Source organism: Sebastes fasciatus, chromosome 1 (assembly GCF_043250625.1).
Source record: "Sebastes fasciatus isolate fSebFas1 chromosome 1, fSebFas1.pri, whole genome shotgun sequence".
NCBI lineage: Eukaryota > Metazoa > Chordata > Actinopteri > Perciformes > Sebastidae > Sebastes > Sebastes fasciatus.
The window spans coordinates 11119721-11172166 of record NC_133795.1 but is presented as its reverse complement, the minus strand read 5'-3'; the positions used below and the strand labels follow the sequence as shown (position 1 = coordinate 11172166).

General features: G+C 38.9%; 4 protein-coding genes across 6 annotated transcripts; all 4 read left to right on the top strand.

Annotated features, from left to right (window-relative positions):
• Positions 1–1289: 1289 nt before the first annotated feature.
• fam219aa (family with sequence similarity 219 member Aa) lies at positions 1290–17484 on the top strand. 3 transcript variants are annotated; one of them, XM_074628906.1, is made up of 6 exons: positions 1290–1575; positions 10201–10297; positions 11878–11971; positions 12600–12680; positions 14128–14182; positions 14631–17484. In XM_074628906.1, the coding sequence occupies exons 1-6, from the start codon at positions 1507–1509 to the stop codon at positions 14787–14789; spliced, it is 555 nt and encodes a 184-aa protein (XP_074485007.1). In that variant the 5' UTR covers positions 1290–1506; the 3' UTR covers positions 14790–17484. The 3 variants fall into 3 exon arrangements, with proteins under 3 accessions (XP_074485007.1, XP_074485000.1, XP_074485017.1); XM_074628899.1 differs by having other exon boundaries at positions 1291–1575; positions 14128–14203; XM_074628916.1 differs by lacking the exon at positions 1290–1575 and adding an exon at positions 1988–2081 and having other exon boundaries at positions 14128–14203.
• Positions 17485–18343: 859 nt separating this feature from the next.
• Positions 18344–26312, top strand: LOC141764001 (BOS complex subunit ncln). The gene is made up of 16 exons (XM_074628885.1): positions 18344–18603; positions 18777–18962; positions 20280–20470; positions 20700–20844; positions 20922–21019; positions 21103–21180; positions 21272–21375; positions 21788–21876; positions 22771–22910; positions 22999–23177; positions 23270–23357; positions 23470–23508; positions 24641–24813; positions 24901–24954; positions 25043–25121; positions 26013–26312. The coding sequence occupies exons 2-16, from the start codon at positions 18815–18817 to the stop codon at positions 26067–26069; spliced, it is 1662 nt and encodes a 553-aa protein (XP_074484986.1). The 5' UTR covers positions 18344–18603; positions 18777–18814; the 3' UTR covers positions 26070–26312.
• A 922-nt stretch (positions 26313–27234) lies between these two features.
• On the top strand, positions 27235–30268 carry LOC141777128 (uncharacterized). The gene is made up of 5 exons (XM_074651110.1): positions 27235–27404; positions 28442–28731; positions 28815–28862; positions 29582–29692; positions 29781–30268. The coding sequence occupies exons 1-5, from the start codon at positions 27285–27287 to the stop codon at positions 29869–29871; spliced, it is 660 nt and encodes a 219-aa protein (XP_074507211.1). The 5' UTR covers positions 27235–27284; the 3' UTR covers positions 29872–30268.
• Positions 30269–31703: 1435 nt separating this feature from the next.
• On the top strand, positions 31704–41895 carry myorg (myogenesis regulating glycosidase). The gene is made up of 3 exons (XM_074628873.1): positions 31704–31841; positions 35753–36123; positions 37226–41895. The coding sequence occupies exons 2-3, from the start codon at positions 35861–35863 to the stop codon at positions 39018–39020; spliced, it is 2058 nt and encodes a 685-aa protein (XP_074484974.1). The 5' UTR covers positions 31704–31841; positions 35753–35860; the 3' UTR covers positions 39021–41895.
• Positions 41896–52446: the final 10551 nt, after the last annotated feature.

Below are 52446 nucleotides of genomic sequence, written 5' to 3'. Positions count from 1 at the left end.
TCTCTCAATGAAATGGCTTGGCTGCTGTTAGTTAATTCTTATTACTGTATTAACTGATGTTAATAACGTCTTTTAAAACATTAAATAATGTATAAATTGATACCGTAGTTAACATGAACACCATTAGTAAATGCTTACTAGACACATATCATGTGCAATACTACTTTTTACATTCTCATGTACTATATCACTGCATTGTGTGCAATATTAATGTCCAACATGTGCAATATTACTTATTTTTCTGTTTGTTAGTTTACGTTACCTTTTTTATTTTATTTTACTTATCTTATCTTATTTACTCATTTTACTAAATGTGTCTTACTTTGTTGTACTGGAGAGACTTACATACATAACCAGAGGAAAAGCAGCAGAATTTGAAAATATTTGGAAACCTTTGTTGGAGTTTCTTGGACGTCAGGGAGCACAGTCAAATTGAAACTGCTGTGTGTTGTTGAGTGCTGTTGTTGAAATTGTTGTTGTTGTTGTTTTTTTGTTTTTTTTGTCTTATCTTTTATTTTCTTTGTTTTCTTTGTTGGATAAGTGAAACATGAAATGTCATGTCTCTTTTTCTTTGAAATTCTGACTAAACATTTCATTGTATAATTTAATTATTAATATTGTTAGTCTGTCTGTATGTGTATATATGTATATATGTCTATATGTAAATTCAATAAAAATATTGTTTAAAAAAAAAATGTGTCTTGTTATTATATTTGGCACTGGTGCTAGAAATAGTATTTTCTAATTTTATACACTTGTATTTTATACACTTGAACTTGTTGTAATTTAGTTGTATTTTTGAGCAATCTTTGGGACAATAATTTCCTTCGGGATTAATAAAGTTCTATCTTATCTTATCTTATCTTATCTTATCCTACTGTAGTCAAAAAGGGTGGCTATATGTTCCCTGAAATGACAAACACATGTGCAATATGAGGCAATTGGCAAGGCAAGGCAGCTTTATTTGTATAACACATTTTAGCAACAGGGCAATTCAAAGTACTTTACATAAACATTCAAGAACATTGCGACAAAGTGCAAAAGAACATTAAGACATAATTAAAACAGTTATAAAAACATAAAAACATTAAAGATTAGAAAATAAAATATCTGTAAGGTAGGGTGGGGGGAAAAAATCAATAAAAAAATGCAGTATTATATAAATATAGAGCTAGATAATCTACAAAATGTTTCAATTCGATGTTTTAATTAACCATCAATGCATGATTTTACTCCTCCTACGCATTCCAGTATGATCTCCTCTCTGACTGGTCAGACGTCATCATGAATATTCTCCAGACCCGGAAACTGGGCGGTAGCTGCTGTTTTGCTGTCGAGTCACCTCTGTTCTGTCAGGATGGAGGAAAACGAGCTGCTATCATGCTGAAAAACCAAGGAGATCCGCTACAACCGAGCATCACCAACCGGGATAGTTAGTATTAGACACAACACAAGTTACACCGTTTTAATCTTGACTGCTGTATATCGTTTTCTGTCACACACTTTATGTCCAAAATGATGGAAGAGATCGACCGGTTCCAGGTTCCTCCAGTCAACGGAGAGACTCAGCCGCTGGTAAGAGAGGAGGAGACACACAAACACACACATACTGGATGCTAAACGGTGTTTTTGTCTCGCTATTGTGGGTTTTATCGTGACAGCTGTGTGACATAATCTGCGTGTGAGAGCTAACAGATAGCTTTGGCACAAACAGGAGCTTTGTGGATGGGTGTGTAGATTGATTATCTATAGATAGATGAAAGGATAGCAGCTATATAACGTTATATATCGCTCTCTACACAGAGTGATTACATGCATAATACATGTAATACTAATAAACAAGCCTTCACTTTATTGTATTATAGGAATTAAACTACGCATTTGGCTAAAATTTTAGATTAGAAAGAAAAAATCCACGTCAGTATGCGCTTGTTTACATCAATAGCTCACACTGTTTTACATTTCGTCATGTGGTGACGTGTTATTTGGGTTGGGATTGCTGTAGGAGCTGATCTGATGGAGGATCTGATGCTGCAGACTGCAAACCCTCAGGATGGTTCTAGCTCAAGCAGGCCTATATAGTAAGAGAGTAATAGTATCTCCTTCTCCAGGTTTTATTATAGGACACAGACCTGCCTGTACAATTAAAATACTCCAACAGCAGCCAGTCATTTTGTGCTTGATCGCACTCTTTATAACATAATGGGAGGCTATATATCTCTGTGTTTGAATGCCAGTATAATATAGAAAACAGAAGAAATTGTATTTGGTTCACCATCTGACTCTCATAAAGTTCCTATTGTTATTCATAACGAAAACAATCCAGCAGGTATTTTCATATAATGCTGCAGACTGCAAACCCTTAGGATGGTTCTAGCCCTAGCAGGCCTATATACTGTAGTAAGAGAGTATAGTCTCTCCATCTCCAGGTTTTATTATAGGACACAGACCTGCCTGTAAAATTATAATACTCCAACAGTAGCCAGTCAGAGCTGTAGGAGCCCAAATGATGGCTTGAACAGGATCTGATGCTGCAGACTGCAAACCCTCAGGATGGTTCTAGTCCGAGCAGGCCTATAGTATAAGAGAGTAGTCTCTCCTTCTCCAGGTTTTATTATAGGACACAGACCTGCCAGTACAATTAAGATTCAAGAGTTTTATTTGCCATTTGCACCTATAAGTACATTGGAATTCTGAGCAGTTTACACCGAGTCAGCTTTAAGAAAATAAAAAAGGTAGAAAATGCACACGGTAATTACGGTACAAAATAAGTAGCACATTCAACTCAACACAATAAATAAATTATTAAAAAATAAAACGCCCTCAGTGTAGTCAATAAATAAACTAAACTACCCTCTGCATAAGAACAATACCCCCAGAATACAAATATACAGTATAAGTGCTCATGACCATGTTAAAAGAACTTGTAACCCTCATAAAAATATTTTTTACAATTACACAGTGGAAGGCAGCATATTGAACAGCATTACAGTCCATTCAGTTCAGGTGTACTGTGTGTCCTATGGAGGTGAGGTGTGGGGTATTTGTGTGTTAGAATACTCCAACAGCAGCCAGTCATTTTGTGCTTGATCGCACTCTTTATAACATAATGGGAGACTATATAGCTCTGTGTTTGAATGCCATTATAACATAGAAAACGGAAGAAATTGTATTTGGTTCACCATCTGACTCCCATAAAGTTCCTATTGTTTTCATAACGAAAAAAATCCAGCAGGTATTTTCATATAAATATTTGGGGCGTAGTGATTGATCGTCTGTTATCTTGGAAAGACTACAGGATGGTTAGCCCGAGCAGGCCTATATAGAAAGAGAGTAGTCTCTCCTTCTCCAGGTTTTATTATAGGACACAGACCTGCCTGTAAAATTAGAATAGATATACTCCAACAGTCATTTTGTGCTTGATCGCACTCTTTATAACACAATTGGAGGCAATAATATCCCTGTGTTTGAATGCTATTATAATATGGGCCCAACCTGCACACTGGACAAGATCTGAAATGATAAATCATGGCCACCAATAACTTACTGCTCTTATTCCCTACATTTCATTCTGAGTTGAGATTTTATTTCAGCACTTCAGCTTATTCAATTCATCTTTATTGACAGACTCGAAGTGCATTAAAAAAAACATACAACACAAACAACAATACATACATTAAAATAGAAACTGCCACTTTTTATAAAAGACAGTTATACCAATGTTTCCACAGGGGTGACTGGTATCGTATAACACTAAAACAAGGATTTAACAGTAGCATGTAATAATGGCGTTCTGAGAATCATTTAGCCGACATATACATTTATACATCTGGTTTCTCAGCAGAGCCTGGAAAGTGTTGACACCTGCATAATAGAACAGCTCGCTTGCACTACACCACCTGGGTTTCCTAAGAAATATCCGCATGCAGTCATTATTACCAAGGATAGCTTTAATACACCAGCCTTGTTCACCACTCTTAAAACAAAGCAGTCTCAAACAGCTGTCCCCTTTTTATTTTGTAGTGTTTGCCTGAGGGGTTTAGGCAAAAGCAGAGCCTCAAGTTCTACTGTTCATTATCGCACCAGCCCTCCTACCCCTGAGGCTACAAAACTCTAGCAGAAATCACAGAAGAACATACTTTCTCTGGTACAGAAAGTCTCCCTTTTTATGCAGCAGCGATTGCCTTCCCCTTATGAAGATTTGATCAGTCTGCTCTCATGTTTCATCCAGTGAGATTTCTGTGGGATTGAATCCAATATAAGAGAGGCTTGGATTGTGGCTGCAGTGTGTCGGTGGTCAGCTTGTGTCCTAAAACTCTTCCTTATCACCTCATGTAATTACTAGGGCTGTCAAAGTTAACGCGATAATAACACTTCAATTTGTTAGCTAGAGTGAAGATACTGGCATCATATGAAACTAGAAAACCTAAGGAATCCTTTGGTACCAACCATATCATACTAGGTTAAATAACACTCCAAAGTTATGCTAAATTTTGGCGAGGAACAACTGACATGGCCATTTTCAAAGGGGTCCCTTGACCTCTGACCTCAAGATATGTGAATGAAAATGGGTTCTATGGGTACCCACGAGTCTCCCCTTTACAGACATGCCCACTTTATGATAATCACATAAAGTCAGCACACTGACACACTGACAGCTGTTGTTGCCTGTTTGGCTGCAGTTTACCATGTTATGATTTGAGCATATTTTGTATGTTAGGGCAGTACCTGTGAGGGTTTCTGGACAATATTTGTCATTGTTTTGTGTTGTTAATTGATTTCCAACACAACATACTGTATATACTTACATCTGCTTAAAGCATGTCATGTTGGTAAGAGTATTAAATACTTGACAAATCTCCCTTTAAGGTACATTTTGAACAGATAAAAAATGTGCGATTAATTTGTGATTAATCACAAATTGGACAATCATGCGATTAATCGCGATTAAATATTTGAATCCATTGACAGCCCTAGTATTTAGTAATCATCATGCCATAGTCGAACAACATTGTGGAAATGTTACCTGCTCTCTTTTGCATTTCCAGCCTCTGAAACAGTCCCTCACTTTACATTTTAGACCATGACTGATTGTGTCAGAACCACAGTAGCAGGGGCGCACACGGCCGTGCATTTTAATGCTAATAACTTCATTGTGATTCCTAAACCGCATGAATACACTTGGCACCTGTTTCCTTGTTGAGAATGAATTTCACACAAATAAAACAGCTTTTTATAGAAGACAATGGAGTCGAAGCGCCGCTGGGTGTTTGTGTTGATCACATGCGGTACAGGTGCTCTTTGGATCCGTCAGGTGTGCTGTGCTTATTCCATTTTGTGAAGGGCTCATTGCATGGGTGGAATATGGTCGCAAAAAAAAATATAAAATGCAAGTCTCCCTCAAATATAATCCAAGGCACTCTGTAGGTTTTATGCAAAATTACAATGCCTTTATTTTACATGACAATTTGTTTTTAAAATGACCCTGAAGACCCATGTCAGTCACAACCCGTTGGTCATTTTAAATACATATTGTCATGTAAAATAAAGGCACTTTAGTTTTGCACAAACCCTGCAGCGTGCCTTGGATTATCTTTGATTACCATATTCCACCCATGCAATGATCCTTACACATAATGGAATATGCTTTTTCATAGAATTTAGAGTTATTTTCTGTTATGAAAGATTTTTTTTTCACTTTGTTTATTAGTTAGTAGTATTAATACAAAATGTTTTTTGTATACAAAAGTACAGAAAGACATTTTTCATCTTTTTTTTGTTAAGGAAACAAACAATAATATCAAGTATAATAAAATAATCCCCATATTAAAATATTATTATTATTAATATTAATAATAATAATAATAATAATAATAATACTATTACTACTACTACTACTAATAATAAACAAAATTAAATAAACAGACCTATTAAAAAACAAAACACAACAATAATAGGCAAGATGTGTGCGTGTTTGTATGTGATTATCAAAGATGTTTCAATGTGAATGTTAACTTGTAAATTATATTTAATCTGCCCTTAACTGAAATTAGTTTCTTGAGTGAAAAATTATATCCCAATAACTAGTCTTTTACAAACTGGCCCATCATTAAACACAAGGACATTTGAGAATGCTTACAGTATAGGCTAAATCTAACTATGACAGTTCATAAGGATAACATGCAACTGTTTCAACGGTCACCTGATGTATCAGCCCACGTTGCTATTGGACAGTCGGGGGCCGTGATGTATAATCCTACCAATCGCTTGGTGTCTGTGCTGCATCAGCAACCTTGTGGCTCTTCATCATCAGAGGCAGTAAAGGAGTCTGAGAGGACAGGATGATGAAACTGATGCACTACAAGAGGTCATCTCATTTATATGTGTATGAGAGTACACATGTTTTTTTGTGCGTGAGTGCAGGTGTAAGTGAATGCATGTTGAAGGTCAGAGTCACTGGCCTCGTTTTGACTTTCAATACATCAAAAATGTTTCACCCAAAATGTCATAGGCCAGGTCGTAATCATTTGTTAGTGACTGTCAGCACTCATGTGTGTTTTACAGGAACTGCTGTGTAGGCTCTTAATGTATGGCCTGTCTGGCTTTGGCCTTCTTCAGCTATAGGGTTGTAACGGTATATCAATGTATACTGTGGTATGAAAGATGGTGCTTATCATACCGTCTACATTTGCTTATCTACGGTATTGAAAAAACGGACATAAGTGTGTGTGTGAGATAGTCTGGAGAAGTCTGGCTGCACTGTTGTGCACTTACAGTATATGTTAATTGTCAATGATCATAGGACATTCATTTAAAAGCTCAAAGCTGATGTTACTTTTCATTTAGTAGCTAATTACATGCTATAGTAGTGCTAACATCTAAACTAACATGCTTTAGTTTTAACATATTATAGTTGCATGCTATATTTTTTATCTGGTTTATTATTCTGCTCTCATTCCTTTAAGGGTCATTGTAACTAACAATAATAATAATTGCAATTATTTATTATTATTATTAACAACAACAACAATAACAAACAATAATAATAGTAATAATAATAATAATAAAACCGTGATATTTTCTGAGACAGTTATCATACCGTTAAAATCTCATACTGTTACAACCCTATTCAGCTAACTGTTGTGACTGACTCTTCAGCAAATTAAGGTAATAATAATATACCACATGAATATAAAGGACTTATTTTGCATTGCATTTCGGTTTGGGAACTTTTGGTAACATTTCTTTAGGCCAAACTTTACTGATATAGTGTAAGCTGCTCTATTTTAAAATGAGTTTAAACTTGTTTATTGTGAGCTACCCGCTAGTTGCTATCAGTAATTTAGGCGTCTTATATTCAAGAAGTGGCTGTGAATTCTGTCACAGGCAGCTTAATGCCAGAATCCCTCTCATTATTCACTGCCAGCTCTGCTGAAACATTTCAAAGGGGGTTTACTTGACAGACAATGTGACCCTACCTCATCACAGTATCTGTCCGTGGTGGAAGGGACGTGTGAAAAACAAGAATGAAAAAAGGATCCTGTGGGTAAGCCGTAATGATCCGAGGGAAGGGCCTGTCACAGAACAGAGAGAGCTCGTGTTTGTGCTTGTTACGGTGGGAATGCCTCATCTGTGTGCTGTGCTTTCACTGCTCCTACTAGTGTGTGCATACCGTAGTCACTGTTGCAGCTCTCATTAATTATTCCAGCTAAATGAACAACGTTTCATCGCCAGATGAGAAGGAGACTGTTTGATGCATTGAAGGCGTATTTGGCCGTAGTATATCGCAGTTTAAAAAGTGGGGAAATGGAAGGAGGATATTTTTCTTTCACAATAAGAGATGATTACAATGAGAACCATATAAAGGAGACAGTATTAGCCTTTTGCTCTGATGATAATAATGTCAATTCATGCCTTAATTTTGCCTTTGCACTATCCAGACACTACATGTATCTACATAAACGTGCTGTGTTTTGCTGCTTTACCACATTTTTGTTGTTGGCAGCTTGTTTTTGAATGCGTTACATGAAAATTGATATGCAAAATAAGCTCCTCACAGTCCCTGCTAAATACTCCATGAATTTTTTATCAGGCCCTGTGAGATTAGATAAGCTCTATTGGTCTCATGGAATTGGCCTAAATTCATATAGCATTTTTGTAGTAATACCATGAAAGGGTTTTGATGAAATAGATTTTGTCATATCTGTGTCTAGACCTATTTATTTTGTAATCCCCCTCAATCCCCCTGCAATCTTTATAGACACTTTTTTATGAAGTATAAACACGCCTGAGTTGTTATGTGTCTTTTTGACACCCAACACTTTGATTATATATTTTATTTTGCGTTATTAAAATATATTTATACAAGTAGCATACTGCAGTGGTCTGAGCCTATATGAATATGAAGTTTCAGCTCCAGTTATTTAATCGCTTGGAGGATGGTTTAAATATAGCAGCCATTTCTCTGGAGAGAATACAGACTTATTGAGAGCCAAATGGCTGGTAGCCTTCGTCCATGTGGCCTGTGGAGACCCTTAGAGAGCAACAAGGGGAGGCCTGTAGGATCAACATAATGTGGAGCTCTGTCAGCAGAGCAGGCCAAGCGCAGCCCAGCTCCCCTCTCTCAATTCGGGGAAACCGTGGCTCCAACAGCAGCCCCCTCTGTTCTCCCACGGCCTCCTCCCCACGCCATCGCCGCTCACACATAAAAGAGACGGAGCCAGCGACATAGGCAGAACACTCAAGCCTATTGATGCTGCGGACCAGGCGGCGGCTATAGTAGCACACATATAGGCTTGGGAAATCTCGCCAGGGTATTGGACACAAGCAGGTTCTAAAAAAAGAGCTGATTTTCTGGGCTATGTGGGCCGGTGCTATAGCCTGGTGATAAATCAGGGGGTTGCTCTCAGTACGGAGTGGATTTTGCCCTCAGGGCTGTGTTCAGTTTCAGATGCCCAGTGGAAGTAAAACACAAGTTGATTTGAATTGTATTACTAGAAAACAGCTTATCTCCTGTCAGCTACTGAATTAGCAAACAATGCAGTTTGTGAAGAGACAGGACCCTGGGATATTTATCTGAGATATATGAAATTGTAATAAAATTAGATATCACATGTTAGTTGTTAGTGTTGTTATCAGTGGGCTACCTCCGTGTCTGAAAAGTGAAGCCAATGCTGAAATGCCTTAAAGGTCCCATATTATAAAAAAAGTGAGATTTTCATGTTTTTTTAATATAAAGCAGGCTTAAGTCCTAAATAAATACTGTGAAAGTATCGAAACACTCAATCCAAAGGGAAATACACACAGCCCGTATTCAGAAACTGCATTTGAAACAAGCTGTCATGATTTCTGCCCATTCGTGATGTCACGAATATACAATATTTAGACCCTTGACATAATTTTAAATGTAAACATTCTAAATGTGTCCCAGTTTATTCCTGGTTGTATTGTATGTTAATGTCATCAGCTGACAGGAAGTACACATGGACCCAAGCTGTTGCCTAGCAATGCAATTCTGTTGCAATTTCGTCAAAATGCACTAAAACGGAGCGTTTCAGACGGAGGGTGAATACAGGCATATTCAGGCTGACAGTATGAAGAAAATAAAGGTTTTTTTTAACATTACAGCATGTAAACATTTTCTAGTAGAAACACAAAATACAAGTATGAACCTGAAAATGAGCATTATATGGGACCTTTAAACTTGCATTCTGTCTAATAGCCAGAAGGGGGGGACTACTCTGGTTGCAAAAAGAAGTCTGATTGTATAGAAGTCTATGAGAAAATGAGCCTACTTCTCACTTGAATTATTACCTCAGTAAACATTGTAAATATGAGTTTATGGTCTCAATCGCTAGTTTCAAGTCTTCTTCAATATATCATGATGTTCATTTAGTAAATTATGGTCCCATTTAGAGTCAAATAGACCATAAAGTAGGGTATGCTCTAGGGCGTGGCCACCTTGTGATTCGCTACCACAGTCTGGGAGTTGTCCCTGTTTTCGTCTAAGAACTTTAACTCTTTCACAGTGTGTTTTCAGTTCATGAAAGTTAATTGTAACATTTTGGTTGCCTAAAAATGTTTTATTCACAAACCAATGGGTGACATCACTGTGACTACGTCCACTTCTTACTGTCTACGGTTGTTATTTAGTTGTATCAAAGCTAATGTGTTCTGCATTGCGTCTTTTTATTTTTCTAGGACCCAGCAGAATCCTCCACCTCAGAGGCGGACCCTGACACCAAGGGAGAGACCGTGGCCATGAACTACAAGCCCTCACCACTGCAAGTCCAAATAGGTATCAAATCAATACATGACTTCACATTTTATAATCAAGTTTCAACAGTTGGCTTATAATGAAACATTATGAATATTATATTCCATTTCTGCTTATAGATCCCCAGAAATGTTACAAACTGTTCCTTTAACACATTTGTGAACTAAATGCGGCCATGGGCTGCTGCTGTATGTAGATTTGTGTTAGGGCATCATGAAAGGGCAAAATAAGCACAAACATTCTGTTCAGTTCATATCCAGTACAAGGAGCATATTTACAAAGAGCATTGTATGTCAGTGAAATTATATTCCCCAGCATCGCAATTTACTTCTGCTGTCAGAGGTGCCAGACCATCTCTGAGCTTCCTCCGTTATTGTGCCGCCACAACACTGCGAAAGCCTCTGTCAAACTCAGCATTCCTCATTTTATTTAATCCTAAAGGCTCTGTTCCAAAAATAAACTTGCTGAAAAATAATTGTTTCCTGAAACTGAAACACCAGTAAATATCTCCAAAATGTTCAGTTTTGTCAAAGGATGACATCCTCTAAAACAGTGGTTCTCAACCAGGGGTATGGGGACCCCCAGGGGTCCTTGAAGGAGTTCCAGGGGGTCCCCAAAAAAATGGGGTTAATCACTCACTCTTCGTGAGTAAGAGTCAGTGACTATTCTGATCATAGGTTTCACTTCCTCCGCAGTTATCTCCTCAACTGTAGTTGACAACTAATCATAACAACCAACCTTTTTTTTATGGAGGTCCGTGAAGCAAATATTATCAACTGGGGGCTGTGACCTAATTTGTATCAATTCAGGTTCCTTGACATGAAAAAGGTTGAGAACTACTGCTCTAAAGCACATTTAAGGGGAGACATAGGTAAATAGGGTAAAAATGAAACTAATAGATATCACCATGAAGCTTCCCCAGTTGATTACTTATATTAAGGCAAATAAGGCAATTGGATAAATATGCAAATGAGGCATTTTCTTGTTAAATATGTGCTAATTTGCATACATTTCCAGGACGGAAATCTGATCATTGGCTAAAGCCAGGTTCAAAATTCTTGTTTCATTTTGTTGACGTACTAGAGTCAAAGGTTAACACAGACAGAATTTTGAATATCTCTTTTTTATCACTCCATAAATCAGAAAATACTGTCAACAGAAGTTTTACCAGTTTTCTGAAATGTTATATTTAAATATGTAAATGAGAAATTATCTAATGGTAACTGTTGGTGAATTTAGGAGAAATCTACAGACGCAACCAGACAAAATTTAGTTAAATTAACACCTAAATGTGTATTTTGCTTTCCACTGAAAAAAGACATGGAAGCAAAATAGCTAAAAGATTGTATTGACAAGTGTATAAAAAACTATTTGCCTGGGGTGTCTCCCCCTAAATTGAATTAAAGGTCCTGCCTTTGCTGGCTACTGTATAAAGGCTTTATGCTGTTTAGCAGATCCAATCACTAAAAGCCTGTTTTCGTTTTGAACACATTTGATTACTATTTTCAACAAACAAAATCATATAAATCTGCAACTGACGGTAATGAAATTGAAGTTTATTGATGCTTCTACTGATGACATCACACCCTGTGGTTGCCCAGAGAAACAGAGGGACCTCGCCAGGAAGGGATCAGTGAAGAATGGCACCGTGGGAAGTCCCGTCAATCAACAACCTAAGAAGAATGCCAGGACAAGGTAAAACAGCTCCCACTGCCTACTTTGTTTCCTGTTATGTTGACCCAACTCCACCACAAATGTTACACTTTGCATCAATTAGCATCTCAAGCAATATGTTTGTGTATCCTCTCTGCTCGGCGTGCTACTGAAGGCGTTATTTGCTGCTGGGGGACGCCATCAAACTTCTTAATGTCACAACAAAGATTTTTAGAGAAGGGGATGTTTTTGTGAGTGCGAATGGTGATAAAAGAGTTAGAGCATGAACCCGGTACAACCCACAACATTGACTACTGGCTCATCTGTCTAATCCCACTCCCTGGTGGATTAGTGGAAATATAAGAAAGGCTATACCGACTGGTCGGGACTCCGAGTCTCCGAGGGGGAAAGATAATCTAGAAACGCCTGCAGTCTGAACGCTACAGATTAGCCCCAATTTTTGTGTCCTTGTGGCCTGTAAGAAGGATGCCAGACAATTATCCTGTTCCTGTCTTACATGATTGGAAATGTTTGGAGTGGGTGTTTCAGAGAGAACGCATTGTACTGCTCGGCTAAAATTGTAAAAGACCTTTGTTGTTCAAGTTTCTTCTTCTTCTTTCTTCTGCGTGTCGTCTTTGTGTTCTGCCTCGTTCTCTGTGCTCATCTTCAGGTTGGTGGTGCCAAACAAAGGCTACTCCTCTTTAGACCAGAGCCCAGATGAGAAGCCCCTGGTAGCACTGGACACTGACAGGTATGTATATTATTTACACTAAAACATGGCACGGTTAGAAGAGGTCGACCTAAAAGTTTTTGTAGGTCTCATTCTGTCATGATGCTGCATTAATCCATAGAGCAACTTGAGAGAGTTCTTAACAGAAGGGATCCTAAAAAGGGACAAAGCCTCTCCCAGGGCGCAGGATTAGAGGATAGCGGGGTGAGGAGGATTTGGACGGGGAAAAGCGGCTCAGAGCGAGCGTTCGCTCCCACCCTGTACAGTACCAGCAGGTCTGCATTTGACACAGATGAGTCCCACCCTTTGTGCCCTCCGTATGCTGCGACAAGAGGGAAACTCTCATGTGAAACGAGCACCAACCACGCTTACATCATGTATTGCATCATACACACACCCTCTGACAAGCTTTCTGACTCACACAGCCACACAGGACGCCCGTTTGTTTATTGTCCACATTTCAGATTCACGTGCAGAGCCCTTTGCACAATGTCGCTCTGTTCTGTTTGTTTACAGTGTATGAAAGGGAGACTCATTTGGAGGAAAAAGCCTGTTCGCTGCATTAGTATGATATCACTACTCCTTAGATAGGTCACATTTTATGTAAAAAAAAAAAAGGTTGTTAGTGTCCTGTATGTTGTTGAACATGTGCTACAGTATATCATTAATAAAGCCAATTTTTTCCATAGGAATCAAAAGACTGCAGCAAATTGTCTTTTTAAAGGGACATGAGGTGTACTACTACTCAGCCTGTGAAAACAGTTGTACTGTATAATGCCTTCTGTGGCTCTGGTGGAGATTTTTCATATATAAGAAAATAATAGATTAAATAAATAAATAAAATAGATTTAAAGAAGAAGAATGTATGTTTTTTTTTCTCCTTATAATTTTTAAAAGTTTATTTAAAATTCTATTTTTTTAAATTATCATTATTATTTTGATTTATTTCTTTAAATTAATATCCTTGTGTCTCTGTAACATTATGTTGAGTACATGTTTGTACATTTGAATGTTTTTTCAATATATATATATTTTTAAATCACTGCTATGAAACCAGAAAAAAAAGATAAATAAAAAAATAACCCCGATAGAGACTACAAATTTAAAACAGAAAGTCTGCATTACAAACCGGGACCACAGAGTTTGAAAGACGTGGACATTTACCAGGCAGGAAGCATATTACGAAAGAGCTCACAGAGTTGCATTATGGGAAATGTAGGATCCAGCTTTTTTTTTTTTTTTTAGGCTTGACCTGTACGTGGACTAAAAGTCAGGATATCCCGACCTCTGCTGCTTCGATTTTAACCGGTCTGTAAAAGTCTGACTCTCTGGAGTCAGCCGATTAGAATGTTGTCAGGCTATTAAATAGGCGTTATCGGTCGCTGTAAGCCCCATAGATGTGGGTCGATACTAATTCTGACTCTTTTGAGGCGCTTGTGTCTAACTGCTGACCTCTCCTGTCTTTCAGTGACGATGACTTCGACATGTCCAGATACTCCTCATCAGGATACTCCTCAGCCGAGGTGAGATGTCTGAGGGACCAGGTATCTATGCACGCATTATACTGTTTCACAGCGTCATTTGGTGAACCCACAAACATCACAACCTGATCACCCAGTTCCATTGTCACACCAGGTATATGTGCACCCATTAAAGGATTCATAGTCCGTCATCTGTCGTGATTTATTCCATAATTCTCATCCAAATTCCTCTTCATTTCTTCCTCTTAGACTAGAAATATTTCTATTTGTTTTGCCGCCGATCCCCTGCCTGCACTTTATATGTTGCTGCCTTCTGTTTCTGTACAATCTAATCCATTTGGATCACCATGTTTTTCAACGTCTATAGTGCGATTTTTAGAATCAACATAGGGACTAATTCAACTAACAAGGTCGTTCGTAGCTGGAAGGATTTGTCAAAATTGTCATGAAGCTCTGCTGATACTGTGTCTCCTCTCTTTTACCTCCGCAGCAGATCAACCAGGACCTGAACATCCAGCTCCTGAAGGATGGGTACCGGCTCGACGAGATCCCGGACGACGAGGACCTGGATCTGATCCCCCCCAAAGCAGTCAACCCCACCTGCATGTGCTGCCAGGCTGCTTCCTCCACAGCCTGTCAAATCCAGTAGCACCACCCCCCCCCCGCCCCCCCACACACAAAAAAAAGAAATCCTCCTGCCTGCCACCTGCATTGAGGCCAACTACTGACCAGAGAGGCAGCAAGGAGGAAAAACTATCGGCTGGCAATGGCACAAAGGGAAAACAAGGGTTTCTAAATGCTAAATTAAGAAATGGAGATCAAGTCTTGAGAAAAGAGTCAATATGTACAGTATCCATGCACGTTCCTCCTATGGTTGGATCTGTGCATCTTACTTCTGCATTGTTGCTCGACCGATGGCAGAAACTTTACCTCTAAGGAAAACATGTTACTTTTGCTTCTTCTTCGTTTGACTTCCGTCTCACGCTTGTGGATATTTTGGTTTACGAGGACCACGAGGGATTGCGCGTCATCGTGGAAGAACGGAAATCGGTCAACGGGAACTCGAATAAATAGCTGAAATGGTGTCATTACCGTGACAGTGGAGTCTCCTTCTTCTACTAGTGTGTCATTAACGGCGTCGGATTCAATGAACAAGAAGAGATAGGAAGTTTTGTAGTGGCCATTGTTTTTTTTTTCTCTTTCTCATTTCTTTCAGCCAGTCTGCTTCGTCTTCCTGTGTATATAAGTGTCAAAAATGACGTGCGTATGTGTCTAAATATGTCCAAGAAAGTAGTGCTGAAGCACTAACGCTTACACTATGGGAGTCATTTCTTTTCCAAGTTTGTCTGTTACACCGAGGTTGTGCTGCTTAACTGTTTCATATTCATTTATTTAAAAGAAGCTGAAAACAAAATAGCATGTTGCCTGTTAACACTGTGTCCTAATGACCAGCTCGTGCAGATGATTTATTGGTTTTTATCGACCTCTAAACACATCCTTGTGCCGATGAGACATTATGTGATGTTTAAAAACATCAAGTTAGGAATATTTAGGTTCACCCGCTGTAATATCAGAAACAGCTCATGAGTTAGTGCGTATACTTCCTTTGTGTTTGTCCACGTTAGTCCCGACGTAAGAGGAGCACAAAGGCAGTCACCACCAGTGAATGTGCTTACAAAATAATAATAATATGAGGCTTAGAATATGTGCAAATACATAGAAAGTTGTACACTTTTGTCTGTACCTGTTCTGAAGAATGTCTATAAAGTGATTCCATATCGCCTAGATGGAAATGAAATGGGATTTTCTTTTTGTTAATTTAAAAATGACAAGTTTTTTTTTCTAAGTGTATTTGCGCATATTCACCTTGAGTTTTAATATAATCTCATTTGTCTGATCTGATTTGGGGACTGTATATGTAGCACCGGACACAGCTGTGTATTGTCGATGCTTTATATGCCACTGGATGTTTCCCATGATGTTGAAAAGGAAGTAGTCCTTGCTGTTAGGAAGTGCATACTGTTTATTTGTCATGTTTACATCACGCTAAAGACATCCCTAGAGCCCTACAGACATCAGCTGTTCTCTAGTAGATGATTAAAAAAAGACACTTGCATGTGAATCTGAAACAAATGACGGTGGAAGATCAGGTTTCCCAAAACAACTTTGACCAGAATGACACCTGAAAAACGTTTTCTATTTAACATAACTTAAACCTAGATAAGCTCTTATGTCAGTTAATATAACTACAGTTCTAAGTATGTGTGCACTACTTACTCCCTCATGGTACCATTCAGGATATTCTGTTGACTCATGAACGAGGGATTTGAGATCAGGATGTGAAATTCTGAACTTCTGAAATACTGTGTGCATCTGTGAACAAGTCTATCTTGATGGATGTGTTGCAGTGTTTTTGGGGAAACATTACATTCTTCTTTCACAACTGACGCTCTGCTGATTTTGTTAGCACATTTACAACTTGGAAGTTTCACATTTGAATGAAAATCCGTACAGAAAGGACCACAGCAAAAGTCATGTTGTCGATGCAGAGTGTAATGACTGCATCTCTTAGAGCTGGTTTTGTCTGGAGAGGTGAGAGATCCGCAAGAATACATGTAACCATGGTGAAGAAAGGAAGTTTTTGCTCTGGTCAAAGGAATGAATAGTGCCGTATGTGGAGAGTAAACAGAACTAAAAGCGAGAAAAACCTGTAAGAGGGCATCTCCTTTCTCTTATTAATGATATACCTGATAATAGAGCCTCAATGCATTTGCATTTGAGTTACAAAAATAAAGAAAAGGTTACATTTCATTTGCAAATAAGGTGCCAAGTGTGTAGATAATAAAATGAATTGCATTAAGTAGAAAAAAAAAATACACGAATAGAGCAGTATTTCAGTTGATATGTCACTAATGCAGCTACTGGCTGATGTTGGACCAGTAGCTGTGTACAGTTAACATTAACACTGAGCGACTGACTGTAATTGACTACGGTGCTGATTTTTGTTTCCTAACATTCACATCATCCTAATTGATTCACACGCAGGCCGTCGCAGTTGTGCCGCGTGCACCGCTCCCGGCCAAAGTCATCTCACGCAGCTTCACTAAGAGTTCAGAGTCTAAAGTAATGCATTGTAACAGAAGCTATTTATTTTGCAGTTGTGTGTTTTTAATTTATTTGTCAAGAATGGGAAATAATTAATACGCAGACAGATGCTTTTTTATTATTATTATTTGTCAGGTGCTTATTATGATGATTGTGAACTGGTTCCATTTAGATTTTAACAGTGTCAAAGTTCTGTGTATAGTGCAACATATCAAAAAATAAATATTAGATATCTGAAATGTGATGGCGCCGTGTGATTCTGTACGGTTCTTTTGTACATTTTGTTTTGCCATTTCTTTTTTTTCACACAATTCACCGATACATAGACCAGAGGTTCCCAACCTTTTTCCTTAAGGGACCCCTTTTGACCTATATAGATATTTCTTAATATATTCAATGCATAACAATAACAGTACAGAACAACTGATTGTGAACGCAATAACTGCAGGAAGTTCGTGTAAAATGAGCAATATGGATGAATTTTGAGCAGATTATTTCCTGTGAATATTACATCAGAGATGAGTTTTCCTGTTAGTTTTAGGGACTTTTAATACAATTCTCTGTAGTGTGTAATTTTATTTTTATTTTTAACAATCATAAATACTTAATAGGCTTCTTTTTTTTTTTCTTTTTTTTTTGCCAAATTCAGTGTTGTTTTTTCTCCCTGATGCTTGGCCATCGAGGGTCTGTGAGTATAAGTTGTGTTCAGGTCTTCACCGTGTCCTTATCCAGTTTATATCTTAAATAATAATCCAAACTTTAAAAAATCTAAATTTCATTTTTAGTTTTCTTCACAGAAAGGAATGACATCCAGAGATATAGGACACACCCCATAAATTCAAGAAGGCCTCACGACCCCCCTGTGAAGCTTTGGTGACCCCTAGTGGGGGTCGGGACCCCCAGGCTGGGAACCAGTGACATAGACAGTGTGATTATAGGTGGTAAAGTCTCTATGCAGCCTCAGTCCACTCTCAAGCGCTCTGATCCAGCAGCTCTTCAGACTGCTTCAAACTGTTGTCCCTGCAGGAGATGAAACTAATAGCTCCTATATGAAACAGTTTGCCTGCCTGCCTCCCACACAGAGTCTCTGCTGGTGATGTGTGATTATCTACAGAAGTTACTGAAGAGAGGATGGGGAGGAGGGATGGATGGATAGATAGATAGAGGAGTAGTGAGTGTGAGTGGTGGGGGGTTGGGTATTTGTGATTAGCTTTGAGTTGATCCCTTGGGAGCAGATGGTGAATGGTGGCTTACCTACAGAAGAAGAGGAGCAGGAGCTAGTTTGTGTCCACGCTGCAAGGAGTCGCATTGAAGTTGAGGAAGACGAAGGCTCATGAGACAGGACCGCTGGGAGACAGGTGAGGAACATTTCCATAAAATGATGCTAGTAGAACATATATAGAGGACTTCATGGTTATAGCTAGAGAGTATTATTGTAAACTGTGGGAGCCTCCTTATGGAAGTCCAGGTTGGTTGAGACTATGGTCTGGCCTTGAATGTATCTTACTGTAACATCAGCCTTCCCTCATAGATTGAGGCCGTAACAGAACGCAGGCAGGACGTGACATCATGCTGCTCAGAGACCTGCGTGTCGCCGCCGTGCTGTTGCTGCTGTTCTGTGTCCAGCGTCTGCATGGCTCTGCTCTCCCCGCTGTTTCCTCCTATGAGTTCACAGCCTACAGGATGCAACAGTACAACTTGGTACAACAAAAGCATGGTAAGTTCAGAGAGGTACACCTCACCTCCAGCGGTGGAAAGTAATTATGTACATTTATGTAATGTTTATAGTACTTTACTTGAGTATATCCATTTTATTCTGCTTTATAATTCTACTCCGCTACATCTCAGGGGAAAATATTGTACTTTATACTCCACTACATTGATCTGACAGCTGTAGTTTTCAGATTAAGACTTTACACAAAACAACATATGATAATCTTATTCAATACAATGCATTGTTAAAGATTAATCTAAAGAGGACGTATGGTGCTTCTGTGCTGATTCCCTTTCCTTTTGTGTGTTACATAGTTTTTTGTGCATGTAAACAGTCTGCAAAGTTACAAACTCCAAAGTCCACGCCAAAGGGAGTTACTCTCCCCCACAGGAACACTGCTCCTGACCTGCCTGAAACACCTTGCTTGAAGTCCTGCCTTTTCTTCTGTAACGTAGTGATGTCACCGTGTAATACATTTGCATAATAAGTGTGTACTTTGGGCCCTTTGTCATGTTTCAGATCAATGAGTTGTTAAAGAGAGATTTCGCCTCTAAACTTCTTTGATTTAAAAAAACAAACAGATGAAATTATCCAATATTTTCCCCAAAAAGTGTAGATTAGAAGAAAGTCTGAAAAATAAATGCAGATTCATGACTCATAACAGTTTTTTCTTCTTCTACTCCATTGATCATCTCACAAAGTAAAAGTACTCATAATGCATAATGGCTTCATTTGGAGTATGCAATATTATAGACTGTATACGTCTATGATGATGGATGATTATTACTGAAGCACTAATGTGTATGTTGCATTTTACTGTTGTAGATATACATCTATATAATGTTGCGTAGTTTAATCTACAGCAATGCATCATCATTTGTGACGATGCATTTTCCAGCTGATCCAAGAGGGTTTTTAAATAGTTTATTTAGCTTAAGAAGTAGGAGAATTTTCTCAACCTATAAAGGAACACTTCATCCTTCAGTTTATCAGAAACATTCAAAATCAACTCATCTGGAGATCTGTGGTTTTCACTGGATAGGAAGGGGATGAAAAATTGTAATCTGCAAAGTAACTGAAGCTGTCAGATAAGTAGTGAAGTAAAAAGTACAATATCTACCTCTGAGATGTAGTGGAATAGTAGAAGTATAAAGGTGCATAAATTGGAAATACTCAAGTAAAGTACAAGTATCTAGAATTTGTACTTAAGTACAGTACTCGAGTTAATGTACTTAGTTACTTTCCACCACTGGTACAGAGCAGAGGAACAAATTAAACAGCTTGAGTTGATATTTGTGTTCATTTGATTTGCCTGATGAGGTTGCCGTGGAGCCATCGTGGTGGCTGAGGCTCGCTCAGCGGACGAGCCGGTGCTGACCCGTCGCTGTGTCATCATGAAGGTGCCGGACTTCAACACAGAGAGATACCTGGAGGCCCAGAGGCAAAACGCTGCTGCCATCATGATCCTGCTGCCTAAAAATATCTCCAGTATCTCCCACGAAACTGTACAGGTATATCAAGTTATACTCATATTTTTGCTCCAGGACATGCTGCAAGGCAACAAGGAGAGAAATCACAGCATCTTCTCTGATCCATCAGACAGGATTCTGAGTATAATATCTCATATCTAAGTGCTCCAGGGTGTTCGGTAACAGCTCGCTGAAGTGTTATGATCACCACAGAGCATAATACAATGTGTGCTAACAGAAAGTTCCAACAATCCCTTTTCCCCCCTCTCAGTCCTTCATGGTGAGTGAGAGTGAGGCCTTGCTGAAGGAGACCCTCATGCCCGTTTATGTGGTGCCTGAGGATGAACAGCTGCTGTGCATGTATGAGGAGGTCAAGCAAGCTGCAGCCACCCGGACCTCATCTATATTCGTGAGAGGTGATGTTACATTTTACTATAAAGAAACTGAAAAAACAATACAACATGTCTATACTGAGGTTTTTCATTTTTGGCAGTCCTTCGAAGTATGGTCACAGCTACGGCCTTCCAGATCTTAGTGAGCAACAATGTTGCCATTAAGGGCATCACTGACAACACCATCGCCACACTGGAGGTGAGTATGAAGAACAGAGGAGTAAAGGCCTTTGATTGACACTGTTCAGTTCTGCACTGTGTAACTGGTGGTGTTTGTTTCAGGGAGTGCTTCCCGGAGCCGGAGAGGATGCACCCACTATCGTCATCACCGCCCACTATGATTCCTACGGGCTGGCACCAGTGAGTCATCACAATGATGAAACACAATTTTCAGCACTTGAAGTATAATATTGTGTTCATGCATATGTTTGTATGTGTGTGTGTAACACAGTGGTTGTCGTATGGAGCAGACTCTAATGGCAGCGGGGTCACCATCCTGCTAGAGTTGGCACGTCTCTTCCAGAAGCTTTATAGCAGCCATAGCACCAGACCACCGTGAGTTATAATTCCCCCACACAGAGGGACCTCTTAACATAACCAAACATATGCTATTTGGTCATTATATGTGTCCAAAGCTCAAGGGGCTGCCCCCTCTTAGTCGGTTAGTCGACTAATCGGCCATTTTGGTCTTAGTTGACTAAGATGTCTAGTCGATTAGTCGATTTTTATGCCTTTTTCATGCTGAATGACTTTTTTCCAAGAAATTATAAGCACATCTCTGGTAAACACAAGATTTAAAGAAGTTGTGTGATTCTTTGTGGAGAAACTCAGTTTTACAGATCCGTCGATTAATACAAGTTTATGATTAATTATCTGAAAAACTGTCTCCTTTCATGTAAAGGTAAAAAAACAACTATAAAATGCTTGACTGTTTGACAATTTTCTGATTTCTTTTTGATCTTTATAGATATCATTTAATGTTCTCCTTAACCGGAGGAGGAAAGTACAATTTCCTCGGCACTAAGAGGTGGATTGAAGAGAATCTGGACCATGCTGGTGAGTTGTTCTTGAAGTGTTTGGGCTTTGGGAAAGTATATATATCTAGAGTATGGAGTCATAGGAGTGCCATAAAAAATAAAATAAAAGTGGAAATATAAAGAGGAATAAATAAAAGAATAAATAATTAAATAAAAAATGTGGAAATTTAAAGACAAATAAAAAGTATGTAAATATAAAGACAAATAATAAAATATGAAAGAATAATAAATAAAGTTTTTCATTTCGTGGTTCATTTATTTCTGTATATATTTATATTTATAATATATATATATTCATAATTTATATTTTGCATATAAATGATGTATGTATGTGATGTAATTTATATAATATTAAATATTATATTATCAACTCAAATGTTTTATTTAGAATAGAATGTATGTGTGCAGGAATTGACTGCTCAGCCTGAGCAGGAAAGCCTGCCCAAAGCCATTTGATTGACAGCTTGGCCTTCAAGGAATAGCAAAAGCAATAGGGAAAAGAATGGCGGAAAAGTAAAGGGATAAATATATGACATTATATAAAAATGAAATTAATAATTAATAATTAATAATAATTATATACAAAAACTAAATAAATATATATATTTCAAAACATATACAGAAATATATAAGCAGTTTACATGTAAAAAATAAATTACTATATTTAAAAAATATATAAATAAATATATACAGAAATAAATGAACAAACAACTGTGAAAAATGTGAAAATTTGTCCTTCAAATCTTTTTTTTTTAAATGTACTTATTTATTCTTCTTTATATATGTACATTTATTTTCTTTTATAGATTTATTCTTCTTATGGCACTCCTATGACTCCATACTAGAGCATTAACATATATGAACGTGAGCAGCCCAGTTTGATTTATTTCATCCAAACATTTTTTTTCTCCAGAGTCCAGCCTGCTGCATGACAATGTGGCATTTGTTCTGTGTCTGGACACACTGGCCAACAATGATGAACTGTACATGCACGTGTCCCGCCCTCCTAAACCCGACACTCCCATGCACTCCTTCATTCAACAGCTGGAGGAGGTAACACACTTCACTGCCAGGTCCAAAATATAGAGTAGGCCTTTCTCAGTTTTCATGGACTTAAATGTGTGATCACTCCACCCACCAGGTGGTGTCCTCCAGATTTCCCTGGGTGAAGATGGGATTGGTCCATAAGAAGATCAATCTGGTGGAGTCCACAGTGGCGTGGGAGCATGAGCGCTACAGCCTGCGCAGGATACCAAGTTTCACTCTGTCTCATCTGGAAGACTCCAAATCTGAGCTCCGTGGCTCCATGCTAGACACCATGTGGGTTCTTCAATGACTACTGTAGGTGCTTGTTTACTATGAGATGATATGAGAAGATGATGCATCACAGTTGTCTTTGTGTCCTCTCACAGGTCACAAGTGGACTTCAGGAAAATGAAGCGTAACGGCATCATCATAGCAGAAGCACTGGCACGTTATATGTACAATCTCTCTGACAAGGTGATTCAAAATGCATGAAAGCAGAATGCATGTATCCAAATACATAAACTGTGGTTTCATCTTTCATCAGCGTGTTATTAATGTGTGATTAAACTTTATTATCTTCCACAAGGGTTCACCAAAAGATGTGCAGATTTTCAAGGGCCAGTTGGTGAGTTCCTGGATATTTTTGATGAATATACAAAGACAATTGCTGACCTCTGGTGTTAGTTTATAGGCACTGCAGAGTGTTGGCAACTTCAAAGGACTGGGTCTGTGTAATAACCTTAGTTTGTTAATTTGATTCATTTAAAGATCCCCAATCTTTATTTATTAATCTTCATTCTATTCAAATGCCCCCACATTTGAATAAAGGCGAGACACTACAGGCAAAAACATTGTTTTTCATACACTGGTCAATTTGGACATTTTGGGCTATTTTGCTTCCATAACATTTCTTCTTTCAGACTAGTGGAAAAAAATTCACTATTATAGGTGTTTATTTTACTACTTTGTCTCTTTTGGTCTGATTTCTACTAAACTCACCAAAAGTTAGCATTAGATAATGCCTCATTTGCATATTTAAACACAACTTTTCAGAAAAATTGTAATTCAGAAAATAATTGCCTAATACATTTATTTATTTTTACCTCATTCACCTGCAGCGTCTTCAAAATGTATGGAATTTTACAATAGATATCTTTAAAGGGCATTTCAGTTTCATTCCTATCTATATTCTGAAGGTTTATCCAGAGGGGTTTGTTCATATATCATTCATAGCCTGATTTATATAATATTTTATTCATAAAAACATGTATTTTGTTATGCCTGTTGACAGTATTTTCTGATTTATGGAGTGAAACAAAGAGATATCCAACATTCCCTCTGTAAAAACCTTTGACTCTTATATGTTAACGAAATGAAACAATAAATTTGAACCTGGCTTCATCCAGTGTTCAGATTTCTGTTCTGGAAATGTATGCAAATTAGTACATATTTAGTGAGATAATGCCTCATGTGCATATCTAAATATATATATTTTCAGAAAACTTACAATACAAAAAATAATTGCCTCAATGTAAGTAAACAATTGGGGAATTTTCACGGTGATATCTATAAGTTAAAAATGTTACCCTATTCACCTATTCACCAGTTATTTAGATATATTTGGAGTGTAACATGTAGAAAATTAGTTTTTTTCAGGGGTAAAACTTTGGACTTCTTGACATACAATAACTTTTAGTTTTATGTGATGGCACATAAGACATTTCCCTTCATGTTTCTGTCTGTGAATCTAAATTCAGGACTTTCACGACGGCCGTATGTCCAGTCTGATGTCCTTCCTGACGTCTGTCCCTCGGGCCACCCAGCTGCTGGACAAGGAGCCCAGTCACATCCTGCTGGTTAACTCACTGGAGCATGAGTTCAAACGCTGCCTGCAGCAGGTTCACAGACACACCTTCCGACAGGACAAGAGGTACAATATATAGAAGAAAACACATACTGTGTAATATCTTCCCAATGCAACAATATCACTAATGATGAACTATATCTCTCCACACAGGGACCCTGATATTACCTTTTTTGATCAAATGAACCAACCAATAGTGATGCACAGGTAAATATGTCTGTGTTTATACATGCATTTTGTGCATGTGGTAATTTCAATATAAGAAACTTGGACACTGACACACTTTTTCTTCCAGAGTGAAGCCTGCAGCTTTTGATCTCTTCCTTGGCGGCTGCATTGCTGCTTATCTGGGGATTGTTTACTACACCATTCAGGTTGGTTAATACACCCTTTTATATCCTCCATTCATACTGTATCACATAGCACCATGTACCATGTCTTATACTTTTATAATATGTTTTGTCACAGCCAGTGGTGGAAGAAGTACTCAGATCTTTTACTTAAATATTGTAGTATTGTAAAAGTAGCAATACCACACTGTAAAAATATACTACAAGTAAAAGTCCTGCATTCAAAATCTTACTCAAGTAAAAGTAAAAAAGTTTAGCATCAAAATATACTCAAAGTATTAAAAGTAAAACTACTCAATATGCAGAATGGCCCATTTCAGAATGATATATATTATATTATTGGATTATAATTATTGATGCATTAATGATGTTCATCACTTTAATGTTGCAGCTAGTAAAGGTAGAGCTAATTGTAATTACTTTATATACTGCTAGGTAGCTTAATCCATAATAATACAATATTTTTATAATAATCATAATAATAATAATAATAATATTTTGTATTGATAATCAAAGTATTAACATAAAGTAGTAGTAGTAGTAGTATAAAATATAAGTAGTAAAATATAATAATATAAATAATAATAAACATAAAATAAATAAAATAATAATAAATATAAATATAAATATAATATATATCATATACAGCACTTGTAAATATATTATATATATCATATTATGTAAAATATCCTATATATTATATTATGTAAAATGTATTGTATATTATATCATTATATAATATATATAGTATAAATAATAATAAATATTAAGTAAAAATAGGAGTAGTAGTATAAAGTAGCACAAAATAAAAAAAAGCACAAATATCTCAAACTTGTACTCAAGTACAGTACTTGAGTAAATGTACTTAGTTACTTTCCACCACTGCTCACAGTATCTGTCTATTTTCTCTTACAGAATTTTGGTTATCTCTACACAAAGCTCAAAGCGGCGGTGAAATCCAAGCACGAGTGAATAAGACTGTGAAGTCTGTGTGGAGGGCTTTGAAGTCTGTATTGCACATATTGGACCTCTGCCTCGCTGGCTGTGCAGCACATGAAAGCAATGCAACAAGACTGATCACATGCGCAACTTATAAAGTGTGCATTTGCTTTGAAATGTATATTGTTTTCATAAATCCACTGTACTGTAAAGCATTTCTATGAACAGGCTGGAGTTTGTTGTTTGGAGGAGTAAACAAAATAAATAAAGGAGGAGTTTGCCTCATTGTATCAAAGTCTACTTTCAACACGAACTAGAGATTGGATTTGATTTGAGCCGCCGTGAAGGTCGTTGCTACCACATCATTACTATGATTCTCCATGCCCTCAGCTCTGCATCTGTTGACATGGATTTGACTGGGCTTAACGTGGCTGTCAAACAAGGCCCGGCCACTGCGGCGAGATGAACAGCCAGTTCCTGTCACTGATAACTCAGTGAGAGCGGTGGAGACACAAAGGCACCCTGCAGCGCTGGGTGAATTATTGATGCTGCATGTGGCATGCTGACAGTGAATAGAGGTGACCCTGGGTGGTGGTATAGGGATGGGAGATTCTTAGAAATCCCATCCCTCCTCTGGTTTGTTCCAGTCATGCAGATCTGATAAGATTCTGTTGTGACTACGAGGTGGCTAAACAGCCGGGAGCTGAGCCTTCAGTGTTTGAGATCAGTGCCGGCTAGTTTGTGAGGGCTTCTGGGAGGGAGGTAGGTCATGGATAGTGACCCAAGGTATGTGTGTCTCTGCAGGGGGCCTGGGGCTTTAGGAGGATTAGTGGCCAAGTGCTCAGGTAGCACAAAGAGTTGTTCTGCTTCAGCAAGGATGCTCTCAACCTGACTCTGCTTCCAACATACAGATTCATCTCAATACATTTTTACCATCTATTTGTCGATGAGTGTCCAAGCAGGATTTATAGCTACTGATGCATGCACAAATACTATGTTGTAATATATTAAACACAGTAAAAGTAATGCATACCAGCAATACAGGTGGCATGCACAACAAAGCAACCATTTTAAGCACATGTAATAGGCAATTTTGCAGAAAAATAAGTGGAAGTAAAAAAGCAGCAGATGCACAAGTGTGAAGGAAAGGGAGGAGCCAACAGGTGACAGGGGAGGAGAGGGTTGTTCATGACTTTCAGGCAGACTGGAGAGAAGCAGTGGAGAATAACTGTAAGACAATAAGTGAAGATGGCTCCCCAGCTCTACCTCACCATGTACAAAGAGCAGTTTGCCTCTCCTGGCACAATGAAACGAGAACAACTTCGACCCACCTCTGCCAACCGCAGGAACAACCCCCAGCCCCGGCCGGTAAGAGAGGCTCAGCCAAATAGACTGCATGGGTTTAAAGGGATAAAGTCATTATATAAGATTGTGCAAAGACAAATGTTGAATTTTTTTAGAAAATGAGAAAATGCAAGTGGTATCAATCAATGTAATTTAGCAAATAATGTTACTAAAGCAATTTAACACATTTCTTGTGGTGCATTTAAGGTCAAACAAGCCTAATTGGGTCACTCTCTTTATTGTTCTTCATTTAGCATTAATTGGCGGCTGGTTGTTTACATTTCCCCCCTGTGCCTGGTGAAAGCTGTATAACATCTATTATTCAGTACTTCCTCCATGCCTCTTTATTTATCCCCACATGGAGTAAACAGAGCAGAGCAGAGAAGAGAGTACAGTCACCCTACCACAAAGGGAAGAAACAAAGAAAAAAAAAGTACTTTAAAGTATTCAGTGTATTATAAGGATAATAATACAAATAGGAAAGACATTTAGGAAAAATCCAAATGACATTTTAAAACCTGAATGCTCTTTTACATTTAGTATTGAGAGAAAGGAATCATTTTGGTTTATTCAACGAGAATAAAGAAAGTAAAATATATATAGAAAGTACATATAAGATGCCGTGTACTAGGGGTGTTGTGATATACCGGTATTGACGATAACCGTGATATTTAAAAAATGAAATACTGATATCATGATAATAACACACATAATAATATTGTGTAAATAATCCAGCGCCTCTTAAATTATTTTATATATGCAGTTATAGTTGCAGACTCTCTCTCTATCTCCCTACATTCGTATTTTGAGTGTAATTAATTTGTCAAAAAATTGCACAATAAACAAAGTTAAAGATGAATGTATTTCTTTTTTCTTTTTTTTTTTCTTTACAAAAGATATCACAATAATATCGTTATCAGGAATTCTTTTGGCCACTATAATCGTGTAGTGATGATCTAATTTTATGACAGCCCTACTGTGTACGGTATATGTAAAGAGGAATGTTCAATGTTCCCCTGATCTTCTTCTTCTTCTTGTCCTTCTTTTCATTGCCTTTCCAGGATTTTCTGTTTCCCTGGAGTCTTCAGCCCAACTACAGGTCACGCCGCACACCACCACAGACCTCGCCCTCTGTGGACACTGGCCGTCCACTCTTTCCTCCTGTCAGACATATATCATTCCACAGTCCAGTTACGACTTGTCCAGACAACAAACCAAACCACATGCCTCCTGTCAACCCATCCACAGTACCAGCTCTGCCCTCTGCTGACGGACTGCAGAAACTACAGCTGACTGAGCCTCCGTCTGGCTCTAGATTTAAGCTCCACGCAGCTTTGAAGAACCCAGCAAGGTAGTATGAGATCCCTTTAATCTATGGTCCAAAGATGATTCTAAATACACAATGATTCTAACTGATTTTATTTGTATTACTAGAACGGGTTATCAGAGGATTGTTCATCCACTCACAGCACAGCAGCTCAGGTGAGAGAATGACCTCTGACCTCTTCTTGCAGCCTTTAAACCTGCAGTAGGCAGAACGTTTTTGGCATCACTGGGCAAAAACTCCATAATAAACTTTCAGCATATTGTAATTCAAGTGTTCTGAAAGAAAACTAGACTTCTGCACCTCCTCATGGCTCTGTTTTCAGGCTTTAAAAAATTTAACCTGTGACGGGAGACTTTGGCCAATCACAGGTCATTTCAGAGAGAGCGCTCCTATTGGCTGTATTCTGACTGGTGGGCGGTACTTGGTATTTCCTCAACTGTTCTCAACATGGCTGCCGGGTCACAAACTGTCTAATTTTACAACTAAACAGTACACTACAAAATGTTTCTGAAAACATTTGATAGAATATTGATTAATATTTGATCATCGCTGCCTAGTTTGACCGTTTGATTGGCGTTCGCGAGTGATTGACAGCTGCTCAGAGACGGACGGCAAGGCTCCAGCTCGGCTCTGATTGGTTGTTTTCCTCCTGTCTGTGAAATCTTGCAGATGCCGTCAGGAGCACCGGAGGACACCGGAAGGACATAGAGGCCCATGATTTTTTCCAGATTATATTTATCGTTTTATTAAAATAACTCTTTTAATCATATTTGCTCCATTTCTACCCACTGCAGCTTTAAACCCTGAAAACACTGGATACGCTGATGAGCATTATAGAGCGTTAACTGAGTGATTCTGACATTATTTTTGACAGGCAACACGCAGGTGCTCAGCTTCAAACAAGACCCCAAACCAGCAACCCTCAACACTACTTTCCACGGACACAATACTGGAGGTCAAGTTCTGGCAGCAGCCAGGATTTTAGGTGCATATTGAACTTTATTTGATAAACAAAATGTGCCATAAATAAGAAGCAGTGAGGTCTAATTTTTCCTCTGGTGGTCTCTCAACAGCGGGTGCTACAGCTGCTTCCATGTGGTGAAGCCCTACCAAGCAGGACACTACATCATACACCCCGAGTTTGTGTCTGAGTGCCTTCGTTAGGACTATTAGAGCACGGTGGGGACCGGGGACCCGCAGAGGTCCTTGAGGGGATCGTTAGCTTCACTATTGTTTAATTCTCCACTAATTAACCCAGCGAGGCAAGGTGTAAGAATGAATAATGCAACTGTAGGCTGCACTCTCACCACTATTATCTCCCTACATACAGCACCGTGGCCACTTTTACAATTCAGTACTAAATCAGCAGCAAAGATCTTCCCCATAAGGGGCTTGTGGTGATCAAATCGAACGAGGCGCTGTGGCCCTAATGTGTACGTCTGTGGCATTAAAATTTTATCCTACTATTAGAGAGATAATTTTCTTCATTTGATATCGGATTTCTTTATTGCATGTTTGGGGGGTTAAAACAGCGGGTTTTACTCAGGGGTATTGCATACTTATGATGGTTGTTATTATAGGTCATTTGTAGTAATAATATCATATAATAGACAAAATGTACTACATTGTGTAGCACAGAGAGACCTCAAGTCCCCATAGAAATAGAAATGTGTTTTTTTCTACCTTTGCAAATTGCAGTTCTTTAAAACATGTTTTTGGCACACTTGCGTGTCGCTATACAACCAGTGTGTTCGTATTCGTGTCTCAAGTTCAAGTTCCAAGTTTCAGTTTTATTTGTCATGTGCAGATTAACACAGGTTCAATGGTAACATGTAAAATGAATATCTCAATATAATGAGAAACTATCTCAAAATTTTAACTTAGTATCTCAATATAACGAGAAACTTTTTCAATATTTTGACATAGTATTTCAATATTTTGAATTAATATCTCAATATTTTGAAATAATATCTTGATATTTTGAATTAGTATCTAAAAAATAATGAGAACAATTCTCAATATTTTTTTAATATCTGAATATTTTGACTAAGTATTTCAATATTCTGAATTATTATCTCAATATTTTGAATTAGTGTGTCAATATTTTGAATTAATATCTCAATATTTTGACTAAGTATTTCAATATTCTGAATTATTATCTCAATATTTTGAATTAACATCTCAAAAAACTATGAGAAACCTTCTCAATATTTTGAATTAGTATCTCAATATTTTGAATTAATATCTCAACATTTTGAATTAGTATCTCAATATTTAGAATTAATATCTCAATATTTTGAATTAGTATCTCAATATTTTGAATTAATATCTCAATATTTTGAATTAATATCTCAATATTTTGAATTAGTATCTCAATATTTTGAATTAATATCTCAATATTTTTTATTAGTATCTCAATATTTTGAATTCATATCTCAATATTTTGAGTTAGTATCTCAATATTTTGAATTAGTATCTCAATATTTTGAGTTAGTATCTCAATATTTTGAATTAATATCTTAATATTCTGAATTAATATCTCAATACTTTGAATTAATATCTCAATATTTTTACTTACTATCTCAATATAATGAGAAACGTTCTCAATATTTTAAATTAATATCTTAATATTTTTAGTTAGTATCTTAATATTTAATATCTCAATACATTGACTTAGTATCTCAATATTTTTTACTTACTATCTCAATATAATGAGAAAAGTTCTCAAAATTTTGACTTATATCTCAAAATCATGACTTAGTGTATTTTCACTTAATAAGTCAAAACACTGAGACACTAAGTCATTATTTTGAGGTAGTTTCTCATTATAATGACTTACAGGAATTTTTTTTCATCACAGTGGTAGAAATGAGCTTCCATATAAACAACAGTGTAATCTGAATGAGAGAATAAACAGATCTCTGTTCCCACCCTCTGGACTACATTTCCCATGATGCAGTGGGCGTATAGAAGGCGGATACGCATCAACATGCCTTGGTGCGTCTTGTGTTTTTCTGTGAACTGTTGCAAACAAGTTGTGCTTGGAGCTGCTGAGCTGAGGAGGCTGCTGCTGATCGGAAACAAACTTCTACTTCTAATGAACTGCTGCAAGTAAAACGGGACAAACATAAACGGTAATAACATGCTGCTTTACTCACACATATACCGGGTTATTTCCATTCCGTTAACTTTCTTGCACAGCAACTTTCTATGCATCCGAATATGGGCTGCTATATGGGGGCTACACGTTGAGGATACATGAGCTAAGAAAACTTTTTTTTCTGCACAGTTATTACCTTATAAACGAATGTTTGCATGCACTGTATGCATGTTTTTATTTGATGTAAGAAATATGCACAATAAGTTAGTTAGTAATGAAACAGTCTGGTTCAGAAACATCCCAAGAGAAGATTGTTACTGTTGCTCTGTAAAGTTGTACCATGTAGGCCTCCTTATATATATAGGCTGATATTCCTGTTTATTATATTATTATATTAGTAAAACTCATAGACTGATGCTAATCTGACATGCTCAAATCATGTCAAACTACTGTAAGGGATTTTAATGAGAAACTATCTCAAAATAATGAAAAACTTTATCAATATAATGAGAAACTTTATCAATATTTTGACTTAGTATCTTAAATTTCAAGTTTCAGTTTTATTTGTCATGTGCAGATTTACACTGGGTCAATGGTAACATGTACAATTAATATCTCAATACAATGAGAACCTCTCTCAATATGTTGACTTATTATCTCAATATAATGATAAACTTTTTCAAAATTTTGACTTAGTATCTTAAGTTTAAGATTCAAGTTTCAATTTTATTTGTCATGTGCAGATTAACACTGGGTCAACGGCAAAATGTACAATGAATATCTCAATCTAATGAGAAACTTTTTCAAAATTTTGACTTAGTGTATCAATATTTTGACTTAATATTTCAATATAATGATAAACTTTCTCAATGTGTTGATTTAGTATCTCAAAATGTTGACTTAGTATTTAAATATAATGAGAAACTTTATCAATATTTTAACTTAGTATTTCAATACAATGAGAAACGTTATCAATATGTTGATTTAGTGTATCAATATTTTGAATTAGTATCTTAAAATTTGACATAGTATCTCAATAAAATGAGCAAGTTTTTCCAATATTTTGACTTATTATCTCAATAAAATGAGCAACTTAATCAATATTTTGAGTTAGTATCTCAATATAATGAGAAACTTTATCAATATTTTTACTTAGTATCTCAATATAATGAGAAACTTTATCAATATTTTGACCAAGTATCTCAATATAATGAGAAACTTTATCAATATTTTGACCAAGTATCTCAATATAATGAGAACCTTCTCAATAGAAATAAAGTTAAGCCTACTTATATAGGCTAATATTCCAGTTTATTAGCAGAGTATAACTCATAGACTGATATAACTAGCCTACAGTATAGCCAGCTGCAACATGCCACACACACTCTCACTCACTCTGTGTGTGTTTTTGGAGATAGTGAACCTCTCTCTGACTTGTCTTCCGACTGTATCAGCACTTCTCTGTTTATTTTTCTCCATGTCGGAAGAGATAGTGAATCAGCTGATGTGGCAGATAAGAACCCCCCTGATCACACCATAAACAAAGAAATGCTCCAGTCTGAACATTTTCTGCCTTTTCACACAGTTTCAGTGAGAAAAACCTGTTGGTATAAATACTTTTGTACACAAAAGTCACTATATGCATGAAAAACAACAAAATAAACTTTTAAAACTCTATTTGTGTGAAAGAATTGTAATTAGAGCTAAAACGATTGCTCAAACTGTCACTACATCCTGACAGTAGTACATGAGACTTATGATCTGTGAAAAAAGCAGGTTCCTCTGCTTCCTTATCTTGCTCCAAATGGCATTTGAAAGATTCCACCGCGGCTGCAGAAAACAACCAATCAGAGCCAAGGAGTCTCTAACGCAGAGTCAGTCGCTACCTGTTACTACCTATTTCTCGCCTCAAATGTTTTCAGAAACATCTTGTAGTGTACTGTTTAGTTAGAAGTTTGAGCTTCGCGAGCAGTGATTGACAGCATCTGCAGAGACTGCTCGGCTCTGATTGGTTGTTTTTGTTCGGGAGCGGTGGAATCTTGCGAATGCCATTGTGTGCAAAAAAAGGAGGCAGAGCAACCAGATCAGGATATAGTGACTGTTTATTTATATATACACTGTATGTATATACAGTAGCTAATTGCATTACAGTTGGATTTGCAAAATAATAATAATAAAAAGGATAAAAGATTAATCGTTAAAGTAATTTTAAGGAAAAATGTAATATCTCCAGCTTCCTCTCTGGTTCTAAATGTGGATATTTTCTGTAAAGCTGCAATGATTAATCTATCAGTTAATTGATAGAAAATGATAATCAAATGTAAGGATTTGATGCTTTGTGTCGCCATAACTGAATATCTTTGGGTTTTGGTTGGTGGAATAAAACAAGCTATCTAAATAGATCACATTGAGCTGTGGGAAATACACTATTTTGTGATGTTTTATAGACAAAAAGATTAACTGTTTAATTGAGAAAATAATCGACAGATTAATCGTTAAAGAAAATAATTGTGCGTTAATTTGCTGGTCTTAATAAATTAAATATCTTTGGGTTTTGGGCTTTTGGTTGATTAAAACTAACAACTTGAAGACATCCCCTTGTGCTCTGCGAAGCTGTGGTGGATATTTTACAGTTTTTACAATTTTACAGGCTAAACAATTAATTGAGAAAATAATCATAATATTGATTGATAATAAAAAAAACAATTGTAAGCTGCTGCCTGATGTGATAAATGTCATAACTCATAGATTGTCATCGATTAAGGTCTTACATCCGTCCCTGCACGTTTCCATTAAAAAGAACAAAGAAGACATGAATAAATAAATACAGTAAATCTTCTCCTGACTTTCTTGGTCAATTCCAGCAGCCTCCGAGGAACCAACAGTTAGTTCTCTGTTAATTAATGATGGGCTCATGTTATCACTCCTGTTGTTGGGAGAAATCCATACTAAGGGTGGTTGAACACAGAATTAGTCAATTAGATTGCTAATTAATAGCAAGCATTTTTTATTATCGACCCTCGCTGCCAGGTTCAGACCATGAGGGTCAATTGCAGTTAGGACTAGTCAGCAAACAGGGAATCTGGAGAGGACTGAACTCCCCTCGGTCGGCTGTGCACCTTAATCTAATCTATTCTGATTAGCTAAAGCCACAATAACTAACATCAACTAATTAATTACCCATAAGACTTTTTGCTGCATCCCTGCTGGGAGGGACAGTCACACCTAAACGCAATAGAAACTAACACGCATGTGTGTTTTTTTGGCTTGAATGAACCAGGTTTCTTCCAGTTGTGGTTGTTCTGGCTTGATGGAGCACAAAGTTTAGTATTCTTTCCTCTCCTTCCCAGCACTGGCAGAGCTTTAAGGCCAAAAATCCCCTTTTCTTCTCCTCCACTTCCTTACATACAAATGAGTCCTCTTTCAATTGAACTCATATGTTCGAATTACCGCTGGGAACATCCACTTTATCCTCTTATGGGTAATTGTCAGTAGATTTGTTTTGTTAAATCTCAGACACATCTTTAAAGTTTACATCCTGACAGCGTAATACCTCTAAGTGCTGTGGAATCACTTAGTGCGGCAATGCAGAGCATGTAAGACAATGCTAGAAAAGTAATGGAGGCTTTGAACTGACAAGAAAACACGATGGACTGAGGAACAGGCTGGCATCTCATGCTGATCTGGCCGGGCTGTTTTCCTGAATCTCTCTGATCTCAGTCTCTGATAGATAAGTGATTGTAAAGTATTTCTTGACTAACCAGAACTGGAAAGCGATATTAGGTGAATGATCTGTACAAAGGCTCCAAGTACAAGCAGTCTTTTTGTTTTATTTTGAACACGTTTTTTTTTCTTAAAAAACAGTGTTGCTATGAAAAGAGCAAATATTGCATGAAGACCCAGACACTGACTTTTTCAAAGCTTGTTATTTCTCTCTCATGACAGGCAGGCAAACAGGCATATCGACGGGGCCAGAGCGCAGCAAACGAGGTTCCCTGGAAAACATTTCCATGCTCTTTAGAATAGCAACACTCAGATTTGCCCTCTGAAGTCATGTACCAAGTTGTACCGGGAGGAGCAGGAGGCACAATTACAGATGTTATCCCCAAGCAGAAACACAGCAAGGACACTCGACCCTTAGTCGGAGCTGGAGTAATCGGCCTGGTGCTGGTAATTGCAGCAGTGACTGCGTGGTGTTATTACATCGCCTCTCTACGCAAAGCTGAGCTGCTTAAGACTCAGCTCCTGGATCTGAATAAAGATGGCTACATTATCCGCAACCAGGGAGGGTCTATTGTTTTCAGAATGGATTTCAGGTTGGTATTTTTCAATGGTCTTTCTTGTTATGTTTGTGCAGGCTGTTCTGTACTGTAATTTGTATATATTTCAGAAAAATCAATCATCGTGAACCCGAAAGTATGAAGAGCGCCAAACACTGCATAGGGAGGGGGGAATGGGTGGGTCAAAAATACTAGGGATGCACTGATCAGACTTTTTCATTCCTGATACCGATAGCGATACCTGGGCTTTAGGTATCGGCCGACACCGAGTACCAATCCGATACCAGTGTTTAATTAATAAGCTGTATACCTCACTGTGTGGAAGTGACTTGGATCATTCTTTTATGTGTATGGCAACATCAGGCTTGACTTAAACATCTCTTTCCTAACTTTGTAAAACAAAATGTAACAAATAAATACATAAATTATCATTTTGTGAATAATAAATTGTACACCAGCAACTTGGTAAAAACAATCTTCAAAATTAATAGGAATTACAATTCAGGTGTAAACCTTTTTTAATGCAGCAACAAATTGGGCAAAATTTAAACAGGAATTTAATGGATCGGCCCCATTTTCACCGATAACCGATCCAGCTATTTGAGTCAGTATTGGACCGATATCCGATCCGATCCGGTATCGGTGCATCCCTAAAAAATACCAGACTTTCGCCCAGGAAAGCGTTTTTCTTATTCCGTGTGAAACCAGAAGTCAACGTTGACTTATTCGTCACGCAACTTCCTTACTTAAGTTACACCACTTCCGTAGTTATTTTAACCCAAACCAGGATCTTTTTCTGAACCAAGTAGTTTTGTTGCCTAAACCTAACCAAGTTGTTTCCCGTAAAGACGGAAGTTTATTTTGAAAAGACTGCGTGCAACAAGCGGAAATTGACACGGGTTGTTGGACATTTGTCATATGTTGCTGGACATTCGTAGAAAAACGCTCAAAAAATGTGGAATAACTTTTTGTAAGATATCATACGAACCGTTGTATGAGGATACGTTTGTTTGCGTAATGATGCATATTTAAGATACATAAAAAAATGTATGCCAGTCATTTCAGTGATTTAACAGAAATGTGAGGTGTATGTTGAGTTGGATTGCATGTAAATGAGATTATATTTAAATCTTGGCAGGTCAGGTACGCTGGATTTGGACTCGTGCTCCAAAGAAGGGGAGATTCTGAGCTGTGACCGCACCACTGATGATAGAAAACTGAACTTCTTCATTGAGACAGTGCGGCCCAAGGACACTGTGCAATGCTACCGTGTGCGTTGGGAGGAACTGGCTCCTGACATTCCTGTTGAGCATGCCATGACGTACACGATGGCACACTGGTATGGTGGTGCAGTGTCAGCAATTCAACACTGGCCTATTTCTATTAATGGCCAACAGCCTCCCAAACCCTTTGTGACTAGTGACATCTACTCAAACCGCAATGAATTTGGTGGGATTTTGGAGAGTTATTGGCTGTCATCCAATGCCACGGCCATCAAGATAAATAATTCAGTGCCTTTCCACCTCGGCTGGAACGACACAGAGAAGACCATGTCCTTTCAGGCGCGATACAACGACAGTCCCTTCAAGCCGGACCCAGGAGAGGCGCCGTGTGCTGAACTCAGCTACAGAGTGTGCGTGGGCTTGGATGTGACGTCAATGCACAAGTACATGGTCCGCAGATACTTCAACAAACCAAACAAAGTGCCTGCCAAAGTCATGTTTCGCCATCCTATATGGTCGACCTGGGCGCTACATAAGACTGACATTGACCAAGAGAAAGTCTTGGCGTATGCGGCCAACATCCGCAAATATAAGTTTAACTGTAGCCACCTGGAGGTAGACGACCGCTACACCAGCCGCTACGGAGAATACGAGTTTGACCCGATAAAGTTCCCCAATGCCTCGGCCATGTTCCAAAAGCTGAAATCAGACGGGTTTCTGGTGTCACTGTGGATTCACCCTTTTGTTAACTATGACTCAGCAAACTTCCACACTTGTGTAGAGAGGGGGCTGTTTGTCCGGGAGCCTACGGGCCGGCTGCCAGCGTTGGTGCGCTGGTGGAACGGCATTGGCGGCATTTTGGACTTCACAAATCCAGAAGCCCGCGATTGGTTTTCCTCCCAGCTGCGTTCTCTGCGCTCCAGGTATGGGGTGACGTCTTTTAAATTTGACGCAGGGGAGACTAACTACTTACCGTGGAAATTTAGCACCAGAACTCCCATTCGAGACCCAAGTTTTTTCACAAGACGTTACACGGAAATGGCCATTCCCTACAACGACAGAGCTGAGCTGCGCAGTGGCTACCAGTCCCAGAACATTTCCTGCTTCTTCAGACCAATTGACAGAGACTCTGTTTGGGGCTACGAGTTGGGTCTCAAGTCTCTTATCCCCACAGTGCTCACCATCAGCATCCTCGGCTATCAGTTCATTCTGCCAGACATGATCGGAGGGAATGCATATCTGAACCGAACAGATGGAAATCGCGTGTTACCCGATCGAGAACTCTACATCCGCTGGCTGGAGCTGTCGGCCTTCATGCCCTCCATGCAGTTTTCTATTCCACCGTGGGAATACGACAACGAGGTGGTAGAAATTGCTCGGAAATACACAGACCTCCACGAGAGTATTGTGGCGCCACGGGTCCTGGAGCTGGCTGGCGAGGTGCTGGACACCGGGGACCCAATCATACGGCCCCTGTGGTGGATCGCCACTGGTGATGAGACCGCCTATAAAATCGACTCCCAGTTCCTGATTGGAGATGACCTCATGGTAGCCCCAGTTTTAGAGCCTGGAAAGCAAGAGCGTGACATCTACCTCCCTGCCGGCCGCTGGAGAAGCTACAAGGGGGAGAGATTTGATATCAAGGAGCCGCTGCATCTCACAGACTATCCTGTTGATCTGGATGAAATTGCTTACTTTGTTTGGGTGTAGCAAGAGAGGAATGTAACGCTGAACAGACTTGATAAGACTTTGCTGCAATTTGCTTGTAAGACAAGCTTCACGAATTTAGCTTTTTATGCTTGGCTTTTATGCTTGTATGAAAATGTTGTTTGTTTTTGGGAAAGCTTTTCTGCAACAACATATGAAGACTATTTTTTAAATTATAACACTACATTACATCACAAATGTGAAACTGTTTCACTCAAAAATGCTCAAAACCTCGTCTTAATTTTTAATGTCATTTAAACGAATGAATGCATCATCTTTTTTGTTTTTTTGCATTTTTTGTGGTTTAATGGTAAGATAGCTAGGTAGTGTCCTTTTAAAGAGAGACTGTGTAACCTTTGCTGACTGGCAGCCACTGTAGCCATAGTGGCAATTATGGGCTAATGATAAATGTAATATAACAGTAGCACAAGTAGAAAAGAGTCATACAAGTCGACAAACTGACTCAATGATGTCAGTTACACAGCAATATCTGATTAAAGTTGGCTAACATTAGACACCATAAGCTACTTGTAATACCCATAGACTGTATATAAAGATGGACGACGTGACAGCTCCCCAAAAGTGAAGCCCAAACGTATTGATCGCCCCCTGGTGGCTGGCTGCAGTATAGGTCATAAATCCGCCCCTCCATGTTAGCGGATGGGACATAGGCCAAACTAAAAAGTCAAATAATTTTTTACCAAAGATGGTTTCTGTAATTTTAGATAGTTCTTATCATGCCGGTGTATATTCAAGTGTTAATCTTTGTGATGAGTTTGGTTTCAATTACTTATTTGATGCTATAAAAAGGAGGTGAGACGTCATGATTGACATCTGTAATTGACAGCTGCTCACAGTAGTCACGGAGCTGGAGGCTTGGGAATAGTATAAGAGGGTAATGTAATTTTAACTTTCCATAACCATCACAAGTCTGTGCCAATTTGATCATAAATGTAGTTATAGAGATATTATGGTTAGTTGTTGTGTCTTTCTAGCCAAACAGCTACCGTGGTGCTAACGTAGAAGCTAGGTAGCTCACGCTAACTTGCCACAGCCGTGCTCGGCTCGTGATTGGCTCGGGCGGGTGTGTGGGCGGGACCTCGATACCGTGGCTCCAGCCCCCCCGATCACTACTGTGTAGTCTCTGGCTCCAAATAACGTCAAAATCTCAAGAAGGCAGCTCCCTTATCTGGGATATTTTGGCTTCCCTTTTGTTCAGTGGGAGGAAGTGGAGACGCGTCGTCCATCTATATTTACAGTCTTTGATCATACCAGACGAAGTAAGGCTGCAGCAGCAAAACCTCAGCACATATACAAGTTACGTAGTCTCACTTTAAAGTCACTTACGTATATGAAACATTTGTCAAAAAGGGAATATGCAAACTGTGAATTAAGTAAGGCCTAGTTGTCGTTGTATGCCATAAAGTTGGAAGTTAAATTTAAGCCAAACCGACCGTATCGTGGGAGGACAACTGTAGGGGTGTCGTTATCGCCATTAAGCAGCTAGTAGGCGACATAAAACCTTCTTTATTGATAAAAAAATTCAGCTTGACTGAGATATCCTACTTTCCTTTGACACTAATGACTCTTCTACTCTACGCCGAGATACTTTTCAGGAAGTCAGGTTTTATGCTTCACTTATCAGGATGAATGCTTGAAGTATAATCATTACAAACTGCATGTGCTCTAATTTGTGGAGCGCAGTGTCATGTAACTACTCTTAGCCCAGAAGAAGATGCCTTTTATTAGGCACTAAATATTTTATGCTCTTCCTCAGGTAACAGCTTTTTTTCTGGCTGGTTTTGAAGTGTCTGGTTGTGTCTTTGTCTTTATTGTGCTTTGCTGACTCTGAATGCAGCTAAACAGCTCGTCATACTATGATGTATAATGCATTGAACGCAATAACCTAAGTGATAATGGTCTGGTTACTTTACACCGACTTGGTATGGAGTGTTTATAGATGCCTTTTATCATCTTAAATGGTACAGTGCATTTTTTCACCTTGTGTTTTGTTAATGTGAATATTTTGTAACCGCAGTGACATCTCTAAGTGCCATTTGTTAATAATTACTGCCACGTACTATATGTGATTTGTTGTTATGCTATACATTGAATATTTTACATTGCTATATTGTACTTTTATTATGTAAGATTATTGTTAATTTAACCCTTTAAGAGGGGAGTTAACCCTTCATGTACAATCACATGGTCAACAGAGTGAATGTACCATAAATGCCACAAAACTAAATTTTCCATTATGTGACTTCAAACTTCTGAAAACATTTTTGAAGTGCATCATTTTATATCACAGATGCGACTGATATTGATTGTCGCATCAAACTCTGCATAAGGCAGCATGTGACTAAAATTGGGAACATGGTCCAGCTAATTTTGACATGAAAATTACTTCCTTTGTTAGCTTTTCAAAAAAGTTGTTGAGGCGGATTCTGATGAGCTTAGAAGCTGCAATAATAACAACAACAAAAAGTATTTTATTGTGAAATAACGAAAAGGAAACGTCCACATTTTTATGGTGCAATTTTGTCATTTGTTATTTTATTTTTGTTTAACGGCGTCTGTGTGGCTTACAGGTTGACCTCAGTGGTTTGATTTCATCATAACAACACTACCTATTTATAGCAGTTCTCACTCAGCATCTGGGCCAGGCCAACCTCTGAGGCTATTTCTGTCTTGCTTCATGACGAATCTCAGAGACTCTGTATATCTCGGACTGAATGTTGCTTTGCTTTTGGCTCTTTTTGACCCAGCGTGTGTTGTCTGCTTCGAGTTATTGTAACCGAACATTGCACTAATTTTGGCAAGAGTGCATATTTGATGTCATTTTTTTAATGAATGTATTAAAAGGAATCAAGTTTGACTTTTTTCTGCTTGCGAGCATTTTTGTTTTGCTGAACTTGCACACAATAATCTTTGTTTGTTGTTGTTTTAACTCTCTGAGACCCAAAATAGACCTGTTTTTGTGTCTTTTTTAGAGGGGAGTACAGGAGGTCGTTAGGGGGGGATAGCAGGTCAGCAGTAGATGTCACATAGAAGTGGTGTACATCATCTGAAAGCTGAGAGCCTGAAGATTAATTTGAGATGCAGCTCAGCACTGTGTGTCAAGTTGTTCTTGTCATAAATCAGAAATAATCATGAATTCATTCATAAGAATAAATTGTATAAGGGCTTAGAGCATTATGATGGAAGTATATGATGGTCATCCCCATGCTCTACTATGTCTCATAAGTTGTTGCAGCAATTTTGGGGTTGATACCATTTGTTACACAGATTTGGTGCTAAATTTAACCATTTTTTTTAATCTATGGAGAATTGATAAAAAATGATCAATAATCCCTCCATAATACCACATTAAGACGCCAAGACCTTGAGGAACACCATTGAAAAAGCCATATTGTGATTTGGTAACAAAAACTTTTGACATTTAGAGATTTCTGCAAGAATTACATTTTTCGGCGATTGGATGGTGAGCATTTCTGTTGTGTAAACTGCTCAGAAACCCCCTTATTTTCAATCTACCTAGAAAAGCCATCTATCCTCTGAATGCTCTAGGTCTGTAGTTTGTGGCTGTAAAGTTTCATGAGGCTATGATTATTCTAGAGGCCACAATAGTTCAGGTTACGTATCGATCTCAAATAGTTAAGGTCAGGCATAAGGTTAGGATAGGTCATCAGTCAACGAGTCTTGCGAGAGTTTTTGCGAGTTTCTGCTGCTCTTAGAACAGATTTCGCAGTTTGTGGACTCCCCTCTAGACACGACCGAGACTCGCGGGTACCCATAGAATCCAATTTCATTCAGGTCAGAGGTCAAGGGACCCCTTTGAAAATAGCCAACTATTCTGACATGGTGGATACCAATGGATTCCTCAGGTTTAGTACTTTAGTTTCTTATGATATCTGTATCTTCACTCTTGCTCCAAAACTGAACCTGCTACAGCCTCTGAAAGACGTTAAAGACGGTCGGGATTGCCTGCGGGGCTCCGGGTTAAAAATAAACACCATATAGTACAAAAAACACAAGTGCAGCTGATTAGACCGTTATCAGGCCATTAAATAGGCGTTATCGGGCGCTATAAGTACCATATACAGTATGTGGGTCAATACTACACCCAATAGTAGGTTTTATCATTTATTCACATGGTAGAACACCTAAAGACGGTATAAAAGAAGACAGCCGCGACCTCTAGCGACCGTAGTATTTATGAGCAGAAGCAGAAGTCAGGCGCTAGACATGAAACTCCATAAGGGGTGGAGGTTGGAGGCAATGGATGGGACACAAAACACAGGGTTTATACCCATGTGGCTGGAGTTTGCTTCCCACGTGAAATCAACAATGTGTAGTAGTCTTTGTGTTCACAAGGGTTACGTGTTAGTTTTGAAACGCAGTTATTTTGAGCCAAAACACAATGTTTTCCCCTAAACATAACTAAGTGGTTTTGTTGCCTAAAGAAGCCTTTTTGTTTGTGTTCAAAACGTAACATTTTGTTCAGTTTTACAACGTGTTAGAACATGTCGCTTTTAAGTTTTTCTTTCACTTTTACAATGTAAGGGGCATAGAAGGCCCCTATTGACCCACATCTATGAGGTTATAGCGACTGATAATGCCTATTTAATGGCCTGATAACAGTTGAATTGGGCATTTTGCTACCCAGACTACCGCTACCAGATGACTGACTGTAAATCCTCTTGAGCCCAACTTTTACTCTTTTACACACACATAAAATACAAGAAGAAAAGACACCTGAGGTCAGTAAGCTGACTGGGCAACCAGTGAGCCAATAACAACCTGTAACCTCTTATGAGTCTGCAATACATGAAAGCTAATGTGCCTATCAATTCAGTATTGAAAGAGACACCCTTGAGGGACTTTTCCAACTTTTGGCACCCGGCTCATCACGGGGGCGATAATGACAAGGTGATGAAACAATTGTGCAGGTTATTTGGAGGCTGTGTTCAGATCAATAAATAATCTGGTGGTTCATGATGTGAGGGCCAGAGAGCAAGTGATATGAAACGACCAGACACCAAGAATAAAAAAAAAAGAAAAGATAAACAGTAGGAGATAATAGCAACAATATTTATTAGAATCACAGCCGTAAGCAGGATTGTTCTGTCTGAGTTCAAACAGCCTGGCAGGAGCGTTTCTTACAGCTACTGTCGATCTCTCATATGTTTGGGGAATTTATTCCATTTCGAAACAGCGGGGATATGCTTCAGAACTACTTCACTTTATTTGCCAATGCCTCATCTTTCTTCAGAATTGATCTGGACTTGCAGCCCGTGCGGGGAGGACATACATTCATTGATTAGCTGTCCGTGTGTTGCTGGGATCAATATTATTTGTCGGTTTGCTTTCTGCAATCATATTGTTTGGTTCTGCCCATCTTTTCATAGGCTGGACGAGTCATTTATGTAGCAGCTTTAAGGGGAATTTGGAGATTTTTAGGGGAAAAAAGGAAAGATTAGAAAAAAAAGGACTATGTTATGATAAACGATAGCGGCTTGAATAAATATTTGTGCTCAGTTCAATGTGTTGAGGCATATTCTGCTTTACGGTTTTTACTATTTTATGAATTTGTTGAGTTAAATGAAGGAGAAAATGCATAATTACTTGTTGCTGATAGCAGTAAGAGTCGAGGTAAGCGCATTAAACTACAATACAGAGCTTTTAGTATACAAAAAAAAAAATTTTAAAAAAATTATTCACAGGTTATTTGTGAAAAAGCTGTTAACAGATATTGAAAACTGAACAAAGACGTGACATCTGTGGGTGTTTTGGCCAGCATGTGGTGCTGTAGGCGTCCAGAAGGGTGCAGTGTAGCTTCATTGATAAATTCTCTCTCTGACATGTCAGTGGACCACGGTCCAGATGTTATGTGCGTACACACACTCTCACACACATACTCACACTCACACACACACACACACACACACACACACACACACCAAGCAGGACACAAAACTGGCAGAGCACTTCCCCCTCTTCCTTCCCCACCTGTGAGCCCACCTGTGTGTCCATCTGCAGAGGAGAGACGCCAGTTGTTCTGGTTAGGAGCCAGTGTGTCTCAAGTACCTTCCCATATCCTCCTTCCATGAGGCTGTCTGCTGTCTGTCCCCCCCAGTAAAACATATACTGTATATATTATACACACACTGAGAAGTGGTGCTCCGAACAAGAACCATAAAAACACTAAAAATAGATGCATCTTTTGCAATTTCCAACTGGTTACAGCCTCAATTGTTAGGAATATCTGAGAATACTTAGAATAAATAATGATCACAATCAAGAATTAGTGTAAAAATGAATTATTTAATGGCAATATTGTAGTGCATGCTTCTGTGGCTTATAGAGCCGGAGCTTTGACATTGCATTTTATCAATTTATGTTAATGTGCACTGCTAAATTCAGCTACACTTGGATTAACTACTGTCACATATAAGTTAATTAATTAATAATATATATTCTAAACAACTTATGATCACTAAAATAATTATAGATGAACATTAAAGCTACTGAATCCATCATCAAAATTGCTGTTAGGCCACAATTATAAAGCGAAAATGAACAAGAGACAAACAATGATGAATAAGCTTCAGCTGTTATTAAAAAAAGCTCTCCAGCATCGCGGAGCTGAGTGTGGAATGAGCGTTTATTGTAGGAGACCACAGGGGAAATAAAACCCCACGGCCGTCTCCTGTGTGAAGTGAGAATCTTTGTCCTTAACCCAAGATTTTCACTCCGTAACTAGAATGACCTCGCATCTGGTGCTGCCACGGCTTGTCTGACAGGAATATGTCTGTCCTCGCTAGGTAACAAATGAACCCAACACCCCAGAGACTTGTCTCGCATCTGTTTATCTTTTTCACCTGTCGGTTTGCTGCACTGCATCAGGCTTACACTCCTCTGCAGCCTTTGTGGGTTTCTGAGCATGCCTCCGGCATTACAGGGATGGAGGTGGTCGGTGTTGGCCGGTAGCAGCATTTGTTAACTTTATGACCGGGTGGGATCGTATAGTATAGTGTGTAAGTACACTTACATATTTGTTTTTTCATAATGGCTCTTGATATTTGTATCTTTACTGGTACACTGTTTTCTTCCTTTTTTATTGACTTTCTTTGGTATTTTTTTGGGCTGTCAAATTCATTTCAACGCCACTGATTTCTTTAACGCAACTTGCAATTTTTTTTGGTTGTAGCGGGCTCAGTTAGAAAACTAGAAAACCTTAGAAATCCATTGTTACCAACCAAGTCATGTCAGCTTGTTGTGAAGGAGGTTAAATAACGCTGCAAACTTATGCTAAATTTTGGCGGGGAAAAACTGGCATGGCCATTTTCAAAGGGGTTCCTTGACCTCTGACCTCAAGATATATGAATGAAAATGGGTTGTATGGGTACCCACAAGTCTCCCCTTTACAGACATGCCCACTTTATGATAATCACATGCAGTTTGGGGCAAGTCATAGTAAAGTCAGCACACTGACACACTGACAGTTGTTGTTGCCTGTTGGGCTGCAGTTTGCCATGTTATAATTTGAGCATATTGTTTTTATGCTAAATGCAGTACCTGTGAGGGTTTCTGGACAATATTTTTTATTGTTTTGTGTTGTTGATTGATTTCCAATAATAAATATATACATATATTTGCATAAAGCAGCATATTTGCCCACTCCCATGTTGATAAGAGTATTAAATACTTGACAAATCTCCCTTTAAGGTACATTTCAAACAGATAAAAAATGTGCGATTAAATGCGATTAATTATGGACAATCATGCAATTAATCGCAATTAAATATTATAATCGATTGAAAGCCCTAGTATTTTTATATTTGGTATTTTTCTTATGTCTTAGCTTGGGCTGAAAGGATTAGTCGATTAATTGATTAGTCGGTAGACAGAAAAACAATCTGCAACTATTTCAATAATCGATTAAAGATTTAGAGCTGCAATTATTAATAGATTAGTTGTCAACGATTAAATTAATCGCCAACTATTTTGATTGCCAATCAATCGGTTTGAGTAATTTTTTAAGAAAAAAAAAAGTATAGATTCTCTGATTCCAGTGTCTTAAATGTCAATATGTTCTGGTTTCTTTACTCCTCTATGACAGTAAACTGAATATCTTTGAGTTGTGGACAAAACATGACATATGAGGACGTCATCTTGGGCTCTGGGAAACAATGTTTTTCACCATTTTCTGCCAAACAACTAATCGATTAATCAAGAAAATAATCTACAGATTAATCGACGATGAAAATAATCGTTAGTTGCAGCCCTAGAAAGATTATCATGTTCATCATGTATCATCTAAATGTGCTGCTTTTCTTTTCTTTTTCTTTTCTAAACCAAACTTTGGGTTTTAGACAGTCTGTCTGACAGAACAAGCAATTTGATGACATCACCTTTAGGAAATTGTTATGGGGATTTTTTTTTACTATTTTCTGACATTTTATAAACCAAATGAATAATCGCTTAACCAAGATAATAACTGGCAAACGATTTGATAATGAAAATCATTAGTTGCAGCTCTACAGACTTTGCAGCTGTAATCTTGTTATTGCAGACAACGATAATAAAGCTGTCTTGAATCTTGTGTCTATGCAGATAGTATATATATAGTATAGAGTTAAAGAAAATGGAGACATATATGCTTAAATAGTGAAATGAAGGACTTGGGGGAAGACAACAGGCAGGGTGCTTCCTCTGAGCCTCGGTGGGGGTAAGAGGTTGAACGAAATGTCAGCCACCGAGGAACAGATGCATAATTGAAACATTGCGTTGCCGCTGCGGCCGTGCACAAGGTTGTTTGATTGATACCGTTTTAGAGCACTCCTGTCCCCTCGTGCTCGTGGGGTTTACCTGGGGAGAAACCAGGGGAGGGGGAAAGGTGCTTAGGTGGCTCATCTGGGTTTTGGAGGAAAATTGGTGCCATCCATCAAACACTGCATTTAACAAACGCTAACGCAGGTCTGGCCAACAAAGGATTCGTATATAAGGCAGCGAACCGGAAAACATGTGAGGTGCAGGGACTGCTGAGGGTCTATCAATCAGCCAGTCAGCTCCTTTATTTAACAAGCGAGGGCCACAGACCCCGAGGGCCACACTCCATATTCTGGCTGGTTGGGCTTCTCCTGTAAAAAGGAAGAAGAAAAAAAGGGGGAAGAGAGGAATGAAGGGAGGAAGGAAAGAGAGGGGCATGAAGGGATTCGGGTTGGGGGGCGATGGAGGTGCAGAAGGGTTTGGCCTGTGTCCCCTGGCGTGCTGGTGCGCTTCATCTTCTCAGTGCAAGGGCCTGGAACTGCTGCTTGATGGGATTTTCAGCCCTGTGGCCTCCGCTGTCCCAGCATCCATCTGGAGGGCTGCCGTGTGCGCAGCGGAGAGCCAGCCACTCAGCGACACAGCCATAAAGAGCAACCCGTAGGCCAGCCAATGCCACTGATCTGAGGCTCGCAGCTCTGTTCAGTGGACAGGCCAACACTCAGTGGCACACATTCCTGTCGGGGACACGGGCTGATCCCTGAGCTACTGTGTGCTCAGTGGAACAGAAGACACGCTCTGTGAGGCAGCCCACATTCGACCACTGACTCCTTCAAAGCTTAGAAAATTGGAATGGAACGAGGACTTCACTATTCAGCATCCTTAATGGTGTGGAGAGGACGATCTCCCCTCTCTCGCTCTCTATCTGTGTGTGTCACAGCCAAGGACTGACATACACTGATCCTTACACTTTTGCAGTGCGGCAAGATTTTACAGTGCGTTCAGTATCTGATAGAGGTAAAATGCTGAAGTCGTAGCGGCACGTTGTAGATGATGCAAATGTACACGCAGTGGCCACACAAATTCCACCCGATTCAACTGTGGCCCTTTGCCCTTTGGCCCTTACCCGTCACTTTAGGATTAGGTAAAAAAAACACTATAGTTAGATTTAGGAAATAACTACATGGTTGGGCTTAAAACTACTACATCTGTACAGTGAAAATGACACTGAACGTTGTTAACATGGGACATGAACAAACAGCTGATTGTAACGTGACGCACGGGACACGAACAGTGGTCTCCTGGATGAAAGCCTTGTGTGTGTTCACCCTAAGTGAGCCTACTTCTCACTTGATTTATTACCTCAGTAAACATTGTAAACATGAGTTTATGGTCTCAATCACGAGTTTCAAGTCTTCTTCAATACAGCATGATGTTCATTTATTAAATTATAGTCCCATTTAGAGTCAAATAGTCCATAAAGCAGGGTATACCTTTGGGCGTGACACCTTGTGATTGACAGGTCGCTACCACGGCATTGTCCGGTCTGGGAGTTGTCCGTGTCTTACAACTTTAAACCTTTCACAGTGTGTTTTCAGTTCATCAAAGTTAATTGTAACATTTTGATCGCCTAAAATTGTCTTATTCCGCATTCTTAGCTCCACCATCTCATGTCACTTCTGGTTACAAAAAAACAACATGGCAACGACCAAATACCAAGATAGCGATGGCCAAAATAATGAACTCAAGGCTTCAAAACGGCAGTCCACAAACGTCGCGGTGACTGTCAACTTTTATATACATTCAAGTCGGTGATCTGCCATGTAAATAGATGATAAAACCTACTATTGGGTGTAGTAGGCCCCTAATGACCCACATCTATGGTGCTTATAGTGACCGATAACGCCTATTTAGTGACCTGATAACGGTCTAATCGGCTGGATTCCTGATTTGAATGAGCCTGTTGGAAGGTTGGCCGTCGCTGCCTGAAAACAATGCTTCCTTTGCATGTTCAATAAGAGAGTCCTTTTTTTTTTTTTTTTTACAGAGAAGTTCAATTTAATATCACAACACACAGCATCCAGAACAATATCAGCTATATATATAATTGAAAATCAAGACCAAATATTCAAAGACAATCATTACTGCCTCTCATTACTGGATCCAATTTATGTTTCCCCCAGGGGACAGAGCAGCACATAATGGTTCAGATACTGTACGCGGCGTATTGTATTGATGCTGAACGTGCACGACATCCCGCCTGATATAACTGATACGTTCTGTGGAAAGTTTTCGGATTGAAAATGTTTTTTTGTTTCTCCTCAGGGCTACGTGGCGTCGTTAGCATATTTTCTCTCTCCCGACGACTGTAAATTCAGTGAATGTAGCCCTGTGGTGGGTAAGGTGGGCAGACGGCAGACTGTATAAATAAACAGAGTCTGTCTGAGGGCAGCGCTGTGGCCCCCACCTGCCCACCATCAATCAATATTACAGCGGCCACTGGCAGCCCAATCGCCCTTTTATAGGCCTGTGAAATGATCAAACATCTGCTCATAACCATGCTTCATATATAGATGGATCATACATACAATATCAAACTCTGGTGAGATCCAGCTGCACAACAGGATGGAACAATACAGTGCATTTACCCAAAAGTGTTCACAGTGGCAGATTGGGAGTTATATGTGGCCTTAAAGCCAAAATGGATGATGTCTTATTGTTTCCCCAATAATCACACTCAGTCTTATAGTGTCTTGGGTGAGAAACTCAGCGCCCAACTATTTCCTTGTTTCCTGTTTAAAAGTTGATGGGAGCTCAGTGAACATGATAAAAGTTGAGCCCAGTAACTAGTTTGGCAGCCGTAGTAGACAAAGGTTGCGGGGGCCCGGTCCATGGAGAGGGGGAATGAATCCAACTGGTCCAAGGTTAATGGTGGCCTGGAACAAAATGGATTCAATGCCAGGGGCGTGCTGACAGGTGATTTGACATGAGTGAAGGTGGGCCATCAATCTCCCGTTGGCCCCTCTGACCCTCCCCCGCCCGGCCGCAGCAGCTAGGGGGCGCCAGGTGTCATGGTGCCCTGACCTGTACGGGCCTCCAGATAGCCCACCTGCTGTCTGCCTGAAGCTCCCCCTACGGCTAGAAGAGACTCCCATCACTTCACGCTCGGCTGGCATAATGAAACTGTGATTGGGAGATAGTGAACTGTGACAGGCGGTAGTAGACTCAAAAAGTCTTTCTAGCCAAATTCAAACCGCTCGCTCCAGGTTTCCTTTCACGGACCCGCTCTTCTCTTGAATCGCTCTGACAATTTAATGGTGCAAAAATGATAATCTGCCAGCCTATCTTTAATATGCTTTCTGGTGGTGGTGTGGCTATTGCCTCGTGTGCTGCAGAACGAAGGGATGTTCTGAGGAGAAATATCAGGTTAAAAAACTACTTTGTGTCAGTGTCATTATGTGCATGTGTGTTTCCTGCCCCCCCCACCAACCCCACCCCTCCCTCCCTAGGGCGGCTCGGCTTCACGTTTAAACCTGACATAAATTCCCTGTCACAAATCCCCGGGGCAGCCAGGCTTGTAGGCACAAAAGCAAATATTTCCGTTCCTGATCACGGCCAATCCCTTTTAACATCCCCACCCACTGACCACCCTCCCCACCCTCCCCTGAACCTACCCCAGCACCGCAAGCCAGCCATTTGTCACAAAGTAATTATAGAATTATCGATTGGCAAGCAATTAACACCTTTCTTCTCTTTTTCCACCCTCCTCCTTGCCCCACCCAATCTCCTCCCCCACCACCACCCCATCCTTTAATTTGAACTCGGAGAGAGAGAGAGAATAAGGGTGGAGGGGTGGGGGGGTAAAAGCCGTGGGAGTAGCACATTTAATCCTGCTGGCATTTCCTAGTTCTCCTCAAATTAATAGGGCGACAGGGACAAAACGGCTTTTCTCTTTCTTCCTCTGTTTCCTCAGTTATTTCTCTCCTTGTCTCGCCTGCTGATCTATCTTTAACAGACAGGGAGCTGCTTAGAGTACTCTATTCTAGCCGGGATGAATGAATACACCATTAAACCTCAATTTAAAAAAGAACACCTTGCATGCTTCATAACAACATAGCTCCCTGATATAACAATGTTGTTGAGCTCTCAAACGGGAAAAAAGACCTAACTACTACAGGCTATTTTCTTTTCATATCTTTTTGGATTATTTTCTTTTCTTTTTTTTACAATAACAGACACACACAAGACATGCAACACCCAGTACCTTTATACAAAATAACAAGGAAAATACAGGGAATACATGTCCAGAACAAGTGCCGGGTAAAACAGGAGACTGGCCCTTCAGGGTAAAGAGTGAGAAATAAGAAACAACTAAAACAGTAACAAAAAAATATGGTAACACTTCATTTTTACAGGTCTATATATCTGTATATAATAATGTTTATAGTAAAGTAATTTTCAATACATTTTGAGGTAAATATTGAGGTAATTTGGCAGTAAATCCAAAGAAATTTAAAATAGTTTACTTGCTAATTATCACCTAACTACCATGCAATTTGCAGAACTGTAAAATGAAGTGTTACCAAAAATATATATGTGGGGGACTGCCAGACTATCCGTCAGCATACAGAATAAAGCAGAGTTTGCACAAAGTAAA

Coding starts and splice junctions, on each gene's coding strand:
- myorg (XM_074628873.1), top strand. CDS start 35,861: ATGTACCAAGTTGTACCGGGAGGAGCAGGAGGCACAATTACAGATGTT. Junction 36,124..37,225: donor GTTTTCAGAATGGATTTCAG/GTTGGTATTTTT, acceptor AAATCTTGGCAG/GTCAGGTACGCTGGATTTGG.
- LOC141764001 (XM_074628885.1), top strand. CDS start 18,815: ATGCTGCTCAGAGACCTGCGTGTCGCCGCCGTGCTGTTGCTGCTGTTC. Junction 20,845..20,921: donor CTCATCTATATTCGTGAGAG/GTGATGTTACAT, acceptor CATTTTTGGCAG/TCCTTCGAAGTATGGTCACA. Junction 22,911..22,998: donor TCATTCAACAGCTGGAGGAG/GTAACACACTTC, acceptor TCCACCCACCAG/GTGGTGTCCTCCAGATTTCC.
- LOC141777128 (XM_074651110.1), top strand. CDS start 27,285: ATGGCTCCCCAGCTCTACCTCACCATGTACAAAGAGCAGTTTGCCTCT. Junction 28,732..28,814: donor GCTTTGAAGAACCCAGCAAG/GTAGTATGAGAT, acceptor TTGTATTACTAG/AACGGGTTATCAGAGGATTG. Junction 28,863..29,581: donor CTCACAGCACAGCAGCTCAG/GTGAGAGAATGA, acceptor TATTTTTGACAG/GCAACACGCAGGTGCTCAGC.
- fam219aa (XM_074628899.1), top strand. CDS start 1,507: ATGTCCAAAATGATGGAAGAGATCGACCGGTTCCAGGTTCCTCCAGTC. Junction 10,298..11,877: donor ACCACTGCAAGTCCAAATAG/GTATCAAATCAA, acceptor GTGGTTGCCCAG/AGAAACAGAGGGACCTCGCC. Junction 11,972..12,599: donor AAGAAGAATGCCAGGACAAG/GTAAAACAGCTC, acceptor GCTCATCTTCAG/GTTGGTGGTGCCAAACAAAG.